The 72089-nt window shown below is 38.6% G+C and overlaps 4 protein-coding genes across 4 annotated transcripts; 2 read left to right on the forward strand and 2 right to left on the reverse strand.

Annotated features, from left to right (window-relative positions):
• The first annotated feature begins 17128 nt into the window (after window positions 1–17128).
• Window positions 17129–20665, forward strand: LOC126784769 (LRR receptor-like serine/threonine-protein kinase RGI5). Its single transcript, XM_050510273.1, has 2 exons — window positions 17129–20007; window positions 20127–20665. Exons 1-2 carry the CDS (start codon window positions 17133–17135, stop codon window positions 20507–20509), a joined length of 3258 nt encoding a protein of 1085 aa, XP_050366230.1. The 5' UTR covers window positions 17129–17132; the 3' UTR covers window positions 20510–20665.
• Window positions 20666–21667: 1002 nt separating this feature from the next.
• LOC126784794 (uncharacterized) lies at window positions 21668–25337 on the reverse strand. The gene is made up of 5 exons (XM_050510306.1): window positions 25123–25337; window positions 23328–23416; window positions 22839–23016; window positions 22177–22246; window positions 21668–22088 (listed from the first exon to the last, which is right to left on the reverse strand). The coding sequence occupies exons 1-4, from the start codon at window positions 25303–25305 to the stop codon at window positions 22181–22183; spliced, it is 516 nt and encodes a 171-aa protein (XP_050366263.1). The 5' UTR covers window positions 25306–25337; the 3' UTR covers window positions 21668–22088; window positions 22177–22180.
• Window positions 25338–29411: 4074 nt separating this feature from the next.
• On the forward strand, window positions 29412–32820 carry LOC126784780 (protein PHLOEM UNLOADING MODULATOR). Its single transcript, XM_050510287.1, has 4 exons — window positions 29412–29808; window positions 30910–31304; window positions 31946–32136; window positions 32269–32820. The coding sequence occupies exons 1-4, from the start codon at window positions 29519–29521 to the stop codon at window positions 32662–32664; spliced, it is 1272 nt and encodes a 423-aa protein (XP_050366244.1). The 5' UTR covers window positions 29412–29518; the 3' UTR covers window positions 32665–32820.
• Window positions 32821–37491: 4671 nt separating this feature from the next.
• Window positions 37492–38551, reverse strand: LOC126783968 (uncharacterized). The gene is made up of 2 exons (XM_050509489.1): window positions 37921–38551; window positions 37492–37604 (listed from the first exon to the last, which is right to left on the reverse strand). The coding sequence occupies exons 1-2, from the start codon at window positions 38549–38551 to the stop codon at window positions 37492–37494; spliced, it is 744 nt and encodes a 247-aa protein (XP_050365446.1).
• Between the last annotated feature and the right edge of the window lie 33538 nt (window positions 38552–72089).

Raw genomic sequence — 72089 nt, forward strand, 5'->3', positions numbered from 1 at the left:
GAACTTTTATAGCTTTGTTAACGAAGAACTTGTACCAGAAGCTTGTATATATGGAGACTATTTGGTCAGTTTTGAGGCAGGATCCCATGTTCTCACTCATAGTCTGCAAGCTTGTAAAAGGCTCATTGCTGATGAAAATTGATACCAATCCCTTGTACTTGGTACATGACTGATGTGTACCTTAAAAGCAAGATGACAATTCAATCCAGATCCTACTAAATGCAACAACATCCGAAGAAGTAGCATTCATCTGCTCTTGGCTTCTTATATTTGGGAAAGAGAGTAAAAGCTATCACTGAAAAGAGAAGTGTGTCTTTCCATGGTGCTTTTTAGGAAACACATGTAATTATCACCTTAAAGGCAACTATCTAGGCTCTAATGGCTAGCAAGTCCATATCAGAACTTGAAGAAAGTTGAGCAACATTTAACACCTTATTGGGTCCTAGAACTACAGATTTGATTTCCATTGAATCACATAGCCTGATTGATGTATCTGTACAAGCAATAACTATCACATTTAGTAAGAGAAACTATTGCAATTATTTTCCATCCCTTGAATATACTGCTGTCGTCAGCAATTTGGCCTGCATCTTAGAAAAGATGACGACCCTGTGATCCAAACAGATGTTTCAGTTGTTCTTGCAACGTTTGCAGAATATGGAACCCAAGAGATAGTTGATAAGGTGCTTCAGAGCATTCAATTTCATCAGCTGGCTGAGTAACTCTCTAGATAATAAGCAATGGCATGATAGCATGGTTTTGATACAAATGTCACTGATTAAAGTTGGGAAAACAACATCTATTATAGGTATACTAAACTTTGAGACTAATAACCGTTATAATAACATAGAAAACTCATCAAAACCAACAGACGAAAAATGCACCTCATAGAAAGCCATGTGCTATGTCATGATGTTTTCGCCTCCTTGGCCAGGTCTCACAGATGTTAGTATTAAATCCAACAACTCCATAGTGTTGAGCTTTTTGAGTAAAAATGGCATGGGGTAGCAAATGGATCTGATTGAAGATAATCTGGAAGATTGATAGTACATGTATATTTAGCATGAGGCCAACAATGGTTGGAGTTCTAGTTGGAATCTTGAACCTGATAAAAATTTATATCTTTGATTGGGCTCGATAAAACTTCACTCTAGTAATTTTTTCAACTTCCTCTGTCTCATCAAATTTCTCAACCTAGCTTCATCTTCCCACCCTATCAGCTTCCCCATATATATTTGCCATAAGAGCATACTGAGGATTCAACTAGGACAAATGGGCTGCCAAAAGTTCAGCAAGCTCAACATTACAATATATTCAGCACTCACCAAGCACTCACCAAGTAAAGCTCCCCAAAGACCAATGTCTGGCTGAACCGACACTCTCAATAAATTTATGAGCTTCTATCAAACAACCAGCTCGACCAAGTTGAACAACCATTCAAGTACAGTGCTCTGCACTAGGAACAAGGGAATAGTCTTTAATCATGCTCTCAAAATGCATTATGTCTTCATCAACTAGACCTGAGTTCTTACAAGAAGTCAAAAGAGCTGTAAAAGTGAAACAATTTAGTTTCACACGGTCACACCCTTTTCTTTCTCATTGAGAAAAGCATGAGAGCATCATCCCCAAAGCCACCATGTCTCGCATAGCACTGAACCCTTCTTTTTAGAACCCATTTTTCAAATAGCCTGCTATCATTATAGTCCAGAAAACTATGTTCCTCACAGCCATTTCATTAGAGTTCAACATTTCACCATTCTGTGCATGAATACCCACCAAGGAGCTCTGAACATATATATCAGAATTAAACCCATTTTTAAATATGTTACAATGCACATATGTCCCTTCTCTAAGAACCAATTGCACTGCACAAGATCGAACTACAACAGAAAAAGTACTATTATCGGGTTGAAAACCACAGTGATGCATTTTTCTGTACATAACTATATGGCTTCAAGACAGGGTCCCCGATCAGCATAACCCCTGATTAAGGTCTTCCAAAGGAATACATCTCTTTCAGGCATGGCATCAAAAAAGTTCTGTCCATAATACATGGTCAGGTTCCAAAGAAACCAAATTTACAAGCTTTGTTGTAAGGGGAAGGCTTTCAGTACCTTACCATCAGCAATTATCCAAACAACTCAAATGCACTACCCAACACCCGTAGAGAAATATTGAAGAGTTTTTTTTTTGTATTCTGTTAAGGCATTCTATCAAGCAACTGACAAACAATATTCGCAGCCAAATTTACCCTACATGCATAGAGACTAGTGAATCATGCACCATCAGATCAATCTCTTCACTCAGGTTTCATAAATATATTCATTGTAAGTACCATATATAAGGCATCCACATAGCATAAATCGAGGAGGGGATTGTACTTCATAAGTTAGGTACCTGAATTGAGAGATTATCGGAAGGGGCAATGGTCGAAGGACATCCTTGCTAGATGAAACAGTTGTGATTGATGACAATGCTACCTCCGATCACTATCAGATAAGCATTTTTCTAACCTTTCCTTATGAGGCAACAATGAGCCTTTGGTTGACCCCTCAGGCTGGGCAAAAATCACCTAAGGACAACCATCATATCAACATACACTTACAAGGCAACAAACCTCAGTGGTATTGCTTGTACCATTGCCTCAATGGCTTGTTTATCGCTACCTCAAGTTGGGCAAAAATCACTTGAGTGGCAACAATATAATTAATATAAACCGACAGGCTGTTCATAATTCCCCCAAATACTGCATTAACAAGTTGATTGTTTGAAACCCATCTCAAATTAGGCAAAAATCACTTGAGTGGTGAAATACCGAGTATAGCAACATGTTTACTGAGAATGATATAAATCTGATAGGCAACCAATTCCGACTTATCTTTCCGGAATCATTGAATACCCTCGTTTCGATGGGACAAAAGGCAACCGTGACAGAATTGTCACTTTGTAACAATAACAATGGGACTTGATGAAAGAATAAATCCTTCGAATTCGGGTCTGGAGTCTGGACAACATGAAACCCAATCAAACATGGCTCCTCAACCCCCAATGAAAGAGGCACCAATATTTTGAATTGAATTTCACGCGAGTCTCTCTCTATCTCAGATTACTGGGTTTTTCATCGTACCGTGTATATTTACCGAGACAAATCGAGGTTAAAATCCCACAATGATGATCAGTTGGCAAACCATTTGATCATCTGAAACCCACATCCGAAACCCACCTGCCTCTGAAATTGGATCAAGCAAAAAACATAATCAAAACCCTATGTATCAAATCCAAAATAGTCTAGATATAGTTACTGTGAGATTCAATTGAAATGTAAAAACGATTACCAAATTGAAAATAATCAAACAACACAGAAAGAAAGTGGGAAAGTTTAACGGTCTTACCATTGTGGTGGCGAACGACGGCGGAAGTTGGCCGCACCGGAACGGGAAAGCCCAAACTTGAAATTCAAATTTGAGTTTCAGAACTCAAAATTGAATTGAGTTAGAGAGAGAGGAGCTGAAACTTTATTTATGTTTGAATTCGGAATGTAACGGCTTCCTACGATGTAACGTCCGTTTGTGTTCAACTCTTATTGCCGTAAAACAATTGCGACACGTGCCCCACTACTTAACAAGATCTAGACTCCGTTAACTCCTTCCTTTTACCAAATTGATAGTTCTTCTTCAACCCGGTGATGAACGAGCAGGTGTATAAATTTCAAACTAAGAAAAACTTGGAAATACAGTGTGATCTTTCATGCATGGCATACCAAAGGCATTGCATGTATTTTTGCTGTGGTAGACTTGCTCGATTTCTGCACAAGCCATCACGCACCCTCATATTTAGAAGGCAAAATTGTAAAAATACATCCTAAATTTAGCTAAAATTGTCAATTTACACCCGAACTTCATTTGAGTCAATTTACCTCCTAAATTTAGTAAAAATTACCGATTTTCACCATATCCGTTAAATTTAACTGTTTCTATCCAATTTTGTGTCACATGTCATGCACACTAGGAGTAATGTTGTCATTTTCTATTTATATTTTTCTTAAAAATGCATAAAAATATTCTTTAAAATGATGATTATTTTTTTAATCAAATTATTTATTTACATTTTTTTTCTATATACTTAACCCTACTTCAAATTATATATTCAACACACTCACTCATTCAAATATAGTGTGTCGTGTATATATATATTTTTTTATATGTACACATTTACTATTAATTGTCTATGTATTTATTTATATTTTTCTAATATCTTTTAATATATCATATCACGTAAAATAATAAATATATAAATCAATCACATGTTTCGAAAAAATAAAAATATATAGTAACAAGTGTTCTTCTTAAGTAATTTTATTAATTTATTTCATTATTAAATATGAATAAATATATAATGACAATATTATCCCTCAAATGCATGACATGTGACTTAAAATTGGATATAAAACATTAAATTTAACGGATGAGGTGCAAATCGGTAATTTTCACCAAGTTTAGGAGGCAAATTAACTTAAATATAAGTTCGGGTGCAAACTCACAATTATGACCAAATTTAAGATGCAAATTGACATTTTGGCTTATTTAGAAATTACGTACACAATAACGTTAACACGACTGGACAAGGGCCCTTGTGATAGCATTTCACCCATGACTGAAACTACTTGATTAGCTAAATAATCCCTACCTGGAGCACATGTTTTGCAGCATCAGTAGCTCCACATTTCATATACATATCAACCAGTGAATTCCCTGCATATTACTCTTTAGTCTAATCTATCCCCAATGTAGCATAAATTTAGGCCTCATCATTTAGTTCGCAGATTCGAAAAACTCGCGGAGGCCCGCAAGTCCGATAGGCTTTTACTCGGTCCGGCCCGCGAGAAAGCCCGCAAAAGTTCGCTTCCGTGGTAGAGGGCCGGACTTAGTTTAGAGGTGTGAAACCCGGCACAGCCCGTAAAAGCCCGTCAAAAAATAAAATATTATACATGCATATAATATATTATACATATATCAATTATATATATTTTTTAGTAATAATTACACATAAAATATTTATATATGTTGATAATACTAGATTTAAAATTTTATATTTCTTTATATTTTATACTAGATTTAAAATAAAATTGTAGCATTATGAAACAACTATATGAAGTATATGAAATAAACTTCTCGGGATTAATCGACATCAGCCGATGTAATCAGTACTTATATTTAGTGACCCTGTAAAAATTTCATCCAATTTGGATCTCGTCTGACCGTCAGAATTTCCGGTGAACCGAAAACACTGCTAATATGCCCTAAGGGATGACCCATTACAAAGAGGCGAACGCCGAAAGTCGTTTGCATGTCTAAAATCACTAATTTTTGTTACCTATCGTGGGCGGTCGCATTGAGGAAACTCATTTGGCAAATCCCCGGTCAATAGGGTTTCAATATGTCAAAATGCTACTTTTTTGGTTCACTGTAGGTACGAGCGGTCAAACCATGTCCAAAAAGGACGAAATTTTTACGAGGTCCCTATATATATATATACTTATCACATCGGCTGGTGTTGATCGACCATATTTCGAAATGGAGTTGTCGATTGCCTAAGTGTCAACTAATGTATCATAACTTTATTAGGTTTATAATAAAACTATCGCATTATGAAGCGACTATATGAATGAAACTTCTCAGGATCAATCGACACCAGCCGATGTGATCAGTATATATATTTAGTGACCCTGTAAAAATTTCATCCAATTCGGACCTCGTTTGACCGTCAGAATTTCGGTAAACCAAAAACACCACTAATATGCCATAAGGGAAGACCTATAATCAAAATGCGAACATTGAAAGCCGTTTGTATATTTGAAATCACATATTTTTTGTCACCGATCATGCGTGGTCGCACCGAAGAAACCCATTTTACAAAGCCCCGGTCAATGAGGGTTTTAATATGTCTAGGGTACCACTTTTTTTGTCAAACCATGTCCAAAACGGATGAAAATTTTATGGGTTCCCTAAGTATATGTACCGATCAGATATGCTGATGTCGATCGACCATATTTCGAACTAGAGTTGTCGATCACTGAACTGTCCACTAATGTATCATAACCTTTATATTATGTTAATAATAAAACCATCGCATTATAAAGCGAGTATATGAATGAAACTTCTTGTAATCGATCGACACCATCTAATGTGATCGGTATATATATTTAGTCACCATTTTAAAATTTCATTCAATTCGAACCTCGTTTGACCGTCAGAATTTCCAGCAAACCAAAAACACCACTAATATACCCTAAGGGATGACCCATTACCAATATGCGAATGTCGAAAGCTGTTTACATATTTGAAATCACCTAATTTTTTTCACCAATCATGCGTGGTCGCAACAAGGAAACTCATTTGGCAAAGCCCCAAGTCAATGAGGTTTTATTATGTCAAAACACCTCTTTTTTGGTCGATAGTAGGTACAGACAGTCAAACCATGTTCAAGACTGACGAAATTTTTACAGTGTCCCTAAATATATATATCAATCACATCTATCAGTGTCGATCGACAATATTTCGAGCCTAAAATTTATTTGTGATTTTTTTAGAATGTTTTCTAATAATTCTTTTATTGTTCCAAACATTTAAATAAAAATATTATGTTTTTTTAATATAAGCCCGCAAGACCCGCTTTAAGTGGGCGGGCTTGGATCTTCATGTTTGTGAAAATACTCGGTCCGTCACTTATTTAAATTTAGTAAAATGTGTCCCATGCGTGGCCGGGCCGGCCGGGCTTGACGAGCCCTAATATATTGTACGTATTTCTGTCAAGCATTTCATCAAACACGTTTCAGGGATAACCCAAGTCCTCTTATTCTGCGTAGCAATTAATGAATCAAAGAATTCCCATTACACACATCTTCCTCCAAACATAACCTCACAAGGGACCAGCTGAACCCCTAATTGAGAGAGAGCCAGTCTTCGAAAACACTCAATGCAAACAGACCTTTAACCACCCTCTGATCGAACTTAGCCTCGTCACTAAGCTCAGAGCAACCACCCAATTAAGAACGTACTCTAGCTATTTCAAGAGAACCATATTAAAAAACAGCAATAGTTTCCCATTTGATAATGCTTGTTTATGCATGCATGTCTTGCTAATACCCAACCGTTTTATTCAATAACTTGCTGGACAATCAAAATATTGCAGTCTACCAATTTATGTAATTTATCCAGACTTGATTATACTTCAAGCTTACGAAATGTATATATATAATTATATATGAACCTAGCCCTATGTCATTAACATCCAACATGATTTTTGGTACATATATGTGGCAGACAACTGAATATTTGATCTGATCAATTTTGGTAAAAATGGTCCTTGCTCCTTATAATGAAGATATTTACTTGAATACAAATTATATGTGATGATCCATGGTTTCATACAGTACGTTGATCCCATCTTTGGTACGGTTGACTATATGGAATTTGAGCATTTTCTTGTGATCAATGCCAAAACATTGCATGCCTTTAGAATTTAATTAGATTAATTGATTTTTCCACTATTGCATGGAATTTGAGCCTAAACACACCGTACCACTGATGCATGATTATTTCTTCGGAGCATCCTCCGGATCCTGGACTTTACAGGTTGTATCTGCATGCAAGATCTTTACTCTGAGGCGATTGAATAACGTACTGATCATTGTTCAAATTCTGAATGATCGTATAAGATGATCAGGAGCATGAGTGGGCTCATGAGACAAAACATTGAAAAAATTGCTAAAGATAATTAAGAAAATGAATTAACATCCTTCATCTCATAGTCTTCAGGACCACTGTCGGGCATGAGACACAACGAGTGAGACTGTGAGAGGTAGAACCCAATAAGGGATAGAATTTCCTTAGAATAATAGATTAATAGGCTTGCTCAATAATTTTTCCTCCTTGAATCAACTCTGCTACATATGTAAATGAATCTCCTGCTACTTCTGTTTGATTCAAGTACTCCTCCTAGCTAGCTCCAATGTGTATTTCATCTCATCCAACTTGATTTTGAAGATGCTGCCAACTCAAAGCATGGACCTCCAAAATTACTCACGACTTTAAAAAGAGACATCTGATGGTTAAGATTTAGGTTTCAACTTGATGGTTATACCCATTAGGATTAGATATTAGCCCTGGCTGGTTGTTTCAATTGGAGATTACACTGGGTTAATAAATATGATAGAGCTAGGTGAACTCTAAGCTAATATAGGCATAAAATTAGACAAAATAAAGGAAATTCCCTGGGCTACAACCCTCTTAATTTACCCCCTTTTATCCTCCGTCACTGCCTTTGCTCTAACTAGCTACAGGTTAGACATCTTTTCCAACTCGATTTGATAGGCAATTCGTCGCTAGGTAGACTATGAAATTGAGAACTTTGTGAAGATCATATATGTTTTTGATGGACCAACAGTTATTTCGCTAGGTAGAGAAATGTCTTGCAATCTTGCATGTTTTATTACGTACGTACGAGAAGAGTTGGATCGCAGATCTCTGGTGTGAATCTCTCAACTAGCTCATATATATACATATATACGGTCTCTATCCAGAGTGAAGCTTCACTCTAAAATTATAGAGTGAAGTTCTAATTTTGGCACACTTTTCGGTCAAATGTTTTCACCACAAGCGATTCAATATTTAGGTATGTTATTCAAGATCATCTCTACAAAGTTTCATCCAATTTGACAATGGTTTGAGCTTTCAAAATTGAGATTTACACAAACGGTTCACGTTGAACGGTTTTAATTCATTCATTGATTTAATCTAATTTCAATATCTTAACAATGTCCGAATTAAATGAAATTTTTGTAAAGATGATCTTGAATAACATACCTAAATATTGAATCGTTTATGGTGAAAAAATTTGACCGAAAAGTGTGTCAAAATTGGAACTTCACTCTGTAATTTCAGAGTGAAACTTCACTCTGGATAGAGACTGATATACGGTCTCTATCCAGAGTGAAGCTTCACTCTAAAATTATAGAGTGAAGTTCTAATTTTGGCACACTTTTCGGTCAAATTTTTTCACCACAAGCGATTCAATATTTAGGTATGCTATTCAAGATCATCTCTACAAAGTTTCATCCAATTTGACAATGGTTTGAGCTTTCAAAATTGAGATTTACACGAACGGTTCACGTTGAATAGTTTTAATTCATTCATTGATTTAATCTAGTTTCAATATTTTAACAATGTTCGAATTAAATGAAATTTTTGTAAAGATGATCTTGAATAACATACCTAAATATTGAATCGTTTATGGTGAAAAAATTTGACCGAAAAGTGTGTCAAAATTGGAACTTCACTCTGTAATTTTAGAGTGAAACTTCACTCTGGATAGAGACTGTATATATATATATATATATATTTATATAAGACTTTTCCTATAAGGAGGTTCTTATTTATTCTCACAGTACGGATTTTCATTTTTGACCATTTTTTATTGACTTTTCACATCTCTACTGTCTAATATCTAAATAATAACGTATAGATTATCTCCATAAAAAATTTAGCCGATTTGAACTAATAAAAAACAATAGACGAATTGAATTCTGCCGAACTTAAACTGTTCATATTTTGAGTAGAAAATTGAAGTTATGAGTACTTTTTAACGATCATCAAATCTGCTGAAATTTTTGTAGAGATAATTTATACGTTATTACTTAGATATTTGGACGGTGGAGATGTGAAAAATCAACCAAAAAGTTGGTCAAAATGAAAATTTGTATTATAAGAATAAATAAGGACCTTCTTACAAAAAAAGTTTGATATCAAGGTTATAAAAATTTACAATTGAAACCGAAGCATGCATATGTGATCATCACCTTACCGTCCCACCAAGTATATTTCACGTACTACTGAAGGAAAATAAACCACACATGCAAGTATGATCCATACAACTTATTTGATCGAAGAATTGTTTTTTTGGATTATCCCCCTTCTTGATTATGGAGGTATGCACCAATGTTTTGGTACAGATTTCCATTTTTTCATCACTTTTCGATCGAATTTCCTAATTTTTACCGGTTAGTATCTAGATAATATTATGTAGATCATCTCTGTAAAATTTCAGTCAATTTGGTAATCTTTAAGTCCCTCAAACTTGCGTTTTTCTGTTAAAAATATGAACAGTTCATATTTGACAAAATTTAGTATGTCCATTTGTTTTTTGATTTTGAGGGTTTTAACAATCACCAAATTTGCTGACATTTTGCAAAGAGGATCTAAACAATATTATCTAGATACTAGACGGTGAAGACGAGAAAATTCGATCGAAAAGTGGTGAAAAAATAGAAATCCGCACCAAAACCATTGGTGCGGACCTCGTTAGCTGAGAAATTATATATATATATATATCAGTCTCTATCCAGAGTGAAGCTTCACTCTGAAATTTCAGAGTGAAGTTCCAATTTTGGCATACTTTTCGGCCAAATTTTTTCAGCATAAGCGATTCAATATTTAGGTATGCTATTCAAGATCATCTATAAAAAATTTCATCTAATTCGGACATCGTTAAGGTATTGAAATTAGATTAAATCAATGAATGAATTAAAACTGTTCAACGTGAACCGTTCGTGTAAATCTCAATTTTGAAAGCTCAAATCATTGTCAAATTGGATAAAATTTTGTATAGATGATTTTGAATAGTATACCTAAATATTGAATCGCTTATGCTGAAAAAATTTGACCGAAAAGTGTGTCAAAATTGGAACTTCACTATGTAATTTCAGAGTATATATATATATGTACAGTCTCTATCCAGAGTGAAGTTTCACTCTGAAATTACAGAGTGAAGTTCCAATTTTGACACACTTTTCGGTCAAATTTTTTCAGCATAAACGATTCAATATTTAGGTATGTTATTCAAGATCATCTTTACAAAAATTTCATTTAATTCGGACATTGTAAAGATATTGAAATTAGATTAAATCAATGAATGCATTAAAACTGTTCAACGTGAACCGTTCGTGTAAATCTCAATTTTGAAAGCTCAAACCATTGTCAAATTGGATGAAACTTTGTAGAGATGAACTTGAATAACATACCTGAATATTGAATCGCTTGTGGTGAAAAAATTTGAACGAAAAGTGTGCCAAAATTAGAACTTCACTCTATAATTTTAGAGTGAAGCTTCACTCTGGATAGAAACCGTGTATATATATATATATATATATATATATTTTTTTTTAATGTGGTCTAGCTCAGGGCTAAGTATATATCATAGGTTTAGGATTACTGATCTTGTATTCCTAATGGGTATAACCATCATACACCTGCTAGAGAATGAAACCTTGCTAGCTATAGTTTAGAAATGACATTAGCTTGTACGTATGCATGCTTGTGGAGGAGGCCGGCACTGCTCACGTACGGTCGACCAGCCAAGTGTTGATGGTAGTAGCTCTAGTATTTGAAATCACCTGTTGCTAGAGAACATAACACACGTATGGCAAGTTCAAGAGAACTGCAGCAGGTTTTATTTTCGAAATTAAGCACTAGCTAGTGTGCCGACGATTTCTCGTGGAAGCAAACATATTTATGCAATGAGAAACTCTTCTTCATGTCGACCATTCTTGAACCGTAAACAGTACACATGATTAATCTAATAGGAAAATTAAGGCGCGCGCTCTTTACCAACCCTAGTCGGCCTGAATCGACAAAAATATATTTGCTGTGTACGTAACTACGTATTTCTTTTCCACCATCGACCATCGTTTCCTATAATTGAATCTTTACTTCTTTAAACTATCTAAATATATAAGCCAAGTAGGCAGCCCTAACTAAATAGGGTTCGGGGCTCCATGAATATAATTTTAGAGACCAAAACAACGCCAACAAAAGGTTACGTATATTCTTCTTCTTTTTTTGTTGCTGTCCATTTCTTCAGACTATAAATCATATGCATCTATATATTAGTTGAGCTATTGACGGAGAGGCCAGGCTAGGGTACGTGTGTCATAAAAATTAATTATATCTGTGATAATGTGATATAGAGTCGTAAGTCTTTGCGAGTCAAAATCAGGTGCAGCTGAGACGTACTACCTGTATTACTATATGATATGTGTCTTGCTGATTTCATCCCTCCTGCTTCTTTTCTTTTTCTTTCCCGTTTGATAATGTTTGTTTATGTCTTGCTATAATCCAACATATTTAACGAATATCACTTGCTTCACAATCAAATTAATGGAGTGTACGTCCAGCTAGTGAGAAATATATATATATTTTTGGACATCAGTGCATGCTTTAATTAAACTTCAAGTTCACGAAATACGAACCTGTAGGAAAATTTTTTGGTACACATATATGTAGAAGTAGATTATTGAAAATCTTTTGGTGAATAGTACTCTTGCTCTTCATGATGGAGATTAATTATTGATCGAATACAAATCGTAAATGATGATCCAAAGCCAAGCAACATTTTGTCATAGTCTGCAGTGAGCTAGCTACCTGCCCCTGGTAAGCCGAACTATCAATCTTGGCATCAGTGATATCGACCTCCTCCATGGAGATAGAGAGGGTAAAACAGATTTCCAAGATATATGAATGTTGAATTGAGTATAATATTGTGTAGAAAACTGAAGGGCGCGCTTGCGATAAGAGAGAGCTGCGAATGACGAGATGCATATGCACAGTAGTGACAGTACCTAATTAGGGCAATGTACTGTACGTATGATCAAATTTCTTGTGCGGCCGAGCAGCAAGAAGAAAGTCAAGACCTAAAAACCCTAATCGTTCATTGTGCCCTAAATCCTAAACTAATCCAAGTCTCTCTTTACCAATCTCAATCCCTCTCTCATTCATGTGATTATATACATTTTCTATTGCTCCACTCCCAAAACACACCCACCAGGCCACCACTTCCATCTCGGTAACCAAATCACTACACCCTTCTTAATTTCACCCTACCACAATAACCAGCAGTAAAAAATTATTCCCCAGTATGCTCCAATAAAAGTCCTATGTATCCACGAAACCCTTAAACCCCCTAAACCTTATAATAACACCAAGACCACGTTTGATGGCTCATAGTTAATGCAAGAAAAAAGACATTGAAATTGGTTTGCTCGCTTACTATAACCATTTTCTTACCTTTCACAACCCTCTATGCATGCTGCCTCAGACTAACTCCAAAATTATCATCAAAGGCCTTCTCTTCCCAAGGCAGCAGCAGGGCAGTCTTACTGGGCATCCCCCATGCCCTTAGACTCAGAATTTTTTGATTCTGTCTCGATTGTAATAATGTAATTACTATATATTACCATTCATTATTTTTTGTTAGGAAGATTGGATGCCGTGCAGGACGAGCAAAAATATATGTTTTGGTCACTTGCTAACTTTTTCCATGCATGCTAGTATTAGGTTATCGACTTCAGACTAATCTGGATCATTGGGTCGTTATTTCCTTTCAAATTACCGATAATGCCATGTTGTATGATTTTCAACATTAGCCTCCGAAAATCGAAGGAGTAGCTTTTTACATACGATCTTCTTACAAGATCGAAGTCTAGAAAAAAATAAAATTGAACCGATAAAGTAAATTTATTTAATTCTAAAAATAATAATAATAAACTTCCTGGTAGGGAATTAGTGTCAATCCATAAGTTGGTAAAAATACAATATATCACAATAACATGACTATGCAAAGATTGAGACATCTGTATGAGAGCTAACTAACATGCGCGCAGATAACGTTGCTAATTGACTAATTGAGTATCAAGTATGCAAATGAATTCATTTACATTAAACGTGAGGGATCATGACTTTATGTCATCGCTATATCAAAATAATATAGCCAGTAGAGCACTAATATTTACTTATTGATATCTTGTTATGTTGTTCAATACTTGTAGATGTTTCTTATGAGCTATGAAGCACGGACACGCGGACAAGGGTCCGTATTGCGTGTCTGACACGGACACGGACACGGACACGCTTGGACACGCGAACTCAATTTGGACACGGCCCGGACACGCAAGTGTCGGAATCGGACACGCGAGTGTCCGAATTGGACACGCGAGTATCCAAATTGGACACGCATCAACTCATAATAAAAGTGAAAGTGTTTATGGTGAGAATCGAACCTTGGTCATCCAAGATGCCCAACAACTCCTCAACCATTCCAACAGATTCAATTTTTGTTATATTTATGCACACTTTAATATATATAAGGAGATAAACTCATGATAAAAATAAAAATGTTTGTGGTGGGATTCGAACCTTGGTCATCCAAATGATCCAACAAATCCTCAACCATTCCAACAGATTCAGTTTTTGTTATATTTATGCACACTTTAATATATATACATCTAAATACTTTCAAATTTTAAATTAAATTTTTAATAAATAAATATATATATATATATATATATATTAAAATAATTTTAATTGCCGTGTCCACCACGTGTCCGTGTTCAAAAAAATTTCTATACGCCGTGTCTATGTATCGAATCGTGTCCGAGTGTCCGTGTCCGTGCTACATAGCTTATGAGTTTATCGAATTAGAGATTTACGTTTAATGGCTCTCAAAATATTTTTGATAATTTTATAAATTAAGACTTGAGGGTGAGGACTACATGATCCAAACTTGATTGAGAATTCTTGTACCAAAAAAAACTTGATTGAGAATTTCATGCAAAAAAAAAACAAAAGTGCGAAATCTTGACAATCAAAATTTTAGAGAGAAAAAACGTTTATTAATCTTCAGAGCAAAAAATGGATTAATTTGAAGAAAATTAGATATAACCCCAATATTGAAGCTCTCTCTTTAAAATACATCCACATCCAATTTTTATTTCAATCTATACCCAAAACCTTTTATTATCAATATTTATTCTTTTTATAAATGCCTAATCTACCCTTCTGATATATAAAAAGTATATTAAATTATTTCCTTACTTTTAAGTTTTTACATCCATTTGAATATGGAATTAATGAATTTCGTCCATAATTGTTTCATTGTTTTAAATTCATATTACTAACTTCAATCTATATATATACTCATCACTTAGCTATTCCGTTTTGCAAGTTTTTTGTATCTCTTTGTTGTTTTTCTTCCATCAATCTATCCAATTTTGTAAGGTTTACATAATTATGTTTTTAAGCAATATGAGCTAGTAAAACGAAGATTATATAAGAAATTCTTATCGTGAGGTACATACACGTCTTTGTTCTTGAATAACATTTTCTTTCTTCATGTTAGATATATTATAACATAGAGAAAAATCCTCAAATGGTACCTGAATTATGCCTCAATGCACATTTTGGTATCTGAACTTTCAAAACTACCCAAATGGTATCTAAACTTATGCTCTGTTAGCCATTATAGTACCTCAGTCAGATTTACCGTTAAAATATGGGTAAAATCGTCAAATATATTTGTTTTATGCTACAACAGTAATTGAGCCTTCGCCAAAAACCCAAAAAGGTTGTTGTTCTCTAATTTTTCATTTTTTAATTAAAGAAATTAAAAAAAGGCTTTATAGATTAAATCAATTTAAAAAGTATGTTTAACGATTTTACCCTCATTTTTAACGGTAAATCATACGGAAGTACTATAATGGTTAACAGAGCATTAGTTTAGGTACCATTTAGGTAATTTTAAAAGTTCAGGTACCAAAATGTGCATCGAGGCATAATTCAGGTACCATTTGAGGATTTTTCCCAATAACATAAATCCACTGTAAAGAGGTATAATATTATTTTTTTGGGATGAGAAGCATAGGTATATATATACACTACAAATCTAATAAAGAGGTACATTAAAATTATATATATGCATGTTTTTCTCGATAAGAGGTACAATATAAAATTTCCCTATGTCAAGAAAATGATCATAATCTTTAGGTTGAAATTAAAAGAGATATCTATAAACTAGGTTGTCTCGCACCTATTAACCAGGTTAACAATGTTAACTTCAACCTTTATGTTAGGTTATAAAGAGATAAATGAATATAGAAAAATTAGTGTTGCAAATAACAACCTACCAATTTTCAAGTTTCCTCGTTAAAAATTTACCTTTAAGATAGATAATTTAAATTATCAAAACATAAGTATTACATTCATTATCTACCTTAATTAAAATTAAAATTGTAAACCGAATTTCTATAATTTTAGCAATAATAATGAGTCACAAGCAATCTACAATTACATATTTAAAGGAGAATTTAATTCACTATAGTTGGTTAATCAGATTTAAATAGTGACAACCTATGTAATTCTTGTTAAAACGAAAGACAATTTATAAGGTTGATTGACAATATTTGAGAGAAAATTAGACTTAAATAGTATGTGGGTTTATTTTAAAAGCATGTGTAAAAAATGGGTGTAAAACTAAATACCCCATTAATTTATTATTTTTACCGCGTGCATACTATGACGTAATATGATTAGTTAGGTATGTCATATAACAGTGCTATGTGGTATAGAGGATACACAAAATAATTACTCTAATACAAAGGCAAACGAGAAGAGAAGCCTGTTAAATTATTAGTGTCATATTTTTAATGCGGATAGTGGATATCGAAGTCTTGGAAACATAATACAAGCAAAGAGAAAAAGAGCTCTACGCCCTTAAACCTCAAAGCTTATACTAACCACGCCGCTGGCCACCACCACCGTCACCATTTGAAAATCTTGAAATCCATTCAAACACATGGCTTCTGGTTCTGACTATACCACAAGAGCTCAGGTTTAACCTTTTCTCTCTTCATCACCACTGTCTCCATCGCCGCCGGAAGATCGAGCTTTCAGAAACATAAGAGAGAGCTCCAGACCGGAGAGCATTTTCCGGTAAGAGAAGGTTTTCATTACACTCCACCATTGCTTTGACTACGTTGAAGTTCCACCACTGTGTGATGCAATCTCTTTTGTTCACATGCATGAGTTTCAACTTGAAGTCTTGAACGAACAACAACATTAACAACACCTTGTTGTGAAATCTAAGCATTCTCTTACAGAAAACCTCCTTCACATGCATGTTGTCTCCTAGCTAGAATAGACTTTCACCACCACCATCACCACCACTGTCACCACCATAATCACCAACCTCAAGAACCCATTTCTTAACCATCTCCACCAAGCATGCCCCTTTCTTCAGGTACCCAAATGGAATCCCGCAGAGTACTCATCAGTACTACTACTTCTTCTTCTCTCTTTTCCTTCACATTGTTCATCACCATTCTCATAACAGTGACCAAACCAACCTTGGTCTCCTCTCTGTCCCCTGATGGCCAAGCTCTTCTCTCCCTTCTTCCTGCAAAGCAATCTTCCTCTGTACTCTCCTCATGGAACCCATCAAGCCAGACACCATGTTCATGGCAAGGAATCACATGCTCACCACAAAACAGAGTCATCTCCCTCTCTCTCCCCAACATTTTCCTCAACCTCTCCTCTTTGCCCTCACAGCTCTCCTCCCTCTCATTTCTCCAGCTTCTCAATCTCTCCTCCACCAACATTTCAGGCACCATCCCACCTTCCTTTGGGCAACTCACTCATCTTCGCCTCCTCGACCTCTCCTCCAACTCTCTCTTTGGTCCCATTCCTCCAGAACTAGGTTCTCTCTCTGCTCTTCAGTTTCTCTTCTTGAACTCGAACAGATTTTCAGACAAAATCCCTCAACAACTTGCCAACCTCACTTCACTTGAAGCCCTCTGTCTCCAAGACAATGTCATCAACGGGTCCATACCATCCCAACTAGGCTCTTTGGTTTCCCTCCAACAGTTTCGTATTGGTGGGAATCCATATATAACCGGAGAAATCCCTTCCCAGTTGGGACTACTCACCAATCTCACCACATTCGGAGCCGCAGCCACGGGGCTTTCCGGCAATATTCCACCCACATTTGGAAACTTGATCAACCTTCAGACACTGGCACTCTACGACACTGAGATAGTTGGCTCAATACCAGCTGAAATCGGGCTCTGTTCTGAGCTCAGGAACTTGTACCTGCACATGAACAAGCTTACTGGCTCCATTCCTCCACAGTTAGGTAAGCTGCAAAAGCTAACTAGCTTGCTTGTTTGGGGAAATGCCTTATCAGGACCAATCCCAGCTGAGATTTCCAACTGTTCATCACTTGTTGTCCTCGATGCTTCTGCAAATGATCTTTCTGGGGAGATTCCAAGAGACTTGGGGAAGCTGGTGGTCCTTGAACAGCTTCATCTATCGGATAACTCGCTTACAGGGTCGATTCCATCGCAGCTCAGCAACTGTAGCAGCCTTACAGCTCTTCAACTTGACAAGAATCAGTTATCAGGAACAATTCCATGGCAGGTTGGTAATCTGAAGTACTTGCAGAGTTTCTTCTTATGGGGTAATGCAGTCTCTGGAACTATACCTGCTTCGTTTGGGAATTGCACTGAACTGTATGCACTTGATCTTTCGAGAAACAAGCTCACCGGTTCAATCCCTGAGGAGATTTTCGGTTTGAAGAAACTGAGCAAGCTATTGCTTCTGGGAAATTCTTTATCCGGCAGGTTGCCGCCTAGTGTAGCAAAATGTCAATCGCTAGTTCGACTGAGACTTGGTGAGAACCAGCTTTCAGGACAAATTCCAAAGGAGATAGGCCAACTGCAAAACCTTGTGTTTCTCGACTTATACATGAATCATTTTGCCGGAGGCCTTCCGGATGAGATTGCCAACATCACTGTTCTGGAGCTACTGGATGTGCACAATAACTACATTGGTGGTGAAATTCCATATCAGCTAGGGGAGCTTGTTAATTTAGAGCAGCTTGATCTAAGTCGAAACAGTTTCAAGGGTGAGATTCCCTCGAGCTTTGGGAACTTGAGCTACTTGAACAAGCTGATCATCAACAACAATCTTCTCACAGGTTCGATACCGAAGTCCTTTAAGAATTTACAGAAGCTGACATTGTTGGATTTGAGCTTTAACAGCCTCTCTGGCCCATTCCCATCCGAAATTGGCCATGTGACAAGCTTGCAAATCAGTTTGGACTTGAGTTCTAATGGTTTTACAGGAGAACTCCCGGAGACGTTGGCGGGTTTGACACAGTTACAGTCTTTGGATCTTTCCCATAATATGCTCTTTGGGAAAATTAAGGTGCTTGGTTCTCTAACTAGTCTTGCATCCCTTAATATCTCTTGCAACAATTTCTCAGGTGTCATCCCAATAACAACCCCATTCTTCAGAGCTTTGTCTACAAATTCGTATATCCAGAATCCACATCTTTGTGAGTCTAGTGATGGTTTAACTTGCTCTTCAAGTCTAATGAGGAAAAACGGTTTGAAATCTACGAAAACTATTGCTATAATTTCTGTGATTCTCTCTTCCGTAACCATAGCAGTTGTTGCTTCATGGATTCTTGTTATGCGAAATCATAGATATATGGTAAAGAAATCTTTAGGAGCATTAGCATCCTCATCAGGGGCTGAAGATTTCTCTTATCCATGGACTTTCATCCCATTCCAGAAGTTCAATTTCACCATTGACAACATCTTGGATTGTTTGAAAGAAGAAAATGTGATTGGTAAAGGGTGCTCTGGGGTTGTCTACAAGGGAGAAATGCAAACTGGTGAACTAATTGCGGTCAAGAAGTTGTGGAAAACAAAGCAAGAGGAAGAAGCAATAGACTCTTTTGCTGCAGAGATTCAAATTCTTGGACACATTCGTCACCGGAACATTGTGAAGCTCCTAGGGTACTGTTCAAATAGAAGTGTCAAGCTACTTCTTTACAACTTCATTCCCAATGGCAATCTACAACAACTATTGCAAGGCAATAGGAACTTGGATTGGGAAACTAGGTACAAGATTGCTATAGGATCAGCTCAAGGTTTGGCATACCTTCATCATGACTGTGTCCCGGCAATTCTTCACAGGGATGTCAAGTGCAACAACATTTTACTAGATTCCAAGTGTGAAGCTTATCTCGCAGATTTTGGTCTTGCAAAATTGATGAACTCCCCAACTTATCACCATGCTATGTCCAGAGTTGCTGGCTCGTATGGTTACATTGCACCAGGTAAAGCTATTTCCTTTTAGTATTGTTGATGGTTCATGTTTTATGATAATCGAAAATTTGAGTATGTAAGACACTAAGACGTTGGTACATATGCTTAAAAAGTTCCATTCTGAATGCAGAGTATGGATACACAATGAACATAACAGAGAAGAGTGACGTCTACAGCTATGGTGTGGTTTTGCTAGAGATCCTAACCGGACGCAATGCCGTTCAACCCCAGATTGGTGATGGATTACACATTGTTGAATGGGTGAAGAAGAAGATGGCAAGTTATGAACCAGCTTTATCAATACTAGATACAAAGCTCCAAGGGCTGCCAGATCAAATGGTGCAAGAGATGTTACAAACACTTGGCATAGCAATGTTTTGTGTCAACTCTTCCCCGGCAGAACGACCCACCATGAAGGAAGTGGTAGCATTGCTAATGGAGGTAAAGAGCCAACCTGAAGAATGGGGCAAAACTTCCCAACCCCTAATTAAGCAGAACTCAAATCAAAGTTAATTAGTTTTATTTCCTTTTATCCTTTGCTTTCTTTTAGCTTGCAAGGACATCAGCTATTGATTCTTCCATCCAAATATAAGAGAAGGTTTGATTAGTTAAATTCGTCCATTTGGATGCCAAGGCTAGTGTTATTTAGGTTTCTTGTACAGCTATGAGACAATAGTAAGTTGAAATTGCCCCTTCAGAAACGACTGTTTCCATTTTTTAGTACACTTTACAATTATTCTATATGGTCTAAGTCTAAGAACAATGCATTTCGCAAAAGACATACTATATACAACCAAAACATCTACTCTATGCGTTCTAAACTTGATAACTGCATTCAGGAAAAGTCATGGTATCCTTAACAAAATGTCAAACAACTTTTGAAGTTTTGGAAGCTAGAACTTGAAGAGAGACATGCATGAAAGAGGAGTGGGACTTGTATATGTATTATAGTGAAAAGAACAAGAGACAGAAGCAGGGCATGCTTCCCTCTCCTTTCCCCCACATGCTTTGCAGACACAAGATTGGTCTCCCATGTCTCCCAACTCTTTTCACTCGGTTAGCCCCATGCTCTTTTAAATCTTTTAGATGTGCTGGTTTTGAGTAGAATATGGCAATTGTTGCTCAACATTTCTACAGAAAAAAAATCTCATTAGATCATGGTATATGTCATGTCAGATGGAGATTCTTGAAGATGAATGATATTCTAATAGGCTAATATATATAGCTTCTCATTTTGTTTCTTTGATGGTCAAGTCAATCCTGATATCCCGGCAAGTTCAACCCAGAAAATAAGTGAGAGGAGAGCCTATGTTGATAGTGCCTCCTTATATGAGTGAGAGGTGACCAATACAACATATTCAAAATTGTTTTAGATGTTAAAATTCAATATATCATGGCCTTGGAATACTGATTACACCATGAAATCATGTAGGAAAATAGACCGTCCAGGTGGGGAGAAATCCTTCGAGGAAATCTGAGTTGGGTGAAACATTTGTAAGTTTGGTTGTTGAATTTAGCAAATGAAAACATACATGATGAAACCATATTTCAGTAAATAACTCAATTCTCAATATTATAAAGTTTTTAGAAGGAAAGAAACATGAGGGACAACTCAACAGTAAAAGACAATGAATCCCTCAGGCGAAAAGAGTTGACACTTAAAAAACAGATTCGTTGACCGGCATGTTTACCACCATCTATACTATGTCATACGTTTTAGTTTGATATGCTGTACATATGTATAGACAACATTTTTACCCTTGGTCGTCAACAAAACAATCCGAAGTAAAGCTCCAATGCTTCAGGTCTTTCCATACAATACCAGCAATCCCTTGATTTTGAAATTCGACTGCAAAATGATCTAATTCTAAAGCAACTGTGTTTGTAATTCCCAAATAATGTGTCAGCATAAAACCGTCTTATCTAGCTTCATCCGCGTAAGACATGGAGCAAACAAATCGATCATGATATCATCGGTACAACAATTGATACAAACAAAAAATAGGCAAAGGAACATCTGATGATGACGGATCTTCCCATGCTTTCTTAATCAAATGCCCTTTTTTTTTCCTTTCCTACGTGACTTGAGAAGCTGGGTAATAGAAGACGAATTCAGAAAAACTGGTTAATAATCAGTTATTCGTTCATTTAACTGAAGTCTCTTGGTGTATAATACTCACTGGTTTATTGCTTCACTTTCAAAGCAGTTTCAATTCTTTCGATTAGCTGCTCAGCATTCAAAGCACCCTCCTGCAAATTAGCAGAGAGACAACTCATAAATGATTTCTAAAACCGACAGAATCATAGACATGCTGGCATTAAGTGATACAGAAACTTATATATTATACGAAAATTGAGGATTCTAAAGTAGCATGGATTAACAAAGCCATTACTGAACTTGTACAAGGCAGTAGTTTAGCACTGGCTTTTAATGCATATGCCATATAGACCACGCAATCTTGATAGTACATAAGCAGAGCCCCAGACAGAAAAGAATGCCAAAGCAAAACAGCCCCCGAAGAAATTAAATAAATCAATGTATGCATGCATGTATCATTATAGTTAACTACCAGCCCTTTGATACCCAAAACAGTGTGACGATATTCAGTTCCGCATCATACCATGCAGCAAAAAGCCACAGTTGAGTGCAACTGTGGCAAAAAAACCTACATGTGTATAGTAAATCCCTATGCAATTAAAAATATGTTATTTATATCATTTGAAAACAACTATTTCCATCTAGTTCATTTGATTTAATGGGTGCAAGAATTGTAGGTGCAAACTAATTATTTGAATTAGTAAATGGAACTTGGCATGAAAAATGAACTCAAATTTCACTTACAAAGCGGTCATGAGGTTTTCCATCCTTAAATATAATGAAAGTAGGCAATGCTTGTATTCCATACTTGTCAGCAATGCTTGGGTACTTCTCAGTGTCAATTTTCACCACCTGTATCTTGTTGTTCAGCGTAATACTGACTTCATTGAGGATAGGAGCCATAAATTGACAAGGACCACACCTGTCAAGCACAACTTCAGCTACTTAGATGCTCACATTAGGTTTGAAAAATTGGTTTCAACATAATTCACAGATGAAGATAAACAGTGGCGAAGGGGGAACTATTAGGTTAATGAGTACCATCTCATTACTCACATAAGAGTATTAGAACTAATAATACAATAGTTTCTAACGGTGGTAGTTGAAACTAACTGATTCTGCATCATTAATTCATGAAGGGGGATTATACCAGCTCACAACATTATATGAACAATACCTATGCACAGTTCTTGTAGATTATTTTAAGGAAATAGAATAGCGAAAGGAGCTTACCAAGTTGCATAGAAGTCAACCAGGACAGGTCTATCAGAATTAGCCAGCAAATCATCAAAGTTGGAAAATGTTTGTTTCTTTGCTGCAACCTACAAAAGCTAACATTTTCAAATACAAATGTAATTACTGTACTACAGTGCAGTACATTAAACTTCAGCCACATAGCTAAATATTAAAATTAATAATCTATATATGTATACAATATTCTTTGAAATCAGAAGAATGTCAATGTGATTACTGTACTACAGTGCAGTACATTAAACTTCAGCCACATAGCTAAATATTAAAATTAATAATCTATATATGTATACAATATTCTTTGAAATCAGAAGAATGTCAATGTAATTACTGTACTACAGTGCAGTAAATTAAACTTCAGCCACATAGCTAAATATTATATTAATAATCTATATATGTATACAATATTCTTTGAAATCAGAAGAATGTCAATGTAATTACTGTACTACAGTGCAGTACATTAAACTTCAGCCACATAGCTAAATATTAAAATTAATAATCTATATATGTATACAATATTCTTTGAAATCAGAAGAATGTCCAGATAGAACTGCCTGGTCAAAGTTCCTGCAAGCCCCAAAATAGATACAAGGAGTACTTTGGACAGATTGAAAGAAAGGCAAGACTTTCAGACTCTTAGCATATGTTAAAGATCAAGACTGTTAATGGACTCTGAGTAGAAATTAAAAGCAACACAACTCTATGCCTGAAATCACAACATGTCAACATGACTATCAGCTACCAGGAAAGATTGAAAAGATGCTTCCAATCCCATATCCACGTTTCAGTTCTATACCTTCCATCCGGTGTTAAATTGTAAAAGTCCTATGAATGTTCTTCTCAGAATTCAGACAGATAAATGATAGAAAAAGAAATTAATTCACAGCCATAACGATGGACCAGATTGTGACGTTCTAATTTACATTGAGCTCACAATGGTGATAAGCCAAGCATATCATCATTTGAAAGGGATCCAATGGAATAAATTATGAATATAATGAAAAGGCCATGTTTTTGTTTTCTTTTGGTCACCAAAAAATAGCACACAGATGTCTTCGGCCCTGGCTAATCCCACCTGCAACGCAACCATGGCAAGGCCCAGAGGCAATTGTCAATTCTTGACAAAGAAAATGTAACTCTTAAAGACCATAATTATGACATAAGGCCATTTATAACAAGAATCACTATTTGGCCACTGGCACCATTCTCTGAGTAGCCTCACAACAAGCAGAAAAGACGGGTAGGGGGAGGGATTAATGCTACATTTCATATAAGTGATATAACCAATCCCAATTGCGTGGATCACGGAAACTACTGTAGTAAAACTTGGTTCATAGGAATGCAAAGGCAGGATTCACATAAATTCACAACGCATGAAATCAGAGAAAATAATTCATCCGTAGATTGCCATTAGTTAAGTAAATCTCCGAGATTGTTACGAAATGGCAGTCCTAAATGCAGCCACCGCACAAGCCTACTTTCCAGTACTAAGTTTCGCACAATGTAACTAATCGTAATTCATTTCATATTCTTGTGGTACCTAACTAACAACTAAAATTCAACTGTATCCTAATAACCTGAACTTCAATTTGATTATCTGCAGACTAATAACATTAATTGCCAAACACACCAAAACAATGAACAACAACAAATTAGAAAAATCAAACGGAAACCTAAAAAATCAGATTAAAAACAAAACCTATTTCCGCTACATCAAATTTCTACAGAAACTGAAAAACACTATATCATAAATAAAAATAGAAAAAAAAAATGTTACCGGAGCAAGAATCCGATGCCGAGAAGGAGCGGAGGCGCCGTTCGTTCCAATCCGAAGGCGTCGGAGCTGCACGGGGAACTGCAGAGAAGAAGAGGAAGAAGAAAAAGAGGAGGAAGCCAAGCGAGTGGTGCGGTCAGAGCAGAGAGAAGACGGAGTTGACGAAGCTGTAACAGAAACCGCCATTTTCTCCGAGCGAGAAGAGAGAGAGAGAGAGAGAGAGATGGCTGTGTTTGTTTTGGTTGGATAAATGAATCAATGGGAAACGAGAGAGAGAATACTCCCAGCGAACTCGGAGGTGTTGGTTGGGTGTGGCTACAGGTGGGATCAGGTCCTTTGTTTTCGGCCGTTGGATGGTCTGAGTGAGCTAATCAGAAGGTTATTGAGTATTGTTTTTTTTTTGGTGGTTGTTGACTGTAGTTGAATTGATGTTTTTGTTGGAGGGGACCGTATTGAAGATTTGGTGGACTTACAGCGGCTGCTACCAAATATAGAAGAAGGTTCGGCCCGTCTAGTGTCTATGGTCTAATTCCCGAGATTTTGGAGGCTGTGTAATCCATACGCAATTTACAATTTTTTTTTAATTCTAGGAGAGTAAGGAGACTATCAACACATTTGTTACTTACACGTTTGGTTTGAAAAAGCGCTAGGCTATATATATGCGAACAATTACAACCTAGTGTTTAAACGGCTAGGCGGTCTCTTAGGCGGATTTGAATAATTAAATATTTATACATGTATTTAAATTATTTTATATAATTAAAAATATATAATAATGCTTAATATTAATTTTCAAAATAGTTTAAACTCAAAATTAGTTAAGTTTAAAATCCATAAAAAATATTAAAATAAAAGATATATAGTAAAACAAATGCAAGACTAAATCTAAAGTTGTCATTTCCAAATCCTTCACTAATTTCTTTAGTATCAAACTCAAACTCAATATCAATTTTTCTTTCATAATCTTTCGTGTCATCATCCGAAATAAAATCTTCATCATGAAATTTTTTTACTTCCACTATGTTTTAATTTTTTTATTTCTAAAAATCTACTGATTTTGATTGTCACAGATCGCCAAGGAACGCCGTGGATTGCCTAGGACCGCCTTGAACGCCATAGATGACTGAATAGGCAAAAAGCGTGGCCGTGACCTGCCTCCTAGCGCCTAGGCGCCGCCTAAACAGTCTAGGCGGCCGCTTTTTAGAACAGTGGTACATGCATACGTATCATCATTTCTAGTATAAATTGTGCAAGAGAATTGTTTGTCTTTGGTGTACGAAGGAAAAATGATTAAATGTGTGCAATCTTGCTCGTCCGGCGGCACCCAGCCGGCTGGTGAGGGCCTCTGCCTCACCATCCTCGTGTCTATTGTTGAATGGGTCTTTTGAGTTATGTAGTGAGGTTAGGCCAGGGGCTGGTGTGGTAGAGTGACGACGTCGATTGTTGATTGATGCTCCGATGGCATGTTAGGATTGAGGATTGAGGTGGTTGGTTTGTGGAAGAGAGATAGCGGGTGGCTTTCCCTGGTTAACTGGCAAGCAGACAAGATGATGGGATGTGGTGGCGTTAGGGCGTCTAGTGTCACAACAAGGATACTAACGTAGAACGGTGCGACTATCTAGTTTCTTGGGTCAGATTGGATCCTTTTCTAATATGGTAGTGGATGTCTTGTTACCGACTTGGGTAAAAACGGCGAGGGATAGGAAGGGGTAGGTAAAGTTGATGATGCGGCGGTTGGGGAAGTCGTTAGAAGTGTCGTTCAATGGGGGTGGTTGGGGAAGCCATTGGCAGTGTTGTTCGATTGTGGCGGTGTGGCTGTTGTGGCATCATTTGGGGATGAACCTCATGTTGTGCTTGGGTCTGTTCTTTGGATCTAACCTAGATGTGATGTCGAGCTTGTCTTGACGATATGGTGGGCTTTTCATAACTGTATGTTGGGCTTGTCCGACTTCATCTTGTTTAGCTTTGTTCATTAGTTTATTTTCTAGATGTCGTTTTTTGGTTTTTGAACTCTTTCTTTTGTTGCTTGGTTTGTTCTCTTCTTGTCGGTGTTGGCATCCGTCTCTTTTCATTTTGCAATGGGCATAAGTGTTTAGATAGCTGGTCTATTCTATATTGATTTATGGAGCTTGTAACATGAAATTTTGTCTAACCTGAAATAAGTGATAGTAGATAGATATGTAATGGCTTTCTTGACTTGAGTTTGCTTTGATGAATGAAATCTCAGTTCAAAATAAGAACAGTAAAAATGATTAAGTGTTGTCTGTCATGGCTAGCTAAAATATTAAGGTGTTCACCATATTCGAATGATAATTCATTAGGCAACTTCTGATTTTGGATACTTGTTAAGAAAGTGAGACTTATACGAGAATTTAACATTCCGACACTAATGAGTCGGTCACTTATTGAGTAAGCACAATTGTTACTTTACCTGTGTTGGTGATACACATCATAAGATGTATATTGTGCAAGAGAATGACTTGTCCTTCACATATGAAGGAAAATGATTCTGGTTAAAACAGTAAGGTGTTCACGGTTCACCATATTCTGAATGAGCGATTTGATTAGGCATCTTCTTTTGAAAGTTGGCTTTGCATACTGGTTAAAAGAAATGAGACTTATAAAAGTAATTAACATTATGACGACGCTAATGAGTTGATCCCTTATTGAGTTTGGTTTTTGGTAATTAATAGGATTTGAGAGGGTGCAATTGGATCAGTACAAATGATAAAAAAAAGTCGAGATCAATGCAAAATGAGGATGAACTCTCTATAGCTAGGTACAACGAGTTGTTCCTATTTTGTTTTTTGTTTTAGTAGAGAAATACAGAAGAACTATAACGAAAAACCGCTACAACAGTACATTTGAATCATTAAAGGATAAAACAACTTTAGAGACAGAAGAATGAAAGTTTGAAGTCCACCTCTCTAATCCAAGATTGTGTCCGAAATGAGCAATTGCATGTGCTGAAAAATTGACTTCCCTCCATATATGTTGGAATTGCAGAGTCAAATGTGGTAGGTAACGATCGGATCGGATGTCAAGGACAATAGAACTGAATCTCTAAGGAATGTTGCCATGACCATTAATAACATCATTAAGAATATTAGAGTCACCTTCGACCAAAATCTGAGAACAACCAGATATGGTCGTCCCTATTTTGTTAATGGCGCTCCTTGTGCGTTTACGTATGTGTCTATGTATTTGTTGCCCGAGTTTAAATCGGGAATTTGTATGCATCTATGAAATTAGGTAGGGATGGCCCTTCTGAATCGAAAAATTGAAAACTAAGTCGAAAAAATCGAGCCGAAGTTAGAAAAAAAAAACCGAATTGAACACAAATTGAACCGAAATTTAGAAAATCGAACCGAACTAAATCAATTTATTTAGTTTCCAGTTTCCGAACCGAATCGAAAAACCAAACTATTCATAAAACAATGTCGTTTTACGTTTATCTTACCGAATATTTGATTTGATTAATGTGATTTTAGGTTTTATATCATATATAATTATATGTTTCTCTTATATAGTGGTATATATGTATATATAATTATATATGTATATATATGTAGGCCCATATATGTATGTTTAAATAAGTTTGTTAAAACAAACATACATATATACATATATACATATATACACATATATATATATATATATATATATATATATATATAAGCGGATGTGTAATTACTAAATCCGCCTCAATATAATATAAAAATAAATATTTTTAAATATATGCATATATATATATATATACACATATAAATATATTTATATACATAGTTATATATATATATGCATCTATAAAATTTCAAGATGTCGTGTAAATAAAGGATTGACAGTGGTATGTTAACTACAATATTAAATTTAAGCCCTCATTTTTTCGGTTGTATTGTAGTTATATATTCATATTTATAATTTTTTCAAATAAGTAAAAAGGGGGGGGACCCCAAAATATTTAATATGTCAATTTTAATTTCATTCAATTATTTTTTTTCAGAAATAAATAAAAATCAAAAAAAACCGAACTGAATCGAACCGATTAATTTAATTTTCAATTTTACATGTTTAAAAATTGTGAACTGAACCAAAATTTAAATTCAGTTCAGTTCCAAATTATGTCCAAAACCGAACCGAATTGACAGAATTCCATCTCTAAAATCAGGCAAGGCATTGTATGAGATGACATAATGAGTCTGTCTGTTTGTTTTGTATTTTTAATTTATATTATTAAAAATTGTCTAAAATGGAAAATTGTCTGAAGTGGCCGGGAAAGTAGCTATTAGAAATGGGAATACCACGCTTTCTCTTATTCTTGTTGTCAAAACTCACAGCTCCCGACCTTCACCTCCTCCCCGTCTCCCTCAAACCAACAACTCCGACCTCCTCCTCCGCCATGTGGCGGCGACCAAGGTCCGGCGGGCTCGGCATCGCCGCCATTTCCTACGTCGCAGTTGACTACCTCCGCCACCTGTCCCCGGCGTGGCACCATCGCCTCATGCCGGTGCTCTGGTCGCTTCTGGCTCTCGTCTCCGTCAGCCGCGTCCCGTTCTACAAGCACTGGAGCTCCGAGTTCCGCTCCCTCAAAGCCTTCGTTGCTTCCATGGTGTTCATGCTCCTCACCCTTCTCTTTGAAGCCGGCTGCGTCCGATTCGTCACCGTCGTCCTCGGCCTCGATTGGCACCGGTACGTCTCTAGTTAGTTTCCACTTCGCTTATTCAGCTTAGAGTTTGAATTTGTGTATATAGATTTAGATTTGGATGTTGCTTTTTGATTTGGATTTGCTTAGTTTGATTTGGAATTGTTCGGATTAGAATGTAAACAAGCGAGTGGAATTGACTGATAGATTGCTGTAAGGATCGACTTACCGGATTTGATCCATGTCGTGTAAGAATTAGTAGCAACATTTAATGGTTCTCATCTTACGGTTTTGGAATGTTGTTAGATCAGAGATGCCAGATCTAGACTGTGTCCTCAACTCCTAATAAGTAATAGTTACAAATGTCAGAGTGATATATAAGTTCATTAATCATAAATTAGCTTAAAGAATACACGATCGAGCTGGGTTTCTTAAAATAGTAACTGCTTTGAAGTTCCTCTATTTGGTTCACATAATTACTTTTGTTTCTTAAAATAGTAACTGCTTTAAATTTCTTCTATTTGGTTCACATAATTACTTTTTTTTTTTGGTAGAATAGGATTCTGGGGATATAATTAGCGTTTCAGCAGTCGGTCCATATGATTTGCAAAGTCTACACTGCGGTTCGTGTGTGCATCTTTACTCCATTTCTGGCTGTGCTTTTTAGGTGTAGAGCTATGTTCTTTGAGATATATGCCAACTCCATCATGAAAGAAATGAATTTGAGAAAAGAAAAAGGACAAAAGGAACTTAAAAAAGGATGATCTTGTAAATTACATAGGCAAATTTGTTTGTCATGACATCGTCCAGTTTGGTTGTACTTTTCAGGGCCCCGTACTCTTTGGCATGTCCTCTGCATTGTATTAGATGATTTTGGTACAATCTGATTTCTTGTAGCTCTTAGAAATCATAGCTAACAGGATATCTCAAGGAAGCTAACAGGATGTGAAGATCATACTTTGGCATGCCGTATGCATTGTATTATTATTTTTCCATTGATTTGGGTACAATCTGATATCTAGTTGTTCATAGCTAACAGGATATGAAGATAATACTTCTTTTTCTTCATGCTCATATTAGACAAAGAACTAGCTTATTATATTTGTAGGAAAATTAGTAACTTCTGGTTAATGTTTGACACTTGACAGTGATACATCTCCTCTTCCTGACACTGGCCAGTGGTTTCTTTTGGCACAGAATGAGCAACTACCTCATGCAATAGTTGAAATGTTGAGAGCTCGAATTATCGGATTGCATCACTTCCTCATGTTGTTTATGATCCTGGCTTTTTCCGTACTGTTTGATTCTGTAAAGGCTCCTGGCCTTGGACTAGGTGCACGATATATGTTCACCATGGCCATTGGCCGTATTCTTCGTTCCATAACTTTTGTTGCAACAATTGTACCATCACCCAGGCCTTGGTGTGCTAATGTTCGGTTTGGAGGTCATTCATATCCTCATCCTTGGGCTCAGAAATATTATGTCCCTTATGCTTCAGACTCTCATGCTATTGGTCAGGTGATACAAAAAGATATAGCCTTTGGTAAGTACTTATAAAAGGTTCATTTTCCTTCTGTTTTCAACCCTAGATATTATTTTCTTAGTGGCAACGTTTTACAACCAAAACAACACTTGAAACCAGCCTCTGAACTCACTTGGCTATGAGCTTGGCACTGAAATACTCCTAAGGCTGTCTACCAGAATTTGATACTATCAATCTGAAAAATACAGTCTCCTATGTCAGATAGTCCAGATTCATGAGATCATTTTAGTTGTACTTCATTGTGGGTTTGACATCCTATAATTTAGCTTCCATTTCAAATGAATTAAAGCTGTTTAGTTCTGGCTATCATTGGAAACAGATGGTCAATGTTTCCACTCCTGGAAGTCACTAGTTTTACACGAAGTTGAACTTATCTTGTCAACATGTATAATTGCTGGTGAATGCCTTTCATGGTTTATTTATCACTATTATAGCATGATTATTCCATGTAGGAAGGTTCTGCATGCCAGACATTTTTTTAATCTCTACCTTCTTCTTGTTTTGCTTCTTTTGTTTCACAAATCTATTACATGGTTGAATCTTAAACATGTGTACCAACTAACGCTGCTCCTTTTTTACTGCAATTATACTGTTAAAATTAAACTGGTAGGCTTTACAAGTTTCCCCATTCTTTTCCCCAGCTGATACTGGAAAATTACTTGGTGACTACCGTCCAGACTGGGGTTCCATGAGCTTCCTGATTGATTTCTTGCGACCAAGCCAATCTGACGGATCATGGTATAATTTGCTGAGGACTGCTGGAGGCGGCTGCAATGACCTCGTGTACAGCGGGCATGTTCTAGTTGCTGTATTGACAGCTATGGCTTGGACGGTATAAAGCACACTCATTAAATGTGTTCGGAAATTGCAGTTCCCCGTCATTTAAGAAGTGACCTATGTCACATGATGCTAAACAGTATCCTACTTGTTCTGATATGTCTATGAATCTGATCCTATATTGCAGGAAGCTTATGGTGGTTATAGCTCGGGCTTCATATGGTTACTTGTCTTGCACTCTGCTCAGAGGGAAATACGTGAACGGCACCATTATACTGTAGATGTTGTTGTAGCTATTTATGCAGGCATCCTCATTTGGAAGGTGACGAGTTTTCTCTGGTCAGCCACGGACACTTCCACAGGTAGGAGGATAAATGTTCTAGAGAAAATTCATAGTCGACTGACCCAAGCCGCTAAGGACGACAATATAGATGAAGTGAGAGAACTGCTTAGAGAGGTTGAGTTGGCTAGTCAAGATAACCAGAAAGCCCCAAGCAAGGCTATGTATTTACTTGGTTGTGGCATTGTGATTTCGGCAATCATCATCGTTCTTCTAGCATTAGTCTTGACAAGTGATGGATAACATCATTGCAAGATATACTTCCACAGCTAGTGCTTAGATAATCAATCATTTCGGTTTTATGGATTCCTTTTGTAACAGTATAGTGCAGTGCAGCGTGTTTCACCGCAGAAAGTTGAGATTTCTCATAATCTGTAGAGAGATGCAACAATTCGAATTCAGGTTTCAGGTAATTAAGTTGCCAACTGGCTGATTATTTAGATAAATGAGGGTGAAATAGTCTAATAAGGGGCTTGATCCAATAAGAACACAGGAGATGGAGAGAAGAAATTATGGAAATTAATGAAACACCAATACAATGGAAAACTTCATTATTGATATTTTTTAGAGCATTGCTAGGGCCCCACAATGTGACATGCCACATTAATGTGCCAAATCAACAATTAACATAATCACAAAGTGTCATTTTAAATGAAAAAAATATTCATATTATTTTTAATCAAATGACTTTATATTATTATAAAAAATATATTTTTAGGGTTCTATTTTTTATCATTTCTTTTTTAACACGATAATTGATATTTGTGAAAATATGTTTGCAATATATATGTGTGTGTGCGCGCTTGCGCGTGCAAAAAAAAAAATTATTCGAGAAAAATATAGACGTGTGCAAAAAATATTTCAAAAGAAAACTATTTCGTCCTAAATAATTTGTGAGAGATTTTTTCATATTTTTGTAATTTAATTAATAATTTGATAGAGAATATATGGTAATTGTAGTAATTAATTATAGCCGTTAATATAATTCATAAGTGTATATAAAATTTAAAATTTAAAAATTTATTGACGTATTTAGTGATAGAATGATGGAACTTTTTGGTAAGATTCTTAAATAAAAGGATACACAAATGTAAATTCAATTTATTTACGACGTATAAAGGTTGACTAATTTACTTAGATGAATTTTTTTGGCGAGATTCTTTTATTAGAGTAACAAAATTTGGTATGATTAATTATCTCTTAATTATTGTTGGAATCATCTTTAATAAAGAATTGTAATAAATAATCTCGAAGAAGAAATAAAAAGGAAATAATTTAAATGAATAAATAAATGATAAAAAAGAACTACCAAAATATATATTTTATAATAATCTAGAGTTGTTAGATTAACAAGGATGTCTTTGAAACAGTAAAATGAATTCGAGAGAAGAAATTGTGATTTTATTGATAGCATAGAGCCTTATATATATGCATTACAACAAAGATCCTGATGAATCAGGGAATAACTAACATTCCTTATCTAATTAGGCTATACTAATTAGGACAAGATACACCAAGTATGAATATGAGATGATTCTCCTACAACACCCCCCTTGTATCGCGATCCTAATGTGACATAGTGCAATATTGTTCATCGTTCTTGTAGCCCTTCCCAATCAAGTATTCACTTAAACGTGTATACCACATTCTTCAGGACTGTTAAAGTCCATAAAAGTGAGCGTTGTAACCTAATGGCATAGGCATTGTGTGGCTTACTTGACTTGGGTACTTGAAGTCTATTAGGAACCTTCATGTATATCTCCGTATCTAGATCCCTATAAAGATACGCGGTCACCACATCTAACACATGCATGTCTAGCTTTTCAGATACCACTAGACTTATCAGATATCAGAAGGTAATGATATCCATAACCAGAGAATATGTCTCCTCATAGTCAACACGAGGACGCTGAGAGAATCCTTGAGCAACGAGTCACGCTTTATACCGCAGAACTTCGCCTTTCTCATTCAGCTTGCGAACAAAGACCCATTTATGTCCAACATGCTTAACATTCGGCGGTACTTCAACGACCGGACCGAGAACTTGCCTTTTATTCAGAGAGTCTAGTTCCGTCTGGATTGCTTCCTTCCATTTTGGCCAATCTGCTCTTCGTTGACATTCTTCAACCGAGTGCGGTTCCACCTCATCGTCGTCGTCGATGATTTCCTGAGCGACGGAATAAGGATACACATCATCTATCCGCATCGAATTCCTATCCATGACTTCTAGAGCATTTAACTCGCTCAATGAGATTTCTTTGTTCTCTGATATCAACAATGAGTCTGAAGCGTCCCTCAGATCATCTAGTGTTGATTCATGGACAAAGCTATAATCAGAGATAATCTTGAAGCTCGGGTTGTCCGAGTCTATGATGAGTGGATCAGTTTGTGCCTTGACTTTAGCTCATTTTCTTGGCTGTGAGTCAGTGGAACCTTTCGGCCCCCCTCTTCTTGGGAGGAACCGTGACCGTTGCCGTGCCTCCACCTAGGGTAGGCTCGGCCGAGCCTTGCCCCGGTACGACGACATCTTGCCCGAAGTTGGGGACTTCTAACCTCGCAGGACAGTTTACAGCAAGTATACTAAATCTCGTCACTTTTGCAATATCCGTAAAGGCGTCAGACATCGAATCTGCCACCTTATATAACTGCAAAATACGTTGCACTTCAATGTCAGGAGAAGATGTGCGGGGATCCCAATGAGACATAGTATGGGTATTCCACGTCAATTCTCGACGTTTATCTTGAACATATATGTTCTTATCTCCCTCTAAATGCGGGAAGTGTGTCTCATCGAAATGAGAATCTGCAAATCTAGCCGTAAAGAGATCTCATGTCTGAGGGTCAATGTAGCGGATAATCGTTGGAGAGTTATATCAAACATAATTGCCATTCGTCTCTGTGGACCGATTTTCTTACGCAGTAGAGGCGTAATAGGCACATAAACTGCGCAACCAAACATGTGTAAATGTGAAATGTCAGGCTCATATCCAGCTATCAACTGGTACGCACTAACAAATTGTTTGACGGTGGGTCTGAAACTAATAAGTATAGCTGCATGCAAGATTGTATATCCCCAAGCAGTCATGGGCAAGTTACAATGCATAACTAAAGCCCGAGCTATAAGCTGTAACCGCTTAATTGTCGCTAATTGTCGCTTCTGCCAGTCTATTATGAGAATGAACGTGGAGTACAAGATGTTCAACATCAATCCCGATGGACATGCAATAATCATCAAATGTCTTCGAAGTGAATTCTCTCGCATTATCCAGTCTAATAAACTTAATTGGATGGTCAGGGTGGTGAGCCCTGAGTTTAATTATCTGAGCAAGGAGCGTCGGAAATGCAACATTGCGTGTGGACAATAGATCGACATGTGACCAACGTGTCGATGCATCTACAAGAACCATAAAGTATCGAAATGGTCCGCATTCTGGATGTATTGGTCCACATATATTACCTTGGATCCTTTGTAAGAATGGAATATTTTGTGTATTATCAACTGCAAAGGAAGGTTTTGCCTGCATCTCTGCGAATGCACCATCTTTACAAAATGATTTATGGGCATTAGAGATCGCGAAAACGGCATCGCATAACTCCTTGGGCTCCATCACGGCCTTAGAGGACCATGGGAAAGCCTTGACAGGCCGAGAGGTTGAGCCATGGGCGGACACAGGTGCCACGGCCGTGCTAGCATCATTCACGGCTTGTGGGATTCCCACATGCCTGTTGGCTTTGAAAAATGGATGACCGTGTGAAGTTTTTAATATACAAATCATCATATCACGTCCAGGATGACCTAGACGATTATGCCATAGCTTGTAAGCGTTAGAATCACAGAAAGATTTGCTAACTACATTGGATTCAATTGCACGTAGTGTGGTAAAGTACAACCCACTACTAACACGCTCAAACATCTCTCGGGTGCGACTATGACGTTAATAACAAGAGGTAACATAGAGATACTCATTCCCATAAACACCAAAAATCGTTGGCACGAATATCCTTAAAACTGAGAAATGTTCGGCTCCCCTCTGGTGCATAAAGTGCATCTTTGACTTTGATAGGAGTACCATTAGGTAGCACGAATTCCGCTATACCACGCCCTTGGATCAATTGATCAGTCCCAATGAGACAAGTCACATAGGATTTGTAAGGCACAAATTGTGTAAATAGTTGCTTATCCCGCAAAAACGTGTGAGTTGTTCCACAATCTGCTAAGCATTCTATCTCGCCGGTTGACATGTACAAGTAAATTGTAAAACATAATTAGTCTTCGAAAAGACAAGGCGAATGTTCTCTAAGAGAAGAGAAAACGATAATATGAAGGGTCAAAACAAGTTGTGATCCCTTAAATGTGCATAACGGTATCATAGATACTTAGAGAAATCACATGAGAAACTTTTGTGTGTCAAAGAGTAAGCACGTTGGCATTAGATTAAGTAACTATGATAGGCAAAAGACAAAAAGTAGTACTGCAGGATCGCATGGCCATGGAGGGGCTGCAGGGCCTGGGCGGGGCTGCAGTGTCACCTTGCAGGGAAGTTGCAGCGGGAACTGCAGGGGCCGTGCAAGGCTGTTGCAGGGGTGACTTTCCGGCGAAATCTCCGACAACTTTTCCGGTGACTTTTCCGGTAACTTTTTTTTTAAACGTCTTGCGGGGGTAAACCGGGCGGCGGACGGACCATCTTGGTGAATTGCGAAGGCCGTAGCTCGTGAACCTGTTATAGTTTGCTGCTCCCCCTAAGTTTCATGTGTTAGTTCAATTGTCGAACCATTAATTCTCAATCATCACAAAAAAAACCGGTGGAATTTAGTTTTATGAATCCTTCCGTTTATAGATTCCAAACCATACATGCTTTAAGGAAGACAAAGTAATGCTTGTATACATTCTTATAAAAAAGAACCAAAAACGAAACTTTTATTAATTGCCAAAATAATCGTAAATCAACATTGTTCTTGAAAAAGAAACACTTGACTTGAAAAATTCTTATTAAGGCGATACTACCATTACATTAAACTTAAAAGCTTAAATAAAATAAGCGATATAACGACAATCAATCAACATGGATCTTATTCAAAATCAGGAGTGGAAAGAGCCTGAAGACCGGCTTTCTCGTTCTCTTTTGTCTGAAAGTCTTCAACTTTGAGCTTGATGGTAGTATTAGCATCAGGCATCTCCACATCTTCAACATAGTTGCATTCATCGGACAATTATTGCTTGGACTGCTTGTGAGCGCGAACAATCGCCTTAAGAGCACGACATTGCTTTATGAAAGTGCTTAGTTGAATCGCACTTGTAGCATGGAAGGTTCAAATTTGGAACCTTGGCCGAGTTGTCGGATTTGGGGGGACGGGAGGCACCACGGCCTCGAGGGTCAGGGGGGCCGGCGACGGCGCCATCCCTAGTCTAAGTCATGTTTCGACGAGACCCTCTGTTTCCTCTAGTTTGATATGGTGCAGATCAATCCCTTGATTTTTCTTTACGACTTTTTCTCTTACTTGCCTGATGAGATTCCAGAACTCTTTTCGTCCCAGCAGGTCTTAGGTTGTTGTTGTTGAGAATGATCTCATGATGACGTTCCTTCTTCTTGGGAAGGTTCATCAAATTCGCAAAACTCTTGATTCTTTTGGCATCATAATCAAGGCGATATTGGTGAGCTATTTCACTCGTAAATTCTGGGAAAGTCTCTAGGGTATTCTCGATCATGGCATCGTCAGTTTTCTCCTTGCCACACACATTTAAGTCCGGTTGGAGATTTAAGATCGCCTGATGGTAATCATGAACCTTGGCGAAATCCAGTAGATGAAAAGATCTCCATTCTGCCAAAAGAGTTGGCAATTGTGCGTCATGCACATTATTAAACTGTTCCTTGAGAGCTTCCCAAAGAACACTCGGATCTGTATACTTGAGGCACTGTTTGTTGAGTACCTTGTCCATATGGCGCCTGAGAAACATCAGGGTCTGGGCTTTCACCTCATCGGATGCTTGGTCCTCTTTTTCTTTTGGAGGGTTGGTGGCAGCAGTAAACTTCTTTCTGACGAACGTAATTTGCACGTCGGACACCCATCGATGATACTCAGTTCCATGAGAATCTAGGATGTCAAACTCTGTTCGTGCATTTTCAGGCATCTACAAGAAAAACATTGAAGATGTTAGTTTCGAATTAATGAAACAAGTTTGATTTGATAAAACTATTTCAGAACAATTGTACGGGTCAAATCGATACGAATTTGCGACTATGACTGCCACGATCAAAATTTTTATTGTTCTTTCCTCTTTTTTTTTTTTTTCATATGTAGCTACACCAACGGCTATGAATGGAGACAGTGGCACTCCCAGCCGGTCCTAAATTCGATACCAGGGCAGTTATATCCCTGTGTATCACTCGAGAAGCAGAAGAATCGGGTTGACAAGAAAAATGAGTTTGAAAGTCCCCGATGTAAGACAAAAATCCCATCAAAGTAAATTTCATTGAAAGCAGAAACTTTAATTTATAAATTTACCTTGAATTACAAAAATCTTGAATTGTCTTCTTCTTCTTCTCTTCTTTTCCTTTCCTTAGCTCGGCAACAATCTTGAAGCTTGGTCTTCAACTTGGTGCCGCGGCAAAGGGGTTGGGCCACCGAGAGGCAGTGGCCGGACATGGGGGGTAGAGAGGAGGCTGTCGGCGCTAGGAAAAGGTGCAGCTGGTCGGAGAGAAGAAAAACTAGGGTTTAGGTTTGTTTTTAGGGTTCTAGGCCTAGGGTGTTCAGGGCTAGAGCTACATGCTGATGATAATGTGAAACAATAGAATGAATTTGAGAGAAGAAATTGTGATTTTATTGATAGCATAGAGCCTTATATATATGCATTACAACAAAGATTCTGACGAATCAGGGAATAACTAACATTCATTATCTAACTAGGCTATACTAATTAGGACAAGATACACCAAGTATGAATATGAGATAATTCTCTTATACAAGGTTCTAAAAAACGCTAGGCGTTAATCGGGCGGACAACTAAAAACCAGCGCCCAGAGGATTAATCGGGGATTAATTGGGGATTAATCGGCCCAAAATCGAGGCGGCCAAGGGTCTCCGGGCGCCTAGGCGCCGCCTAGGCGGTCCTAGGCGGGGATTTTTAGAACATTGCTCTTACAACAGTCTTTTTATTTATAAATGACATTTTAATTATTTTAATTATTGACTTGACAAATGAGGTGACATGTCACATAAGATTATAGCACTAAAATATAATTAGCGTCATAAACCATAAATCCTAAACGCTAAAATATATGGTGCTAAAATATTTTCTTTATTATAAATATACCAAAAACAACATTCACTCTCGAGAACATATAGTGGCGATGAGTTTATAATTTATTAGACATATTACTTTTATTAACATCGACATAAATAAAAGTCATAATTATATATATATAATTAAAATTTGTGTAATATCATCAATTTGCAAAATGTAATTCAGCGATCACCACTTTATCAGGCTGATTCCAAGCAATACCACACCATAAGCTAGGTGCCATTGCTCCTAATCTTGCACATACCATTTGGTCTTATGTACCACGAACACGTGTGATCCGCCCCTAAACACATTCAGTCACTATGTTCAATATTAATATTAAAATAGCAACTATTTGAAAAGCCACTTAAACAAGCAGTACAATTGAGTCGACCCCCAAAAGTGTGGTGTAAACTTAAACTCATAAGAGCTATTGTAGGAGAGGTCGTGGAAGCCAAGATCATCATTCTTAGATTTATAATGGATGGTCAATTTTGAGTGGTCCGGTAAATCGTTAATGATGCGAACATGTGTTTTGGCTGCCATTATGGTTAGAACATTATGAACACAAACATAAGTTTCATATAAATAAAACTACGTCTCGGAAACAATGTGGCCATCTTTAGCTGCTTATGACTCACAAGATGAATGCGACTGCTATGGTGTACCTATTTATATGAAACTATTTAAAGATGGCCACATTGTTTCCGAGAGGTAGTTTTATTTATTTGAAACTTATGTTTGTGTTCATAATGTTTCTAACCATAATGGCAGCCAAAACACATGTTCGCATCATTAACGATTTACCGGACCACTCAAAATTGACCATCCATTGTAAATCTAAGAATGATGATATTGGCTTCCACGACCTCTCCTACAATAGCTCTTATAAGTTTAAGTTTATGCCAAACTTTTGGGGGTCGACTCAATTGTACTGCTTGTTTAAGTGGCTTTTATATATCTTTTTCGGCTATGTTGTTGGTATAAGTTTTATACGTACATTTACTAAATTGAATCATATTCCAACAATTTACATTCTACAAGTCCATATTCATAACCAACACAATATTGTGCGGCTGGAGAAAATACTTCACAAACGCATCTATATTTCGTTATTTTATTTCCTTTGTAAAACATTGCAATCAATTAATTAGATTCATAGGAATCTTGTGCTGATTTTTTTAAAGGTTAAAATCAGATCATGTGCTGATTTTCAATTGTTGATCTTCTCATACGGTCATACCTGCATTACTTCCAGTGCAAGCTTACAGGGATGTCCGATGAGATTCCCGTGTTCTCATCATAAAAGAAAAATTGCACATTGTTCTGAGAGAATTACTATTATACCCTTGTGTGTGTCTTAGCCTAATAAATTTCCTGTTAGGAGATAGATTAGCATCTCCATAGTAGATTAGGACTCCGAATCCTACGGAATTGTGGTTTTGTAATGCCTATATATATAGGCCACCATATCATTCAATAATACACAATTTTTCATCATGCATCACGTTATCATGCACTTTGCCCTAAAAACCCTGAACTTTTAGAGCCTTACAAATTTTTTTTCTCTCCACCGCCGGTTGCCTTAGCCTCCGGCATCCGGCATCTCTCCGTCGGCGCTCCTCGTCGGCGCAGCCCCTGCCCACCGCTCCTTCCCGCAGCCCCGCAGCCCCTGCAGCCCCTGCAGCCTCTGCAGCCCCCCTGCATGCAGCCCCGCAGCCCCCCCTGCACGCAGCCCCGCAGCACCTGCAGCCCCTGCAGCCCCGCAGGGTCTTCTCTGCATTCACTCTGTAAAAACACATTTTTCCCCGCAAGTCCCCGCATCAAAACATTCAAAATTGTTCCCCCCCGCATATTCACGCAACAAACGCGAACTTTACAAGCAAAGTCTTTGCTAAAGAGAAGCTACTCCCGTCTTCTACAAACCTTCAAAGGTAAATTTTTCATAAACGTTCCCGCTTTTGAACGTATAGATATATTATATCGGGCACTATTAGCCTTCTTCTTGTCTTTATTCCGACCTTTCTTATAACACTGATGAGACTATAGAGGGATGAGTTTCCCCTCTTGGTCGATGTTTTCTGTGTGACGGTCCTGGGGGAGTCATGATTGTTTTGAAAGGGAAGTTAATTGATTTTCGTGTGGTCGCCTGAGTGCACCGCTGTTTTGGGTGAGATTGCAAGTATCAACGTCTGCATCGATTTTTCTTGTGACCATATACGTCACCCTTCTAATTCCTATTATACTTGAATCTAATCGATTTCGTATTTATTTTTGTAGATGTCATCGCCATCTCGACCGGAATTTGGCTTTCTTGATCTAGAAGGAAAGGAATTCCACCGTTGGGCTTCTGACATGGAGCTCGCTTTCGAGAGCCGAGGGATCGAAGGCATGTTTGCCGACCCTCCTGCTGCTTTCCCACCTATGGCTAAGACTCAAACTCTCATCTTCATGAGACGTCACATCCATGCAACTCTCAAGAGGTAATACTTGAACGTAAAAGATCGTAAATAATTATGGGACAAACTACGTTTGCGGTACAACAACGTTCATGATAAGCTTCTCCCTGAATTGACCGTTAGATGGGATAACATCCATCTATTGGACTATAAGAGAGTGGATGATTTCAATCAGGATATGCTATGCTTGCAATTCGATCTTGGCAGCGTTGGTGTCATCAAGAACGACTTAGATCTTCTCAATAAGACATTGGACACGTTTCCAATCAACTATGAGGTTTAAGCTCATACGTACCGCACTCATGTAGAGGAAGGGATGATCCGGTCTTTTACTGACTTAATGACGCTCTTGGCTAAGAAGGAGAGACATTCTGAGATCCTCCTCAACAACAACAATACACTTATTGGCACTAAAAAGATTTCTACGCCACAATCTAACTATGGGCAAGCTCCTAAGCATAAGAATCAATCAAGGAACGCTCCATATCAGCACCAAAACAACAACTCTCGTGGTGGGAGGCAACAAGGCCGGTCTCGGCCTAAGTCAAATACTTGGACTCGTGATGGTGGCGGCGCTGCACCCTCCGGGGGAGGCCATCCCCGTCCCAAACCTCAACGAGGCCATGTGCCTCCTCATGCCTCCATTTCCGGTAATGGCAAGTCTCCATGCTTCAAATGTGGCTCATTCAAGCACTTTAATCGCGATTGTCACGCTAGCAAACAGATGATCAAAGCATACTTCACCTACAAGAAGTTTCTACAACCCGAATCGAATCATGTGGATGAGGACCCTGAGATCGAGACTCATCACATCTCCATGAAGCCTGAGCCCCTTGCTTCTACAGCTAAGCCTCCGGCTGCTACTATGGATACTCCTGAGTTTGATTAGTCGTTTTTAGCTTCTTCAGCTTTATGAATTCAAGTATTGTTATGGCCGACCGCCATTGTTATTTTCATTGACTTTGTAATAGTCTTTTGATTTTGGAATTAGAAGGTCATGTGTGATGTATTAAAGATTAGCATTCAATAAAATTTCTCATTTTCTTGCTTACAAGACGATCTCTTTGAGAATTTTATTTACCTTACACTTAGCATGATGATAAACGTGTGCAACTCACGTGGTTTTTAAATTGGACGCTTTTGGGTTACATGAGACTCCAATAGCACTACATTGTGAATTTGGAACTTAAAATTTAGAAAACGGACCTCGAAACATCAAAAACGACGTCGTTTGGCCCTTTGCCGTACCCGGTTACTGCTCCGTCGTTTCCGGAACTTTTTTCGGCATTTTGCCCGTCTTCCGACCACTCTCCAGCGTTTCCGGCACCGCCATCCGGCGTCCCCTATCGGACCTGAAGCTCCGGCCTCCATACCGGCTAGCTCCGGCCGTCGCCGGCTGGTTTTCCGGCAATCGGTGCCGCCGGTTTCCGATGATTTTTTCGTCATTTTTCTGGCATATTTCCAGCAATCCTTGCTGCCACGTTTTCTTAGTCCAAATTTCACCCGGTTTGAGTTCTTTTGACATGGTTTTCCGGTTTTCTCCAAGTCTGTTATATGCACTCACCGGCACTCTTTGTGTGTGTTTCCACACCATTTTTGGTATTTCACTGCTTCAATACCATGTTTTCCAACTCTTTAGTTGAAGAATGTAGTACTATTTTCATGTGATACATTCGATGGAATCGCACTTTGTTCCGATTCCCTTTCTTACAATATCCTACGGCGTATTGTATATAATTGTTCCCGTGTTGCTGACTCTCTTAATTGTCATTTTGTAGATGTCCCGCGGCGAAATCGAATGTCTCGCTGATTGCGGAACCACCCACAATGTCCTACCGCACATGCAGTTGTTCACAGATCTAGTGTTTTTGACTTTTTCGATGACTACAATGATTGGCTCGAAATCCATCATTCAAGGAAGAGGCACCATTTCTTTCATGTTACCTAATAGTACGACTCTCAACGTCGTAGACGTTCTTTATGCGCCGAAGTTTCCTCGCACCTTGCTAAGTTTTAAGGACATACGTGCCAATAGTTTTCACCTTGATACTTATGTTGAGAATGGAGAGGGATATCGGTGTGTTACCTTTGAGAAAGCAGGCCAGCGGCGCATCTTAGAGAAGATGAAGAGTCTCGGGAATGGTTTGTATCTTACTTCCATTCGAATCCTTGAATCATATGCGGTTGAACGCAAATTTTGTGATTCAGACTCTTATATCCTTTGGCATACCCGTCTCGAGCACCCTGACGTGATATGATGATTAGAATTCTTAAGAATTCACATGGTCATCCATTTTTCAAGTCCCGGAAGTGATTGGAGGATCACCTCACCCGTGCTCCACACGGTGAGGCCGAGCCTGCCTCTCTCGGCAGCTCCACGGCTTTCATGCCGTCGGTGGCGGCATCCCCTCCTTCACAGGAGCTTGTGATGCCTCTCGTGATTTCTAATGCCTCCATGGCAATTTCTGATGCCCATCGCTCGTTTTGCAAAGCTTGTTCTCTTGCTATATTTCAAGGAAGTCATTCTTTTGCTAAGGCTTCGACCGAGAATATTCCATTCTTACAACGTATCCAAGGTGACATTTATGGACCTATTCAACCAGAATGCAGACCTTTTCGATATTTTATGGTATTGGTTGATGCATCGATGCGTTGGTCACACGTCGCTTTGCTATCCACAAGGAATGATGCATTTGCTAAGTTATTAGCTGTGATCATCAAACTTCGGGCTCACCACCCCGACTATCCTATCAAATCCATTCGTTTGGATAATGCTGGAGAATTCACCTCCAAAACTTTTGATGATTGCTGTATCTCTATTAGGATCGAAGTTGAACATCCCGTTCCTCATGTTCATTCACAGAACGGTCTAGTAGAGGCTACCATTAAGCTTATTCAGCTTGCTGCTCGGGTAATGGTTATGGGTACTAACCTGCCAGTCTCTGCATGTTGCATGCATCGACACTTATTCGTTTGAGACCCGCGGCTAACCAAGCGTTTAGTGCTGACCAGATGATAACTGGTTACGAACCCAATATTTCACACTTACGCATTTTTGGTTGCGCCGTCTATGTGCCTATTACGCCTCCACTGCGTACTAAGATGGGTCCTCAGAGACGATTATGTATCTATATTGGCTATAATTCCCCATCGATTGTCCGTTACTTAGAACCAACCACCGGAGATCTCTTTACTACAAGATTTACAGATTGTCACTTTGATGAGACATGTTTCCCGTCGTTAGGGGGAGATGGGAATGTTATCATTCCAAATGAACGTAAGGAATCGACGTGGTGTGTCCCCACTATGTCTCATTATGATCCCCGCACTGCTCAAAGTGAGTTAGAAGTGCAACCCATTATCGACCTCCAGAAAGTCGCGGATTCGATGCCTGACGACTTTGTAGATATTGCTAAAGTGACGAGATCGAACATATCCGCTGTAAACGTACCAGAACGGTTGGATGTCCCGAAATACGGGCGTCGAAGACAAGCTCCTGGACCTAGCAACGTTGGCTCCGCCCCTGACAGTGGGACGGAGGCCGGCGGCGGTACCACCGTACGCCGTGGTGTTGCCGGCACCCCTTGTGGCGACGATGCCGAGATAGCCCGGCATGGAGCAGCTTCGGCCTCGGATCCTCAAAGGAAAAAGGGGAGACTGATAAACTCTAGGGGATTCAAAGCCTAGAAAGAAGCGAATGACCAAGGCACAACGCGTCATAAACGATGAATCACCATCGTATAAAGTTGTCTCTGATTACAGCTATGTCCATGAATCAACTCAAGTGTTACCGTGGGACGCTATGGAACCTTGTTTGATGCCAGAGAACAACGAAATCTCAGTGAACTATACAAGTGAGCAGTCGGTCCGAAACCGAGCCACTACATGCATTGATGACGTTTTCACTTATTCCGTCGCACATGGGATCATATTTGATGACGACGTTGAACCTCGCTCTGTAGCTGAATGCGAACGCAGAGCAGATTGGCCGAAGTGGCAGGATGCAATCCAGGCATAACTTGACTCATTAGCGAAGAGAGAAGTCTTCGGAAAGGTTGAATTGACTCCAAGAGATGTCAAACCAGTTGGACATAAATGGCTCTTCGTTCGTAAGCGTAATGAGATGAACGAGATCGTGCGTTATAAGGCAAGACTCGTGGCGCAAGGATTCTCACAACGACCTGGTATTGACTATGAAGAGACTTATTCTCCTGTTATGGACATCATTACTTTTTGCTACCTTATTAGTCTGGTAGTGTCTAAAAGACTAAACATGTAGCTTATGGATGTGGTCACAGCTTATCTCTATGGGGATCTTGACGCAGAGATATACATGAAAGCTCCAAAGAGACTACCTTTACCTCCATCAAGTGCCTCCAGACCATGGAGTGCTCATGCAGTCAGATTACGTCGTTCGTTGTACGGGTTGAAGCAATCCGGAAGAATGTGGTACAATCGGTTGCATCGCTACTTGTTGAGAAGGGGTTATAAGAATGATGAACTATGCCCATGCGTGTTCATACGAAAGAGAAATTCCGGATTCGTCATCGTTGCGGTCTACGTTGATGACATGAATATAATTGGTACTCTTGATGAGATTGAAGAGACCGTGTCTTATTTGAAGTCGGAATTTGAGATGAAAGACCTAGGGAGGACGAAATTCTATCTCGGCCTTGAGCTTGTGCATAGGGCCGACGACATCTTAGTCCATCAGTCGAATTACACGCAGAAGATGCTTCAACGTTTCAATATGGATCTATGCAGTCCATTGTCTACTCTCATGGTCGTCCGAAGTCTAGATATCAAGAAGGATCCATTCCGTCCTAAAGAAGATGATGAAGAACTTCTTGGTCCTGAAGTTCCATACCTTAGTGCGATTAGGGCACTATTGTATCTTGCTCAATGCACTAGACCAGACATATCTTTCGTAGTGAACTTATTACCTAGATTTAGCTCCGCGCCTACGCTATGTCATTAGAATGGAATCAAGCATTTGTTTCGGTACTTGAAAGGTTCCCTTGACATGGGATTGTTCTACCCCTATTGCAGAGAGAACACCGCCACGGTATCTTCCCACACCACCGCCGTCGCCGACCCCGGCATTGCCGCTGTACGCCGCAGCAACGCCGCTGGCCGCCATGGCGTGGAGACCGTGCACGGTGCCAAGAGCAGTAACCGGTCCCGTGCAGCTCCTTCCCGTGATGCAAAGACTCCAAACAACTTGTTAGTTAATTATGTCGACGCAGGGTACCTCTCTGACCCTCACAAGAGTTGATAAATTGGTTATATCTTGACGAATATCACCAAAATGTTTCTTCATTGCAGTAATCTCCCGACGAACGTCGGTGATTGTGGTGATAGTAACTTCCTGTTCGTCACCTGACATCATGTAGGCGAAATCTGCTCTGATGCCAACTAACGCAGTGAAAGCTATGGGTAAAAAGATAAGATCGGTAGACAAGCGTCAAGCCGAAATACAAAGGTGTTATGAGAGATAAATCTCTAAATAACTTGAATGATATTGATTGATTGAATTAATAATACAACATAGATTGATGCCTTTATATAGGCTCTAAAATATGGCTAATTCTATTAAGACTAGAACTGGGATATAATAAACCTATATAGAACTAGACATCTTATGAATGTAAGGAAAAATAAACCTAGGCATGGTAGGAAACATGTGTGTTTACGACCTTGCTTCGCCATACTTTTCTCAAGCTGCTACTCAAACTCCTTGGCTAGCCGTTCTACATCAGTCTCCCTCACTTGAGAAGAACTCGTCCTCGAGTTAATATCTGAATAAGAAGCATGATCATCTGCTCGAAATTCGTGGAGGTCACTTACATTGAAGGTCTTCGAAATTCCCATAGTCTCAGGCAAATCAATGATGTAGGTATTGTCATTGATCTTTTGCAGAATCTTGTAAGGACCATACTTGAGGGGTTTAAGCTTGTTGTAAGTACCGATGGGAAATCGTTCTTTACATAAGTAGATCAGCATGTAATCGCCTTCTTGGAACACTTTCTCTCGCCGATGAGAATCTGCATAGGCTTTGGATTTAGCATTGCTTGATTCAAGCTTCTTCTTGACCTCATTTTGAACCTCATGCAGTTCCTTAGCCAAAGACTAGGCTGCCACACTAAAGCCCTTATCTTTAGAAATTCTTGCCAAGTCAACAACATGCTTTGGTGGAGAGACGTACACCACAAAAAATGGAGTCCTTTTAATTGATATGTGTAGAGAATTGTTGTAGGCAAACTCGACTTGTGACAACACAAAGTCCCATTGTCTCGGTTTTTCTCCACAAGGACTTCGTATCATATTTCCCAATGTTCGGTTTGTGACCTCGGTTTGACCATCAGTTTGTGGGTGAGCAGTGCTACTACGATTAAGTGAAGTTCCAAACATCCTCCACAAAGTAATTCAAAAGTGACTTAGAAACTGTGTCTCGATCAGAGGTGATACTACGAGGTACTCCATGCAAACAAACAACTTCTCGTAAAAATAACTTGGCAATAAGAGAGCATCAGACGTCTTCCGATAAGGAATGAAGTGTGCCATTTTAGAAAACCTATTGACTACTACGAAGACGGAGTCGACTCCACGTTGTGTTCGAGGTAACCCAAGAATGAAATCCATACTAAGGTCTTCCCAAATACCATCAGGGACCGGTAATGGCATATATAAACCTGTGTTATGTGATTGCCCCTTCGAAGCTTGACATATATAACATTTTTGAATTATGTTGCCGACATCCTTCTTCAATTGAGGCCAATAGTATCTTTTTTCTAAACATGCAATTGTTTTATCTCTTCCAAGATGTCCACTTAATCCTCCACCATGTAAGTCACGTACCAGCATCTCTCTCAAGGAAGAACTAGGTATACATAATTGATTCCCTTGGAATAGATAACCATCCTTAAGAAAGAAGTCTTTGCATGGTTCTTGTCTCATGCACTTATGACATCTCTTTGAATTCATCATCCTCTTCATATAATTCCTTCAAATATTCAAACCCTATGACTTCTTGAGATAGAGTTACCAATAGTTGGCTCCTACGGCTTAATGCATCGGCCACACGATATAGGGTCCTAGACTTGTGCTTGATGATGAAAGGAAATTTTTGTAGAGAAGTAGCCCAATGTACGTGCATCTTGCTCACACTCTTTTGGCTATTAATGTACTTCAAGGCTTGATGGTCGGTGTACAAAACAAATACATGTTGCACCAAATAATGCTCCAATTGTTTTAATGCTCGAACTACGGCATAAAATTCTTGATCATAAGTACTCCACTTTTGTCGAACTTCGCTTAGCTTCTCACTAAAATAAGCAATCGTCTTCCTTTCTTGCGATAAAACTGCGCCAACTCCTACACTACAAGCATAACATTCTACCTCAAAAACTTTGTCAAAGTTTGGTAAAGCTAGTATCGAAGCTGTGCACAATTTATGCGTAATCAAAGTAAAACTTTGCTCTTGCTCTTCTCCCCATTGAAATTTTCCTTTCTTCAAACATTTGGTAAGTGGCGCGGTGATGACACTGAAATTCGGAACAAACCGCCGTTAAAAAGTCGCTAAACCATGAAAACTCCGCACATCGTTGACGGTCTTTGGAGTAGGCCAATCCTTAATTGCCTTCACCTTGTCTTCATCCACATGTATTCCTTCCGAGCTCACTACATACCCCAAGAATAACAATTTGTTGGTGAGGAAAGAACACTTCTTCAAGTTAATGTATAATTGATTTTCTTTAAGGACTTCGAGGACTTCTCTAATGTGCTCAAGGTGCTCTTCTTCTGATTTACTATAGATGAGAATGTCCTCAAAGTAAACAACCACACATTTGCCCATTAATCGTCATAATGCCTCGATCATGAGATGCATAAAAGTGCTCGGGGCATTGGAAAGCCCAAACGACATCACTAGCCACTCATAAGGACCATCCTTGCTTTTAAATGCTGTCTTCCATTCATCTCCAGGTCGAATTCGAATTTGGTGGTACCCACTCCGCAAGTTAATCTTAGAGAAAAATTTAGATCCCCCAAGAACATCGAGCATGTCTTCCAGGCGCGGTATTGGAAACCTGTACCTGACAGTGATCTTGTTAATGGCTCGGCTATCAACACACATACACCAACTTCCATCTTTCTTTAGAACTAATAATACATACACTGCACATGGACTTATGCTTTCGCATATGAACCCTTTATGTAACAGTTCTTCAATTTTCTCTCTCAGAATTGCATTCTCTTTCGGACTCATGTGGTAGTGAGGAAGAATAGGCAAGCTAGCTCCAAGAATTAGATCGATCCGATGCTGAATATTTCTCATCGGTGGTAGCTCATTTGGTAAGTCCTCAGATATTAGCTTAGAGTACTTATTAAGTATACCTTGCACATGTTCTGGAATTGGTGCTTCTTTCACTTGTCCGGTAGAGTAAACCCCTTTCATCACAATAGGACAACAAACAAGTGTATCCTTGATTCGATCCTCTAGATCACGTACTGAACTTGATATTGTGAGAAAGCTTGTTGTCTTCTTGGGTATATAATTAACCTCACGTAAATTTCTAGGCTTTAAGACAATTTTGTTGTTTTTCCACAAAAACCTGTAGGTGTTTTCATACCCATCATAGGAAACTCTTCAATCATATTGCCACGGCCTCCCAAGCAAAAGATGAGATACATCCATGTCAACGACATCACACTCAATTTCATCTTTATATGGCCCCAAAATTACAAGAACTTTGCATGTTTTTGTCACTTGTTCTACAAGTCTTCTCTTAATCCAACCAACAAAATATGGAGCTGGATGTTTTGTTGATGGAAGCTTGAAATAGTCTACCACTCTCTGGCACACAAAATTCTCGCAACTGCCATTGCCAATTATAAGACTGCATGCCATGCCTCTGATGTCACACTTGGTGCGAAATATGCTATGCCTCTGAGCGTCAAGTCCTTGCTTTGCTAGTATAAGTCTCTGACATACATAGTACTCCAAAAGATCATTGAAATCGTCGCCATCAATTTCAGTAGTTGCAATGGCATTCTGCTCTTCCTCATTGTCTTGCTCCTCTACTAGATTCAATGCCGTTCGTTGAGTACATTTGTTTGAAGTATGACCAGGAATTCCGCATCGATTGCACTTATCACCTCTTGGTATGGCATAATCTCCTAAACCACCCGGCTGCCCTTGTTTTTGATATGGAATAGGAGCTTTTCCTTGATCTCCGGCATTTGTTTCTGTTCTGGCGGGCCGCTCCGTTGTAGGCTCTTTAATTTGTATCCCTTTCGAAGTAGATGCTTCAGTCCAATTTCTACGAAAACCCACAGTAGCCTGTTGATTAACTTTAGGTTTTGCTAGTAAAGTTTTCGCTTTTAGTGCTAAGTTCATGGCTTCTACCAGAGTCTATATTGTTTGCAATCCTATCTTGTCTCAGATTTCCGGCTTCAAACCAAGTTGATACCTCACAACCTTTTGACTCTCCCTTTCTTCTAATTTTTTTCGCTCACTAAGCCGCATAAACTCATGATTGTAGTCAAATACATAACGGTTTTGTTGAGCACAAGCGTAGTACTTCTCGAACAAGGTCTGCTCATAATTACGAGGTAAGAAACGTCCTCGAAGTAGAGATTTCATATTTCGCTATGTTTTGACAGGTTCTTTACCTTGTCGAACTCGCGACTCTTGCAAATCATCCCACCAACAGGCAGCAGTACTTTTTAGTTTCCAAGAAACCGTCTTCCCTTGCTTGTTTTCAGGAACATCCATTAGACTGAAGAACCTATCAACTTCGGAAAGCCAATCGAGCAATTCTTCAATTTGTAAGTTTCCATAGAAGAAAGATATGTCGGCTTTCATTCTGTAATTTTATTCATGGCGATGTTGTTGTTGATTGATTGGTGGGCCCCTTTCTTCTTCCTCCTCAGAATCATAGTTGTTTTCCTATCGACGGTGTCGGCCTCGGGAAAATCCTCCAGCTCGCACATCCTCTGACAACTTTTTCACTATAGTCGCCAATTGACCAACAAGAGTTGATAAATTGGTTATATCTTGACGAATATCACCAAAATGTTTCTTCATTGCAGTAATCTCCCGACCAACGTCGGTGATTGTGGTGATAGTAACTTCATGTTCATCACCTGACATCATGTAGGCGAAACCTGCTCTGATGCCAACTAACGCAGTGAAAGCTATGGGTAAAAAGATAAGATCGGTAGACAAGCGTCAAGCCGAAATACAAAGGTGTTATGAGAGATAAATCTCTAAATAACTTGAATGATATTGATTGACTGAATTAATAATACAACATAGATTGATGCCTTTATATAGGCTCTAAAATATGGCTAATCCTATTAAGACTAGAACTAGGAAATAACAAACCTATTAGAACTAGAAATCTTATGAAGGTAAGGAAAAGTAAACCTAGGCATGGTAGGAAACATATGTGTGTTTACGACCTTGCTTCGCCATAAGTTTCTCAAGCTGCTCCTCAAATTCTTCGGCTAGCCGTTCTACATCACATTTGATGTTCATTTTTCAGACTATTGAAGTATTGTTGAAGAAAAAACACATGATTCAAAATTTAAGAAATCCCTTTCTGTAATAACCCTAGTTTTCGAAACAATATTTGATGTTGATTTGAATTCTATAAGCTGTGAAATTCAATTAAAATGAATTGGGTTGTTTGCGACTTTATGAAATGAAAACGGAAACGTTCTCGGAACGTTTAATTAGAAAAACGTTACGTTTCCGCAACGAATATATCGACTTTTATTCCGTCGCTCGTTTGTGAAAACTTTCTTCACGGAAGTTGTAGAGCTCGTCGATACGAGTTCGTGGACATGTCACGCGTTCGAATCGGACGTTGTACGTAAAAGTTATTAACGTCGGAAGTTCGTATCCGATTTTGGAAACTGGTATAAATAGACCATTAATGGACCTAGGGTTTCCATTTCAGGAAACCCACCCCGCGCGCCTCCCTCTTTTCTTTCTCTCTTCTCTCTCTTCCTCCCCGAGCTCTCTCCCTCTTCCTCTCGGGTTCACCACCGATCTCCCTTCTCAAGGAGACGTGGCCCTCACCGCCGGCCTAGGAGGCGTCGCACCATCCCCCGCAGGCGACCCCGAGGTCGACGCTCTCTCTCACGCCACGCCGGAGCTCCACCAATGACGCCAATTTCTGCATTTTCTTCTCCGCCGTACCCGAGCCATCTCCGGTGGTTTTCAAGCTCGATTGAGGTGAGGGTTAGCTTAATTAGGTTGTTGTGATGCTTGGTTGTTGATTTGTGGTTGTTTGGATTCGATTTGGAGGAGATCAGAGGAGGAGGGTTTGGGGGAGATGCCGCCGCCTTAGGCGGCGCGTGGGGGAGCGTGGGAGGGGTAGGAAGCGGCGTGAGGTGAACAGTGTTTCCGAAGGGTAATTTTGTAATTTAATTTTACGTGCGGTAAATGTAAATTTATTTTACATACGGTAAATGTAATTATAAATTACTTTCAGTAAATGTAAAAAGTAATTTATAAAGGGTAAATAAGTAATTAATATTTACTGAGATAGTATTTACATTTAAATAGTATTCGTACGTACAGAAATACGTAAATAATATGTACACATACATAAATACGTAATTGATGGGTATTTGTACAAAAATACGTGAATAGTAAATTCGTAAAACCATAAATTACTGAACAGTAACTTATTATTACTGTTTCGGCATTTAAAGGTTTACGAAACGTTTCTAAATTCTTTTCTTATCTTTTCAAGATGATCGATAAATCAAGGAAATGAACTATCTTCGGAAATTGTGGAATTACGCTCGAGTTGATAAGTTGAGTAAAATTGCACATATTTACGAATCTACCCTTGCGGAGATTGAAGATTTTGCAAGAGTTTTTAATATTGAATTACGACATGTATACGATATAGTGGATTACATATATACTGTATAAATGGTAATAAGTATATATATATATATATAGTTCGCTATATTATATACTGTTATGAATTCAATATGAATTGGTCGTGTCGATGACGAGAACTATATATTGAGCAAGTGATTTAATTTGTACAATATGAGGTGTGATTATTGTACGTGGTTTTAACATGGTGTTTGTTATACGTTTTGTCTTCGAACGTGTTTATGAAATATGACATGTATATGATATAACGGATTATATATAATGTATAAATGGTAAATAAGTATATATATACATAATTTGCTATATAATATAATGTTATGATTTTATCGTGATGATGTCATTTTGATGACGAGATTTATATATCGAGCATGTGATTTTGATTTGTACAATATGAGGTGTGATTATTGTACGTGATTTTAACATGGAGATTGTTAAAATGTTGGTTTGTCTTCGGACTTGATTTTTGTACAATATGAGGTGTGATTATTGTACGTGTTTGGCAAGTCGGAACCTAGCATTTGGCCAAGCGAAAGTTACGTTACAGTTACAGCTCTAGTCTGTCTGCCGGAGTACTGCATGTGAGGTAACAGGTGGTTATCGGCTCATGAGTACTCATATTGTTTTGATGTTGGGTAGAAGGTGGTTGGCCAATATCGGCGGTGTACTACGTGAGGGGTAACAGATGTGTACCAGCGTTCATTAGTACCCGTATTATAAATGTATTTGGGTAACCAGAAGGGTTGCCCGATTTCTCATGAGCACCTTTATTTCATATATTTTTGGGACAACCAGATGGGCCATCCATTGACTCATGAGTGCATTTATATTTGTTGATTTGTGGATTTTCGTATATATTGATATGCGAGTTATATTTTCATTTTACTCATATTAGCTATAAGCTTACCGGGTTTGTGTTTACAATCCCGGTGCACCAATTCGATGGTGTAGGGGATAATTCCGCAGGTGTTGATTAGTGGAGATTGAGAGACGACTCCGGAGACTCGAAGTTGTTCATTATCCTGCTTGTGGTGAGGTTTCTAGTGTGGATTTGTGTGTGAGAACTTGTGAGGATTTATTTGTGAGTTTTGTAAGAGATTGTGAGGATTATTACATTTCCATTTTATGTAATGTTAGATTATAAATTTAGTTTGTAATAATTGGTTGTCTGAGTTGTATTGTGAACTCAGTAATGATCCGCTGTGCATTTAAAACGATTTCGATTCATTGAGATTGTTTTGGTGTTTCTTGACTTTGAAATTTTGAGTTTTCTGCTCGAAATTTTAGGGTCGTTACACTTTCTCCTTTCCATTTTCAGAAAATTTCTCGTTGTTAAGGAAGATTATGAAGTTTAGTTGTTTAGTCCATTTTGCTAATACGATTGCATTAGTAAATCAGTTTTCTTTTTTTAGTATGAGGGAGCCGTAACTCGTTTTATTTTATTTTTAGGTAAAGTCATGTTGTCCATATCTATATAGAGAAAATGGATAAGCCCGACATTGTCAATATTATAGGATAGTAAGTGTAAGAGATCTCTCTAAGTGTAAAATGTGATGAATATGTATACTATGCATAAGGTATTCATGAGAACCAGCTACACCATTATTAAGCACCAGCTGCACCATAATTGAAGCCAAACCGTATTTATTATCAGCATGTTTAAGAGAAACAACGTACCCAAAACAACTACTTTTTTCCTTCTGAGTGAAGGAGAGAAAGGAAGCCTTTCCTTTCACTAGATTTAATTTCCTCCCAGTTCTAGGATTGGGAGTTTAGCATAGACCCTTTCACGTTGTCAATTCATTTTCAACTACCAATTAGACTGACTTTAAGAAAAAGAAGTTCATCCGGTACTAAATACTCGATCACTCTTTCCTACTCAAATCTTCCTTCATAATTCCTCTCTTCTCTGTTCGTGTGAGAACTCTCTCTCTCTCTCTCTCTCTCTCCATGGCGACGACACCACCAAGTTCTGACAACCAATCGCAGCCTGAGATTCAGCTTGCAGCGCCTCAATCTCAGCCTTAATTTCAGCTTGCAACACCTCAATCTCTGCCTGAGATTCAGCTGGGGCATGGGCTAGAGATGTTGATTGAAGAGGAGGGATCGGCGCATGGGAAATCAACTGCATAATGCAGAGGTCTAAAACTACTAGCACTGAAAATCTCCAAACGTTAGTGTCCTCTAAATATATTTACTACTTATGTGATTGGATTTCACATTAGCTGTCTAGAGTTTGGTCACCATTTCATCTCCTATATTTAAAATCAAACTGGCAGGGTGGATCAATATTTTTAAACAAAAGAAAAAATCAATCATGTTTTACGAAAATGCTGGGAGGAGATAAAATGGAAAGCCGGAATTATATGAGGGCCGATTGCCAAACCGACCACCAATATGCAGGATGCACAAAAACTGTGTAAAAAGCAACAGTGGCCCATTGTCTATGACAACGCAATATTCCCCTAATTAAGTAAAAGCTGAAGAAGAACATCGTCGCCATCCAAGTTTCAAACATAAGGAATATACTACAGGGGTGCATGGACACAACACGGTTTCGCCTGTGCCTGTAAAAACGTATCTGGATAGCCCCTGTATGGGGTCGAACCAACTACCAGCTGGTTTCGTAACCCATTAAAACCCGGTAGATATTCCTACACCAAGTAAATACATGATATCGCGGACGCTAATTGTTGCATGGACAAGGCTACTAACTGAGTGCATACGACCTGAACGATGGTGAGCAGAGGGCCTACAAAATAATATTAAAGCAAGTATTAGAACTCTTTCATAGTTGCAAGTTTTAGTATTAAAACTCATGATTGTATAGGTAAGCTGCTACACCCCTAAGTGCTATATGCACTACGTGCGTGGGCGAGGTTCACCCTTTCACCAAGCCAAGCATGCACGACAAGCAAGTAAGGAGCCAAGTATATACGGACCAAGCCAAACTTAGAGACCAAGCTGCAAGCAAGGCACAACGCAAGCAAATGCAGGACTGTGCAGGGAGATTAGCCTCACTAGCAGGACAGTGGTAGGGATATTAGCCTCGTCAGCCCAGATGCATGATTGTGCAAGGAGATTAACCTCATCAGCAAGACAAAATACATGCAGATTAGCCTCGCCAGCAAGCAGTTGCAGAATGCAGGCAGTTACATGCAGTTACAAACATTTGCAGAGAGCAGTTGCAGAGCAGTTTTGGGATGAGTTGGCAATGAAAGTTACAACCTTGGTGGTTATCTTAGACAATTACCTAAGTAGTGGGGGTTGTCCACTACATACTAGAATAATAGCATGCATGACAAGTGTCATAGGCAGTTAAGGGAAGTTACATCTTCCATGTAATGTAGGTATTTAAGAAAGTAAGAACTCTAGCATGAGACTTGGAGAAGTTCTAGTGAACATTGTCAAGATCCTTGCTAATTTATGTATGTTTGTTTTGTTTAATGAAAAGGAAAGCTATTTCCCCAACATACTCGTGCATGTTCATATACTAGACTCATCCCACGCATATACATCATTAGGTGAAAGGGAAACACTTGAGTGATCGAGAGAAGTACTATCAAAAGTACTTAGTGAGTTGGAATTTGGGGGATCTCACACCTATCGAGTAGAATAGAAGAGCATGGCCTCGCTTACAGTAGGATTGAGGAGAATAGGCTGAACTAGGAGTTTGTGGACGTCCTAGTGCCATCAAGGAGCCACTTGACACCGTCGCTGTCAAGACCTAAGTAATGAAAAATTATGCTGCGTATTTAAGGCCCGTGACATAAGCTATGATGCATTATGAATTTCCTCCACCATAGGTTTGTAATCAACAAAAAAATAGACTAATAACAAACTTTTTTTAAAAATAAAATAAAAGAAAGTATCGTTGTTTTTCAAATAAAAAGCTGATCTTTCGTCCTTCTCAATCCTCGATCAAAGAGAATTGAGTAAAATTCATCAAAATAATAACTTTCATGATTTTTATAACATTAATATAATTTAATGAGACTTTAAAGACTAAACAATATCATACTTTTTCTCTATAATGTATCAAATTAAAGCTAAAACAAGAAGAAGTTATTAAATCAACAAAAACAACATAATTTGAAGAAAAAAAATCCAACATTGATGAGCATATCATCACATTTCAACATTATTAAAATAATCATATATATATATATATATGAATATAGTCCATATCGTTTAATGTATAAATTGGTGAAACTTAATAGTAGTGATCTATACATTATGTTCTAAGATCTGTACGGTAGAGATGTGGAAATGTAACTGAAAAGTGAGTCAAATAATGAACTTCACTATGTAATTTCAAAATGAAGTTTCACTCTGAATAAAGACTATTTTTGTATTCTTTGTGTTTTCAAACTTCCAGTTTCTATCTCAAATAAACATACAAATTGATACTAACATTCATTCTTTCATCCGCAGAAAAATATGGAATAACTCCTATATAGGCTAAATTTTAAAATATGAGGTTGTTTTTTTTTTGGATAAATTATAAACTGCATTTATAATTGTCATTAAACTTAAATACATTCAAGTAATCTTATAAAAAGTTTACTATATAGGCTAAATTTTAAAATATGAGGTTGTTTTTTTTGGACATTAAACTTAAATACATTCAAGTAATCTTATAAAAAGTTTACTAATCCATAACTACATGTCTCTTTCCCCTTGTTCTTTCTTCACTTCACATCCTATCTCTTTTGATCAATAAATCTCACGTCCTTTTGCCCTTGTTCTTGCTTGGCTTCTTCACCTCCCATGAATCAAGATCATTGTCACACTCTCCGCAACCTATACTGGGTTCTACACTCCTTTGAGAGATACATGTCTTGTATCTTTATGTTAAACTCCAGGCAGAAATTGAAGATAAATAAAAGCAGCTTCGAGAAAATGCATGTCACGACTCTCTCAAACTCCTGCAGTGTCAGTGTCAGCTTTTTTCCCTTCACACCACAACCGTCATCAGATGCATCATCATGACCATTGCAATCATGGATCAAGTTTTTGCAAAATTCTAGGATTTCTAGACCATTATCTTCATAAATTCGATTCTTATAAACACTAGAGAAAACCCTGCGTTCTTTTCTAGGCAATGTGGTGATATTGTCCTTTAAATTTCCATAACGTTTTTTTGTATAACAACTTGCCTTAAATTTGCCTTGACACCCCTTTTTCTCAATCAGGTCCAACCAAAAGTGGTAGATAACACCTATACGCATTTCCTTGTATAGACCGAAAGGATGTTCGAGCAGATTTTCTAGTTCTTTCCATGCCAGTTTCTGCTTCAGTAATTTGACGAAATGAGTTCACTCCACAAAATAATGGTCTTCTTCATCCGTCTCCAATTCCATGATATACACATAAACACATTAATGGCGTTTGGAAAAACGCCATTAAATGTCTTTCATGGCATTTTTCGGTGCCATCTTTAAACGCCGTAGAAACCGGCGTCGTTCTTTCCCAGACACATTCATGGCGTTTTTCAAACGGCATCAAAAGATATTTTTTGTCAAACATTATGGAATTTCTTCAAACACCATGGATTGTTTTTCAAGTTTAAAAAAAAATTATAATTGATATTTTCTGATTAAATACAGAAAACTAACTACTACATATATCTAGTCACCAAGACTACTTTTTCATGTACATCAAAGAATCAATCTACATACTTTCAATGTAATGTATATTGCTTTTTACAAATTCTTGTTGCCTAAATCAGACTAATAAAATTGGTGGAGTTGAGTAGTGGTTGCCTTGAAACTTGGTGGAGATTAGCACCCTTCTATATACCAAACATAGAAACATCAAATAATAAACAACTTAATTTTATGTAGAATTAATTTCAGTTTACCCCTTTACACCTAAAATCAATTCACCCCTTAAAATTTTATTTTAATAAGTTCATCCTTTATACTTTCAAATGACATCAAAGAATGACGAAATTCAGATTTTCTTGGTTAAAATCCGATCAAAACCCATCAAAAGAAGGCTTTAAATCATTTAAGCAAGACCAAAACAAAATTCCCAATAACCATGAGATGTGGTGTAGTGGTTTCTGACCACGTCAACTCTTTGACCATGGCTTAAACATAGCATTGGTCAGAGGTTCGATCGTTGGCGGAAGCATTACACACTCTAGTGTGTCTGATGGGCCTATTGTAGCGAAAAGCTCGGTCGTGTTGGGTCACTGGAGGCATTACTGTGGCTAAGGCGCCCAAACTGTAATGGCCTGGACTAAAACCATTTCACATGGGCCCCATCAGAGATTAGTCTCATGCCGGAGGAACTACCTTCGGTTGTGGGTATACTCTGATGTTTCGGATGTGGATTGCCTCTGCTCACGCTTGTAAGAGCCACATGAGACTAGGGAGCCCCATGGGTTATTGGGGTACATGGTCCTCGCCGTGAAAAAAAAAATTCCGAATAATTTATAACAACACTGAAGCTTTAAAATTAGGTCTCATAGCATAATTATTGATATAATCCATATAGAAATCTGAATGTTATCCTTCCTTGATGTCATTTGAAAGTATAGGGGGTGAACTGATTAAAATAAAAGTCTAAGGGGTGAACTGATTTTGAGTGTAAAGTTTAGGAGGATAAGCTGAAATTAATTCTTTTATGTATGGTTGTATGAACAATACAAATGCCACAAAATTCAGATGTCATTGACATTTTAACACTAGTTGCATAGTAGGATAGAAGTAACAAGCAAAAGGGCAGCAATTACCTTCGTAGAATGTCCTTATGTTCTAGAACTTCGTTCTTTCAACACTACATTAATTTCAATCAGCTCAGCCTCGAGCTTAACTAATTTTAGCTTGCCTAAACATAAAAGTAGTATTAAAAGATGCAATAAAAACCCTAAGTATGCAATAAAAGCAGAAAAATACAGATGTAAAGTAATTAATCATCTTTATCAATCCTATAGTGTTGGGAGTTAACATTTTAGTTATTGTAAAGGTCAGCTATTGCGCTGCTAAGGTTTCTGCGTCGCTGTGCTAATAGCCTTGCTCCGCCTCTATTTTTTTATCCACGAATAGCTCTTTATCGGCCTAGTGGCAGCACCATGAAGTATGGAAACATTATCATATGGAAATATAGGGGAATTGTTTGTCATGAAAAGCAGCGAGCCCTCTTGAATCTCGTTCAACAGCCGATACCCTTCTTGGTGTTTCTCTCAGAAACTCTAGCCCAACAAAATCACATTGATGATCTCACAACCAAGTTAGGTTTTGCTGGAAATATTTGCTTTCCTTCTGGGCATGACTCTCAAGGCACTATTGTGGAATCAAGATGTCTCTGTCTTTCCTCGAACTAAATCGGCTCATCATATTGATGTTGAACTCTGTGAAGCTGGGGAGCAGTCTCGAGTCAGATTCATTGGTATTTATGATTAGGCTATGCGGGAAGAGAGATGGCGAACATGGCAATTAGTTCGGCAGTTGGGATTGGAGCAGTGTGATCTCCCTTGGCTCATGGGAGGTGACTTTAATGAAATTCTTTGTCAATCTAATAAATCTGGGGGTTGACCGAGAGCTGTAGCGCCAATGCATGACTTTCGAGGGTATATGGTTGAATGTGTTTTTTGTCGGATATGGGGTTTAGGGATAGTAGATTCAAATGGTCCAATAAATTCACAAAAAAAAGGCTTGATCGTTGCTTTCATTCAATCCCTTGGAGAAACATGTTTCCAGGCAGTCAATGTCTCACCTTGCCTCCCAATGACTCTGACAATGTCCCATTTTGGTTCAAGTCCAAGATTCCCAGGTGAGAAGTAGAGTGGTTAGGAGATTCAGGTTTGAGGAGATGTGGCATGATGATGAACGTTGTACTGGTATTATTCAACGTCACTGGGCAAGGCCAACTACGGGTAACATGCTCCAGCAACTTGGACAAAAGATTGGTGGAATGGGGAAGGACTCGATGCAGTGGCATCAGTCAGAATTTGATAAACTAAAGGTTGAACTCAAAACCATTGGGGAGCAGCTAGAAAACATTATGAGTCTTCCATATTGTCCTCAACAGTACGAGGAACATAGAGCATTATATGTTCATCAAAGTCAAATTTTGGCACAATAGGAAAAATATTGGCGGCAGATGTCAAGGGCCATATGATTGAAGGATGGGGATAGAAATTCTGCGTTCTTCCACCAGAAAGCTTCTAATCTCATAGGAGTCGCAACTTGATGACTGGTTTGATAGACGAGAATGGAGTTCTGAGATCTGACCCTCGGGATCTTCAGAATTTAGTTTATGATTATTACAATAATGTTTTCCACAGTGAGGGTACTGATAAGGAAGCAGTTTATGAGGTGTTTCGTGCTACTCCCATGAAGGTTTCGTCACAAATGAACTTTGATCTATTGCTCCCGTATTCGGATGAGGAAATCAAGTTTGAACTATTTCAAATGCACCCATCCAAAAGTCCGGGGCCTGATGGTATGTCACCCTTGTTTTATTAGAACTACTCGCATATTGTTATGCTATTCGGAATTTCCTGGACAAAGGATAGGTTTGTGAGGATTCTAATTTCACCCACATTTGCCTTATTCCAAAAATTAAAAAGCCCACTGAAGCTGCTCAAACCCATTGCTCTATGTGATGTTTTTATGCAAAATTATTTCAAAGTGCATTGCAAACAGGCTAAAGAAGTGTCTTCCGGACATCATTACGCCTTTGCAAAGTGCCTATGTTCATGGTAGGCTTATACCTGATAACACACTGATTGCTACAGAGGTGGCTCATTTTATGCATACTTTGAAGTCTCAAGTGGAAGGCTTTTTTGTCTGAAATTGGACATCTCCAAAGCTTACGACCGATTAGAATGGTCGTTCTTACAAGCTATGCTTCTTAAGCTGGGTTTTAGTGCACAATGGGTGAATATGGTAATGAGTTGTGTGTGTTCAGTCACTTATACAATTTTGGTAAATGGTGAAGCTACATGCATAATTACTCCAACTAGAGGTATTCACCAGGGTGATCCACTATCTCCATACTTATTTATTCTGTGTACAGAAGGTTTATCAGCTCTGCTCTCCCAAGCCATCTCTTCAGGTGCCCTTCAAGGACTACAAATGTGTCCTACTGCTCCTATTTTGCAGCATTTATTCTTTGCAGATGATAGTCTCTTGTTTGGTTCGACTACGATTTGGGAATGTCAAACGATTCGTAGTTTGTTAAATGTCTATGAGCACGCCTTTGGTCAAAAGGTTAATTATTTTTAAAGCAGTGTTGTTTTTAGTTGAAATATCCCTAACCCACTTCAAGCAATTCTAGCAAATACATTACAGGTGAAGCTGGTGGAGGAACACGACTTATATTTGGGCCTTCCTTTACGTGTTGGCAGGTCAAAAATTGATAAGTTCCAGTATTTGTAGGAAAGAATTTTCAAGAAACTAATTAATTGGAAGGCTAAAATTCTCAGTTTTGCTGGTAAGACAATTCTTATTAAAGCGGTAGCCCAAACTATGCATGCTTATGCTATGAATTGTTATCTTCTGCCGAAAACTCTTTGTGATGATATCCATAAACTATGTGCTTCTTTTCTTTTAGGACGACTCAAAGGTTAAAAAGAGGATTCATTGGCATACATGGGAAAGACTTTGTCTTACAAAAGCAGAGGGTGGCATGGGTTTCAAGAATCTGTATGCTTACGATTTGGCTATGCTTGCTAAGCAAGGATGGAGATACCCCTTCTTATTCTTGGCGCATTATCATGGCTGATCAACCTCTTTTGCAGCGCATTAACATTTGGGATGATGACTAGATTCCGAATTGCCCTAAGAGTATTAGTCGCAGGCCAGTTGTTCCCTTAGTAAGCAAAGTGGCTGATCTTATTACTCCTTCACGGACTTGGAATACTTCAATTGAAGTTTACATTCCTCCTCCTATGCAACTATATATTCTAAGGATCCCTCTTGGACGTCACAGCCTGCAGGATGTTCAGTATTGGGCCCCAGAGAAACGAGGTAACTTTTATGTGAAATCAGCGTATTGGGTAGCTAGAGAACATGTGATGGGAGATTTCCTAGCTTCTACATTTTCTGGTAATACCTATCACAGCCTTTGGAATAGTATATGGAAAGCTAAAGTGCCAAGTAAAGTCCAGATTTGTGTTTTGGCGTGCATGCCAAAATCTCCTTCCCACAACAGAACGTCTCTTAACTAAAGGGTATGAGGGTGTTACTAACTGCTTGTTATGTAACCATTACATGGAGAGCTCGGTTCATATCTTCTGTAAGTGCCCTTTAGCCAAAGAATATTTTTCTAAGCTCGCTTTTCATATTCACAGTACTCTCCTCCCTCATTTGGATTTTAAGGAGTGGTTACTTGAACGTTCGATGCAACAGCCAAGGATCTTTGATAGAATTTTGATGCGAATTTGGGCTTTATGGAAAAATAGGAATTCTATGATGTGGGACAATGTTACCAAATCGGCCACTGATATTTTTCTAGGGGCTACAACCTGGTTAGAGGAATTTCAAAGGGCTAGGACCACGGCTGGCCCGCAGGTTTATAAGCAAGTTAAGGCTCACTGGCAGCTGGTTCCAAACACACTCAAACTCAATGTTGATGGAGCTTTTCTTTCAATAGAGTGGTTTGGTGGTATTGGGGGAATTTTTAGGGACGATGTTGGTTCATTCCAACAGGCTTTTAGCCGTCGTCTTCCGCATGTGCTCTCAGCTAAGCATGTTGAGTTAATGGCCATTAGGGAGGCAATTGATTTTATTCAGGTGAGGGGATTGTCAACTGTCTGCATTGAAACTGATTGTCTTGTAGCTATCCAAGACATACATGGGGGTATAGGAGACTTAAGTCTTCTGGACAATATTGTTGAAGACATTCAAATGGAGCTACGTCATATGTCGTAGGTCAAGGTCATGTTTGCTCCTTGTCACGACCTCGAAATTTCGAGTATGAAACTCAAAAAGCGAAGCTATGAAAAACTCTAAACCAATCTCAATAAATCGAAATCATCTTATCGTCACAGTTGATCGTTACTGAGTTCATAGTACAACTCAGTCGAAATGATTATTACAAACCAAATTTATAATTCAAGCACTATATCAAATGGAAATGTAAAAATCCTCTCAATCCTCACCACAAAATAAACTAAGGCAATTTCGAAGTCTTCAGAGTTGTCTGTCGATTATGCTAATCCACACCTGCGAAACTATCCCCTGCACCATCGAATAAGTGCACCGGGATTGCAAAACACAAACGCGGTAAGCTTTGCAGCTCGTATGAGTAAATAAAAAAAATAACATGCATAGTAATACAAGAGTAAATATTGAAACATCCAATTATAAATGTACCCATGAGTCAAGGACGACCCATATGGTTGTCCAATAGTATTTGAAATACATGTGCTCATGAGAAATCAGGCAACCCATCTGTTTGCCCAATTATATTTATAATACGGGTACTTATGAGATCCAAGTACTCATCCGTTACCCCTCATGCAGTACACCGCCGGGCATTGGGCAACCCATCTGTCACCTAATAATCCCAAAAATATGGGTACTCATAAGCCGGTAACTCATCTGTTACCTCTCATGCCAGTATACTGGCAGACACACTAGAGCTCTAACTGTATCGTAACTGTCGCCCGGCCAAGGTTAGGTTCCGACATGCCAACACGTCAGAAGATAGGTCAGAAGACAACAAAACGTTTTAACATAACTCAAGTTAAAACCACGTACAAAACCAATCCTCACATGTTATTGTACAAACCAAGTGACATGCTCGAATAATAAATATCAATGCCATAAATGAACTTATTTGAAAACGGGAATATAACAATATATAATATAGCAACCCATATATATGTATCAATTCTTACCAATTATACACATACACAACCCACTATATCATATACATATCATAGTTCAATCTTTTAAATAAGTGTAATTATGAATCTCCGTTAAGGGTAGATTCGTCACTGTGAGATTTTACTCACCTTAGTTTCCTGAGCATATTTCCCTCAATACTTAAAGCAATTCCTTCACTCGATTAATCGATCACCTAGATTGAAGAATAAGTGATTAGAAACGTTACGTAAAACCTCAAATGCCGAAACAGTACTCATGTTTTACTGTTCAGCTATTCACGTATTACTGTTCATATACATAATGTCTACGTATTACTTTTCATATATGCATTGTTTACGTATTACTCTTCATATACGTACTGTTTACGTATTACTTTTAGTAAATACTAATTACTAATTTACCTTTCAGAAATTATTTTTACAATTACTGTACGTAAAATGGGTTCATGCGCCACCTCCGGCGACACCGCGTGGCGCTCACGCGCCTCCCCACAGTGGCAGCGCGTGGAGTTCACGGGCCGCTAAACTGGCGTGCGTGGCTTGCTCACCGCCGCCCAAAACCTCTCCTTTCTTCCTCTCCTCCCCTTCCATGGCCTTAAACCGCCTCCTGCCCCCTTCACGCCTCCTCACGCGCCACCCTAGGTGGTTGTACCTCCCTCATCTCCTCCTCCTCCGATATTCCCCCAAATCAATCCAAATCAACCACAATAATCACATTAAGCTAACCCTCACCTTGATTGTACCTTGAAACTGCCAGATTGTCGCTGGGAAACTCGAGATGCCGGCGGAGTCAAAATTGAGCAGCGGCGAGGTGGCGATGCGATTCGAGCTCCAATCGCCTCGCTGGTAGCACCAGGGGTGTGGAGCGGCGATGGCGAGCTGGTGCCCGTGCCCTAGTCTCGCCGGCGACGAAGCTTGGACGACGGAGAGGATCACAGGGTCTCAGGTTGTCGCGCGGTGTCACAGCAGCGAGGGAGGACGCATCCTACTCGGGGTTCACTGCGGTCGGCCTTGCGGTGGTCGTGCGAGTGGCAGTGAGAGCCACGGAGGTCGGGGTGTGGAGATCGCAGGCGAAGATGAGAGAGAGAAAATTGGGGAGAGGGAGAGATAAGAGAGAGAGAGAGAGAAAGGCTGCGGGTGAGGGGTATCTGAAAATGGAAACCCTAATCCCTAAAATTTCCTTTTTATATCATTTTCCAAAATCGGAAACTAACTTCCGTCGCTAATAACTTTCAAGTACGACGTCCGATTAGAACGCGTGACATGTCCATGAAATCGTATCGACAAGCTCTACAACTTTCGAGAATGAAGTTTTTGAAAACAAGCGACGGAGTAAAAATCGACTCTCGCGTCGCGAAAACATAACGTTTTTCCGATTTAAATTTCCGAAGGCGGTTCTGTTTTGATTTGACATAGTCATGAAGCGAAAATACACGATTTAATAACTTTAACAAGTTTAAAAATATCAACAAATCCTTAGAAATTGACCCCAAAAAATCGGGTTATTACACTCCTCATACTTGTAATGTTGCTGTGCATAGACTTGCTACAATGACTTTTGATTATGATATTTAGGAATTATGGTCTAGTCCTATTGTATTTTAGATGTCCTTCAGAAAGACTGTAACCTTATTACTTAAGTTTCTCTTAATAAAGCAGTATTTTGTTTCAAAAAAAAAAATAGTGTTGGGAGTTCTGGGTTATGACACAACACATATGATAGCAGACTTCAAGCATCTGCACAAATAGCACAAGGCACTTTGTGAACGAAACTTCAGTGTTTATTATTCGACTTTACTGAGCATTTGAAACCAGATTACAATTCAAGAGGAATTTGGATCATCACCTTAAACCATCATCTAGACTGTGGAGCATTACAATTTGACTCTAATTGATAATAGACGCCGACTAACATCATGGTTAAGAGTGGTAAGCAAATTAAATTGTTTGTAGTTTCTAGCGAAACAAGAAAGAAACTTTGTGATGCCATCACTACAAGTCTACAGGGATTCAGAAGCACCACAGCAAAAAATATTTATTAAAACTTTGTGATTCCAATAGCTAGAAGCACAAACCAAATTCTCTAGCAATTCCAATTCTCAAACATTTATCAAAAATTGATACTTCAATCCTGTAGACATAAGAAATTTAATGAAGTAAATCATTTTCATTAAATGATTAAATCGACCAAGAACCCAACAAAATTGCACACGTGGCCTAAAAGTCAACAAAGTCAGTACGGACCCGAATAAAATTCGCGTCAGCACATAAACGGATGATCGTAATCAAAGCTACGTGATTCCGACTTTAATTGGAAATTAAATGTTATTGACGATCGAAATGGTAAGCGGGCATTTAATTAAATTAATAAATTTTCTTACGGTTATAATTAAATCAATTATTTGAATCCTGATTATTTAAATTAATCAGAAAATACATATTGATTTAATTGTACAACTAAAGAAATAATATTATTTTAGTGTCATTAAAATATTCTATAAAATATAATATTTTTGACACTATAAATACCCCTTCAACATAAAAAGAGGGGGGATTTTACATTGGAGAAGGAGAGAGCCATATCACTCTCGAGAAATCCCGAAGTCTCCCAAGTCCAAGAAGAACCGTCAAGTCACCAAATCGCTCGTTCTTCATTAAATCCAAATCCAAACTCAAGTCCACGAAGAATCATCAAGCTGCCAAATCGCTCCTTGTTCATCAAATCCAAATTCAAACTCAAGTCCACGGAGAATCATCAAGCGGCCAAATCGTTCCTTCTTCATCAAATCCAAATCCAAACTCAAGTCCACGAAGAATCATCAAGCGGCCAAATCGCTCGTTTTTCATCAAATCCAAATCTAAATCCAAATCAAACTCAAATTCTCAAGATCAAGTACACGTCACCCTTGAGCCAAGTCATATAGAGAGATAGAATCAGAGGAGTTCAGAAAGATTGTTACCTCCGCGCTTGATATTCAATAAATTACATTTTATTTGTACACGTGGCTGCATTCTTGTTTGTTTTCAGATTCCTGTTCTACAAATTGGCACGCCCAGTGGGACATTTTTGGCCTCTCATCTCCTTCTCCGAAGAAATCTTCAAATCCGTTGGTGCGATGGTTTCCAAGAACAACCAAGCCGTCCTAACGAAGAAATCCAAGTCCATAACCGCGAGATCAAGCGTAGAGGCCGAGCGGGTCAAGAAGTCCAAACAAACATCCTCCAAATCAAAGAGTGAACTGATTGCCCTTGTCACCCGGAGCGTGGCAAGAGCTCAACCCACGACATTTATGGCACTTGCTAGTAAGCCTCGTCAACCAGTCATCACCTTGGAGAGGTTGGGAGCAATAAAGCATGTCTCTCAAAATAGAAAGAAGCAAGTGTCAAAGGAGAAGGAGCCAAATGAGCAATCTCCTCTATCCGTTCATGGTGATGGCCCTATCCTAGAAGACGTTTTCTCTGATGACAAATCAAGCACGGCATCATACCATGGAAGTCCCAAAAAAGATGGCGACAACTTCCATTCTATGACGCATGAGTCCTCTTCTGACAATGTGCAGGCCTTGGTGACGGGGAGATCCACAATCAAGGAGAAACTATCCAATCTGTTGGAGATGGTTGAAAAGCTCACCCGAACGGTTGAAGAAAAGGGCGTGCAAATCGCTGAGCTTTATAGCAAGTTGGGAGATCATGATGATGAGAACTCCACCAAGGGGTCGCCTGACAGGAGAAAAGTAAATGAAAAGGGAGAAACGTCCAAGAACAATGACGAATCGCTTGGTTCCTTATCACTCCAGCAATTGCAGGACATCATCACCAACTCAATTCGGGCTCAATATGGAGGTCCTTCTCATGACTCCTTCACTTACTCCAAACCTTACACTAAGAGGATCGACAGTTTAAGGATGCCGCGGTGGTATCAGCCACCAAATTTCCAACAATTTGAAGGTAAAGGGAACCCAAAGCAACATCTCGCCCACTTTGTGGAGACTTGCAGTAACGCCGGGACAGAAGGTGATCACCTTGTCAAGCAGTTTGTTCGCTCGTTGAAGGGAAATGCATTCGAGTGGTAAACAAATTTAGAGCCGAAGTATGTTGACAGTTGGGACGAAATGGAGAGCGAGTTCCGTAATCGATTCTATAGTACAAGCCGAACGGTGAGCATGATGGAGCTAACTAACACGAAGCAACGAAGGGATGAACCCGTGATCGGCTACATCAATAGATGGTGCTCACTTAGCCTTGATTGCAAGGACCGACTGTCAGAGGTGTCAGCCGTTGAAATGTGCATCCAAGGCATGCACTTTGAGTTGCTATACATCTTGCAAGGAATCAAACCTTGTTCTTTCGAAGAGTTGGCTACTCGAGCCCACGACATGGAGTTAAGCTTGGCAAGTCAAAAGGGAAAGAATGAAACCCTGGTCGACCAACAAAAAGACAAAGTCTTCGGAAGCAGCTTTGACAAGGTTGTGAAGAAGCCTTCCAAAGAATCAATGGTCATCAATACTGCACCGGTGAAGATCTCTACACGGGATAAGAAAGAGTTCAATAAGGTGGAACCTCCTCGAACATATGACAGGAGTAAACGCATGTTAAAGGAGCGAAAGACGTACTCGTTCCCAGACTCTGACGTGGCGGGCATGTTAGAGGATATGCTCGAAAACAAGATAATAGAGCTTCCAGAGTGCAAACGTCCAGAATAAATGCATCGAGTTAACGATCCAAAGTATTGTAAATATCATCGCCTCGTTAGTCACCCTATAGAGAATTGCTTTGTTCTCAAGGATTTGATAATGAACATCGCCAAGCAAGGGAAGATTGAGCTGGATGTCGATGACGTTGCTGAAGTCAATTGCATTACCGTAATATTTGGATCGTTCGAGCCAATTCCACTCCATTTTCACCAAATAAAACCACCATTCCATTTCACAAAGGAGGCGCGCGAACATAAGAAGACCAAAGAAGTTAAAGAATGTCCTACTTCCACACCTATTCTCCAAGTTGCCTCTAATGTCGATGATGAAGGATGGATATTGGTCACTCAGAGAAGAACTCGCAAAGGTATAATGTCCAACTCACCGGTTGCCCGACCATGTCAGAAGAAATCACCTCCACGACGAAAGGAGAATGGACGAGGACGTTTTAAGACAAAACAACCGAATGTCACTTCAATGGCCACAAGTTGTGAAGTTAGCTCTGAAGGACACGAAAAGTTTGAAGCAAGAGAAATAGGTGCAAGTCAAGTGTTAAAGAAAAATGAGGTGTTGAAACAATTGGAGAGTCTACCTTTCCAACTTAGCCTCTCCAACTTGATGCAATTGCCAAAATCAACGAGATGCGCACTTGTGGAAATGCTGATCGACGTAGGAAAACACTCCACAAGCATGAAGGAATGTGGCGCGTGTGATGCATATTGTGATAACATTCACTTCACAGACGATGACCTCCAATTGGGCTCTAAGCCACAAAATCGGCCTCTTTTTGTGACAGGGTACATGCGAGAGCGGAAGTTGAATCGCATCCTCATAGACGGAGGGTCAGCAGTAAATATCATGCTCAAGTCAACCATGTCTTAACTCGGCAATAACGTTGATGAGTTATTAAGGAGTCGTCTCATGATCCAAAGTTTCAACTAAGGAGGACACAGAGCGATAGGAATGATCAGACTAGACATGGACATCGGAGAGCTAAAATCAAACACCTTGTTTCATGTCATCGATGCGAAGACCTCGTACAACTTGTTGTTGGGACGACCATGGGTGCATGAAAATGGCATCGCGCCATCCACTTTACACCAATACTTCAAGTTCTATCACGGAGGTGTGAAAACCGTGGTAGGAGATACCAAACACTCACAGAAGCTGAATCATACTTTGCGGATTCTAAATTCTACACAGATGAGGAGTCAATAAAAGAAGTCCTTCCTGTCGGAGTACCCTCTACAGGGAAAGCCGCTAAAGTCAGGGAGAATGACGCCAAGTCAAAAAACATTGAGCTTCATGGTGAAGTGTCGCAAAAAGTCTTATCTGAAGTGGCAACATCGTCTGTAGAAAGAAAATCCAGCCATGTCTTTCCGGTCCTTCGCTATGTTTCGAAGTCTAGATGAAGGGAGGGGGAATCTCCATTTGTGGGGATAAAGTCACAAGAGTGCCCATGAAAATTAGA

This window comes from Argentina anserina, chromosome 2 (assembly GCF_933775445.1).
Source record: "Argentina anserina chromosome 2, drPotAnse1.1, whole genome shotgun sequence".
Classification (NCBI taxonomy): Eukaryota; Viridiplantae; Streptophyta; class Magnoliopsida; order Rosales; family Rosaceae; genus Argentina; species Argentina anserina.

Excerpts from the sequence above, each read along its gene's own strand:
- LOC126783968 (XM_050509489.1), bottom strand. The coding sequence starts at position 38,551 with ATGCCTGAAAATGCACGAACAGAGTTTGACATCCTAGATTCTCATGGA. Across the intron at positions 37,605-37,920 it reads TCTGGAATCTCATCAGGCAA|ATGTGGAGATGCCTGATGCT; the intron begins GTAAGAGAAAAA and ends ACTATGTTGAAG.
- LOC126784769 (XM_050510273.1), top strand. The coding sequence starts at position 17,133 with ATGGAATCCCGCAGAGTACTCATCAGTACTACTACTTCTTCTTCTCTC. Across the intron at positions 20,008-20,126 it reads GTATGGTTACATTGCACCAG|AGTATGGATACACAATGAAC; the intron begins GTAAAGCTATTT and ends TTCTGAATGCAG.
- LOC126784794 (XM_050510306.1), bottom strand. The coding sequence starts at position 25,305 with ATGGCGGTTTCTGTTACAGCTTCGTCAACTCCGTCTTCTCTCTGCTCT. Across the intron at positions 23,417-25,122 it reads GGCATCGGATTCTTGCTCCG|GTTGCAGCAAAGAAACAAAC; the intron begins GTAACATTTTTT and ends TAGCTTTTGTAG. Across the intron at positions 23,017-23,327 it reads GTTGACTTCTATGCAACTTG|GTGTGGTCCTTGTCAATTTA; the intron begins GTAAGCTCCTTT and ends TGTGCTTGACAG.
- LOC126784780 (XM_050510287.1), top strand. The coding sequence starts at position 29,519 with ATGTGGCGGCGACCAAGGTCCGGCGGGCTCGGCATCGCCGCCATTTCC. Across the intron at positions 29,809-30,909 it reads CTCGGCCTCGATTGGCACCG|TGATACATCTCCTCTTCCTG; the intron begins GTACGTCTCTAG and ends GACACTTGACAG. Across the intron at positions 31,305-31,945 it reads ACAAAAAGATATAGCCTTTG|CTGATACTGGAAAATTACTT; the intron begins GTAAGTACTTAT and ends TCTTTTCCCCAG.